Genomic DNA, 72,089 nt, shown 5'->3' with positions numbered 1-72,089 from the left:
CAGAATTTGAGAAGTTAAGGATGAAGCTTTCTTTTGACATAAAGTTTGAATTATGAAATTTTATTTTGTAAATTTATCCCTAGGTGCTCTACATAGTCTATAGCTAGGTCCTTTATTTTGTTATATATTCTATCTACCGGCTGGAAAGGGCTTAGCTCCTAATTGATATGATATTTTGTTTGAAATAGTGTATTGTAGAATTTTTGGGAGGTCCCATTTACAAGAGAGGTTCTGTCAAAATTTTTGCAAAAATATTGAAGCATATGTTATAATGAATATTACCAAAAGCATCAAAATTTCAACATAAATCTAGATATGTTTTAGAATGAAAAAAAATTTCTCAATTTTAGACTTAAGGGATGTGTGATATGACTCACATTTTGTGCCAGTCATCCGCTAGCATGCACAAAAGCACGCACACGTGCACGCACACTATCCCACCCATACCCTAAGGGACTCCATGAAACTCATTAAGGTATGATTTACCACCTTGAAACCCTTGAGCATTATGTGAAGCTATTCTTAGCATTATTTAGAGATCTTCAATGCTAGGGAAAAATACACATTTCTCACTAAGGAAATCTAACATCTTTTTGTTGGTCTTTATAGTTTATACTTTTAGAAATGATTCTAATAGAACACATTTGTTACACAATTTTATTTGTCAATTAAGACTCTTTTATTAATGATTTATCACCTCAAAGTGCACACATTGCATTAGATTTGGAATTTTTCCTATGTCTTTAGGTTTGGTGTACTAGGGGTATTTTGGTCTAAAAAATGAACTTTTAAGAAAATGTATAAGAAAAATTAAAAAAGTGTATTTTATGTCCATTTGATGAGTGGTAAAATTATATTTTTAAAATTCATTTTAACTTGGAAGTAATTAAATAAAAAGACAACACTTTCTAAAGTGTCTTTAGTTTGACCTAGTTTTCAGTTTGCCTTTGTGTGAAAATTTTTGTATAATTTTGTGCAACTTGAAACTTGGTTATTTTAATAATTTCTCCCTTCTAATTTTGAATTTAATTCTAGATATTAATTAGATTTTATTATGTCCCATGCTATTTAATTGAATTATATGGTTTATGTGACATAGGTGGCATACGACATGTGCATCAATTGGGCAATTGAAGTCAACACTCCTTGAGGTCAATGGCTGAGAACTTTGGGTATGATTTTTGATTATTTGAGGGATTAAATCAGCCTTAATGACGTGGTTGATACATGAAAAATTAGGCACACATTGGAATCATCAATAAACCAACAAGAGGGTGCCACTTTGCAAGTGTGACAAGGCTCCCATTTCCTTTTTTATTTCTTTTCCTTTTTTTAATTACGCTTCATCTGAGGAGAAACTCATTAATCACACATTCAGCCTCCCAAATCAGATCATTCACCCATTCATTTCATCTTTCACATTTTCTCTTTCTTGTTCTTGGTGTTCTTCATTTTCTCCATCTTTTCTCTACATTTCCAGCAATGTCCAGCCCCCATTTCTCCATCAAATCCACTCAAAACTTCTAGTATTCTCTTCTCCTCTTAAGGTCGACCGCACCCTAACCATTGGGAAGAAGATTTGAACTCAATTCATTAAGACTATGGAGCAACCCTCACGATCACATGGTGTTCATGGAGGAAGCAATATTTTCTTGATATTTTCTAGCTAGAGTCTTCATGGAATCCTAAGGGAGAGTTGATGGAAGAGGAGTTTTGAAGTCTTCACTTGGCTGAGCTCAACTATTTCTTCATCTTGTTTCAATTCCATTAAAATACTATGATTATTGTTGATTGTGGTTCAATTTGACTTTAGTTTTATGGTTGTTTGTAATTTGTAATATTGAAACAAGATTGTTTAGTTGAATTTCATGCTCTTATTGCTGCTAGAATTTTGGCCTCCTCATGATTTTGCATTGTAATATGTGATTTCAATTGGCAAATGTCTTGTATTAGCCTAGCATGTAATTATGTGGTGAATATTTGATAGTTGCTTGAGTTTTCATAGTTTTGAGCTTGGGTACAACTTTGAGCAGTGGCAATTAGAAATGAATTTTAACTAAACACTTTATTAATTCTAGAGCTAAGCTAGTGAGGTTACCTAAGAGGCTAGTAATAGCACTTAGGAAATTGAATTAGTAAAGCTAGAATACTTGAGATAGTTGTCTTAGGTAAACTCATTTTTCAGCCAAGGAAGAGGAGTTAAGTGAGCTGCCATGTTTGATTAGAAATTAAGATTCTTCCATTACCAACACCCTAGGGTTTCTACTAAAAAAAAAAGAAGTTCAATCCATTCACTTAGTTAGCATTTTATTTTCTTGTCAATTAGGTAACTAGGTTAGTAATTAGGTAATCAACTTCAACTTTAAGTGATTTATTTTACTAGATAACTTTAATTAGACTTAAAACCATTCCTTGAGAGATAGTCTAAGGTTGATCCTATATTATATTAGAGTTAGCTTTAGTTTTAATTTTGAGGATAAGCGACAATTCCTATCATATTCTTGAAGCTTGTATGGACAAATTTGTTAGTCCCATAAAGTGGATATAGTGTATGAGTAAACTTTTTTTTTCTTGCACAGAAATTAATTATTAATTAAAAAATTGGCTTGTAAAATGGTGTCTGAAAATTTGTAAATATAATAATAATAATAATAATAATAGTCCCACGGTTATTTTCCAACTGATGAAACACATACCATTTCATTTTTTTTTGGTTATTATGAGAGCATTTGATTCAACAAACTAATAAATAGGCTTAGCTGTGATGTCGCCCAAAAAGGTGATTGGAATTAGCTAGGTTAATATAACATCATATGAATGTAATGATGAAGCGTACAAGAAACTTTACCTGCATTTACAATGTTGGAGAAGATGCTGGCACATTTAATTATCAACTTCTTGGAGAAGATACAAAGACCACATATTAATATTGCCCCATTTCCTCTATGGTAAAGACATATGGGTTTGCTTGACTTGGAAGTACAACACTCTTTGATCATGAAACATTGTTCTCAGATTTGTTAGAGAGACTAATGCGTTTCAGGAACATTAATAATGTACTATTTAATATAATTGTAACTCAATTGTAGAATGTAGTGTGGTTAAGGGTGACAGAGATACCGCTTATTTTCATAATCTATTAAAGAAAAGAGTCCTAAAGATAGATCAATATCAAATGGTTCAACAGTTTCTTATTTGCAATCATGAGAAAAATTACAATCTTATTTCAGTGTTAAACGAGAGGATGTTAATCTCCTGGTACAAATGTAAAATAACATTTAAAAATATTCAAACCTATCCTATATACTTCGTATGCAAAACAGAGCAGTTAGAATAGATATTTGTCTCAGATCTTCTTTTCTGGTATAACCTTATAAAGGACCTTTTGTTATAAAAAGCAACCCTTATAAAGTTTTGGCAACTATTGAAACACCTAACTTTATAAGGACTTTTCTCATCAACTATTGTAAAACCAAGTATTGGCTCATGCTATACTTTATAAGAACATTTCTCAACTATTTTTTGGGATTGTAACTTGTGATCTTCCTTTCTTCATATATTTGTAGTTTTGTCCTCTCTTTGTTATGCTAAACCTAAATCCTTGACACTATCTTTGCAAATGCCCAAAGGAAAACCAAAATTCTGTCATAATTCATACATATTTTTTAAGGTTTCAGGTCATTAGATTTTATTGCTCAGTATATTTTTCTGTTCAAAAGTTGATGTGATTTTAAATTATTATAAAGCAAAATTTTAATAAATTTCCACCTCTAGCCCTAATAAGGACAAAAATAATTATTTTTAATAAATTTTTCTAGCATTTAGTAAGGATTAAAAAAGTAAAGATGAATAGTAAAGTATTCTATAAATAAGACTAAAATTAATTTTTTCTCACTGTCTTATAAATAGGACCAAGGAGTAAGTTGAATGAATAAAAATTGTTTATTGTTTTGTAAATGTTCCCTTGCTTTTCTTTCCTAGTAAAGTAAATCTAATCCTCTTCCGTATACAAAATAGCTGAACCTAGTTTAATTAATTGATTGACTAATTAAATTAGTATTTTAAATTTACAAATTTGATTAAATATTGTTAAGTAAAAAGTATGCATTCTCTGCTTTTACTTTTTTTTCTTCTGAATAAAAAACTGAATATCAACTAACTAAACAAAGTATTGCTACAATAAAACAAGACAAATTAACTATAATCTCCTTTACCATTCTCCAACTCAAGTAAAAATGTGGAGGATGATCAAGAATACAAAAATAATCAACTAAACTACAGAAAAATTAGCTAAAAGGCGTGTATACTTATTTTTTCCGTACACATGACTCAAATAAACAACACAGCTACTATGCACTAAATCTCTGGCTGTTAGAGAAACTCCATTAAAAGCATTTATATTGATTTCTCGCAAACTCAGAGTTACAGCGAAAGACATGAGATCACCTCTTGCCATTGGTAAATGAAATGTAGTAGAATCCCTCTAGTCTCACGGTAAGCTTATTTATTATTCTACAAGCCTCTATTTATAACCTACCATCAAGATTATTTTATTATTAAATTACGCTAAGTAAACCCTTAAACCTAATACAATCAATTGATTCGGGCTTAATGATATCTCATCTCTCAATGATATCTTAAATTGGGATATTAGATTTAAATCAATTTGTATAAATATAAATATTTTGCAATATATATATATATATATACACATACATATATCTGAGATAAAATCTAACACCGGTTTCTTCAACAATATCTCTAAAAGGATAAATTCCATCGATGCCTTTGATCAGGAGATTGATAAGCCTCAATATATTTAGCTAGACTATGCATGAAGATACCACCGCAACCACTACCTCCCTATTGCAGCACAGATCCATTTATCTAAAAATTACGACACAGATCCTACTTATATACTCCCTAAAAGAATTCTTAGGCAATTTTAATTTCCATATATAATAGTTATAAAATTAAACAACCATTATCTATATATGAACTGAAAATGACTTCTTTATTTATTTTAAAATTATTATGTTTGAGTTGTATTGATTACTATTATACTAAAATATTATTATAATTAACTATATTGAAATAAATAATTAAAATTTATTTTAATTTTCAAATTCATTTATTCTTGTTTTTAATCACGAACATTGAAAATAACTAAGTTAATTGTTTGAGAGTTTGAATAATTTACAAGTAATTTGTATATCTACAAGTGGTTTATGATCAGTATTCTAACTAAGGACCCATATCTCATGTTCTGGTATTTTGCTGAATAAAGGATGAAATCGAATCATTTAGCCTTGGACAGAAAAAAAAAAGTAATTTTTTTATTATTTACAGTAAGAAAAAGTGTGGACTGTTTAACCTTCTGCAAAAGAATCTATTGCTATGATATACTAAACTATTAGTCGGCTAATTTAAAAAAATTAAACTGAACTGAACTATTATTAGTCTAGAAAATGTCCGAACATGAGCAAATAATAGAGTGAAGCCTACAAAAGTCCCAATGAAGGAGAATATGCCTTCAGAGGACTCCTTAACCAATTGCCACAAGGATTATAAGAATTTTTTCAAAGTTAGTTATTGAATTGGTCATAATTTATTGGTTAGATTGTGGCCGAACCAATTATAATTAAATTGTTACATATTTTAAATTTTACATAGTAACATATGATTTAAAAAAATCACAAAAATCAGCAATAATAATTTCTAAAAACATAAATTTTAAAAAGTCAAGTTCAGTTCATCATTTACTAATTTCTATATATTATAGAAGAAGTTATAGAACAAACTGTTGTAATTACTATGAGAGTGTGTCAAAAGATAAGTCTCCCATTGTTTACATGAGAGGAGAGGTCTCATCAAATTTTGTGAAAATACTTTTGACAAAATTCAGAAATGTTTATTTAAAAGTGTTTCACCAAAAAAACTTTCATTTATCTTACTTTAAATTCAAATTCAAATAATAAATTTATTTCCTTTAATTACCTTGGCACAATACGTTACTCCATTTAACTTTTAATTATCAAATCTTCATATGGTTATAAACTTATTTACAAGTCCAGAAATGTTCAGTTTTAATTAGAGCCAGGAATAAGGGCCAGGCATAGAGGGTCGGGCTTGGAGGCCCTGTTTAAATAAGGGTTCGGGCTTTAAAAATATTTTTTAAAAATAGTCGGGCTTGAGGGCTTGGCCCTGATATGCCCTGTAAAAAAGGGCTTGAGCTCGGGTAGCCCTTTAAGGCCTATTATATTATTGTTATTATTATTATTATTATTATTATTTTCTTTAGTAGAACACGTGTTTGAAGCCAATGACCTGCTCACCTGATTCTACACACATTATATTATTATTAATTTTAATTTATTCTAAAATTAATTTAATATAATTTAATAAATATCAGTGTATACTATAAAATTCCTAATATTTTTTATTTTTCTATAATTATTATGTTTGTGTATTTATAAAAAATGAATTGATTTTTAACCAAGATTTAAATTTTATTACTAGACTCCTAAATGTGTGTTGTTTAATTTTTTAAAAATTATGAGAATTTTATTTTTTTTAAATTTTAGAATATTTTAATTAATTTATAATGTTTAATTTTATTTTTATTTTTTTATTTTTTTGAAAAAGGGCTTGCGGGCTAGGCCTTGAGCCCTTCACATAAGGGTCGGGCTTGAGAAATGGGGTTCAAAATAAGGAACCGGGCTTTAGGGCTTAGGCCCTTAAGGGTCGGGCCCGCCCATATTCCCAGCTCTAGTTTTAATGCCATTTTATTTTGTCCAAACGGTGGAATAATGGTAATTTATTTCCTTAATGTGTTGAAAACGTGAGGATTCTCTTCAAGACCTTTTATCATATTAGATTATCATGTGATTCAAACCTCCAGCATCCAAAACTATCCCATCAATGCTTTGTTTTAATAATATTTTATTCTTTGAATGGTGGGTTAATGCCCCTTAATTTTGGCTTCAATAGTACTAAGGAGTAAATATCTCTTGTGTTTTGATTCTTGAGTTCAATTTTTCCTTTGGATTATTTCTATAATTATGTCACCTTGTCTATTTTTACAGGAGGGTTTTGTTTAATCTTGGAGAGCTCCAACAATTGTGCCAAAATTGCTCTTAAAGATAGTGTCCTTGGGCACAACTCGGAATAAATTTTGCACTGCTATCGCCAACAATCTTAAGAACAATAGAGCACGTTGAACAACATGGTATTCTCGAGGGTGTGAATGCTATAATTGGTTTTGGTAGTAGTGGCTCCTATATTCTAACTACAATGTCCTTGCCTAAATCGTTCCTAGACATATCTAAAATTGAGGTGTTTGATGGGAAGAATTTCAAAAGATGGCAGGAATGAATATTTACTATCCTTGACATGCACGAAGTTGTTGCTGCTCTAATCCAAACTTAGCCTCTTGTAGATGATCCTCAAGCCCAGAAAGATATTTGGGTCTATGTGAATAAGGTATACAGACATACTATAATTAGTTCTTTATATAATGATTTGTTCAATGTCTACTGTGTGTATAAAGAGGCCAACAAAATTTAGGAGTCTCTCATCAATAAGTATACTGTTGAAGATGTTGGGAAACAAAAGTTTGTAGTGGGTAACTACTATAAGTGGGAGATGAAAGATGATAAAGATATCAATTTGCAGATTAATGAGTGCCACAAGTTGCTAGAGGAACTATGTGCTGAAAAGATTATTCTGCCAAATGAGTTCATGGCTGGGGTCCTGATTGAGAAGCTGCCAAGTTCATGGAGTGACTACAAGCAACAAGTTAAACATAAACAGAAGCAACTATCATTGTTTGACCTCATCACTCAGATCATCATTGAAGATACTAATAGGAAGGAGGTTTGGGCTACCAACGGAAAAGAGATAGCATTGAAACCAAACTTGGTGGAAACAAAATCATGCAACAAGAGGTATGACTCTAAGAATAAAAAGCCTGATTACAAGCCCAGGAATTCTAACCCCTAGTTCAAAAAGAAAGGCAATTGCTATAGGAGATAATCCTCCTAAGCCAAATGTTAATTTGGTTGAAGGAGATGCGATCAATGATGAAGAGATCATTGCTACTGTGATTTCCCAGGCTCTTATTGTTTTCGATGTGAAAAAATAGGTGGTAGACTCTGGGGCTACCAAGCACATTTATGCAAATAGGGAGATGTTTTCTTCCTATAGTCCTATCAAGGAAGGTGAAGATCAAGTTTACCTTGCTAACTCTCAGACTGCAAAAGTTCAAGGGAAGGGGAAAGTTGATCTTAAGCTCACATCTAAAAAAGTGTTATCTCTCAATGATGTCCTATATGTGCCCAATGTTAGAGCAAATTTGATTTTTGTGGCTCTACTAGGGAAGGCCAGGGTTAAAGTGTCATTTGAACTTGATAAGATTGTAATGATAAAAAATAATGAATTTGTGGGAAGGGGCTATTGTAACCAGGGACTATTTGTGCTGAATGTTGTTGATAAAATGAATAAGAATGCATCCTCTTTTGATTATTTTTATGTTTATATGGTTGATTCATTTGATTTATTGCATTCTAGGTTAGGTCATATTAGTAAAGGTTATATAATAAAAATGCAACTTCTTGGATTAATTTCTAAAATTAAAGATAATGATTTAAATAAGTGTGAAGTATGTGAAGAAACTAAGCAAATTGAAAAAAAAAATCTCATTTTTCTACTCAAAGAGAAACCAAGTTACTATCTTTTATACACACTAATTTGGGGGATTTAAAACAAACGATGATTAGAGGAGGTAAAAATTATTATATTACTTTTATCGATGATTTTTCAAGATATATCAAGGTATATTTATTAAGAAATAATGATGAAGCTTTTGAAAATTTTCTTTTATATAAAGCAGAGGTAGAAAATTAGTTAAATAGAAAAATTAAAAGAGTAAGGTCTGATAGAAAATGGGAGTATATTTTATTAAATAATTTTTGTGAAAAAGAAGGTATTATTTATGAAGTAACTCCTTCTTACTCACCTAAGTCTAATGGTGTTGTAGAAAGGAAAAATAGAACCTTAAAAGAAATGATGAACGCTATGTTTGTAAGTTCTTTTGCATCGGATAATTTATAGGGTGAAGCATTATTATCTGCTTGTTTTTTACAAAATAGAATTCCTTATAAGAAGTTGAATAAAACTCCTTATGAGCTTTGGAAAGGTTTTCCTCCAAATCTTAATTATTTGAAAGTGTGGGAGTGTCTTATAAAAGTTTTATTACCTAATCCTAAAAAGAGAAAATTGGGTTCTAAACCTCTGATTGTATGTTTATTAGTTATTCTGAACACACAGTGTTGTTTATAAATTTCTAGTTTTGAAAAGTGATATTCTGGATCATAATACTATTATAGAGACTAAAGATGTGAGTTTTTGAAAAGTGTTTTTCCTTTAAAGGAACAACTTTTACATCGAAGAGGACAAAAATTTCCTTCTTCTTTTATACAAATTTCAAATGAAAATTTAAGTGAATGTTTAAGAAGTAAAAGGCAAAGAAAGGAAAATACTTGTGGAGATTATTTTTACACTTATTCAGTAAAAAATGAACCACATAATTTTGATGAGCCATTTCCTCTCCTGATGCTCATCTTTAGAAAGAAGCTATAAAAGCTAAAATTGATTCTCTTAATCAAAATAAAACTTGGGTTTTGGTATATTTTCCTCCAGGTACGAAACCTATTGGGTGTAAATGGGTTTTTAGGAAGAAAAACATTTTCTTAATAATTCCATTGATAAATTCAAAGCAAGGTTCATTGCTAAAGGTTTTATACAAAAAGAAAATGTTGATTTGGAAAAAGCTTATGGAAAAGTATCGTTGTAAAGATAAAGATCTACATATGGTTTTTATTGATTTGGAAAAAGCTTATGACCGTATACCAAGAGAAGTGCTTTGGAAAGCGTTGGAAAAAAAGAAAGTACGGATTGCTTATATTAAAGCCATACAAGATATGTATGAGGGGGTAAAAACTAGTATAAGAACGCCTAGTGGTCAAACAAAGGATTTTCCTATAAAGATTGGACTACATCAGGGATCATCTCTGAGTCCTTATTTGTTCAACTTGATTTTAAATATTTTGACGGAACATATTCAAGAGAAAATCCCGAAATGTATGCTCTTCACGGATGATATAGTTCTTATAGCAGAGACAAGAGAAGAGGTTAATTGCAAACTTGAGTTATGGAGGAGGACATTGGAGTCGAAAGGTTTTCGTCTGAGTAGAAGTAAGACGGAATATTTATATTGTAAATTTGGTAAAGGACTATTCAAAAATAATTTGGAAGTGAAATTGGGAGATCAAATTATACCTCAAGTGGAAAAGTTTAGATATTTGGGAGCCATTATTCAAAATGATGGCGAAATCAGTGGAGATATTTCACATAGAATTCAAGCTGGGTGGTTTAATTGGAGAAAAGCTAAAGGAGTTATTTGTGACCGTAAGGTGCCTAATAAACTTAAAGGAAGGTTTTATCGCACTGCTATCAGACCGGTAATGTTATATAGTAGTGAATGCTGGGCTCTAACGGGACAACAAGAGCATAAAGTTGGAGTAGCAGAGATGAGAATGTTACGATGGATGTGCGGACATACACGTAAAGATAAAATTCAAATGAGCACATACGCGAAAAAGTGAGGGTGGCACCTATTGAGGAAAAAATGGTAGAAAATCGGTTAAGATGGTTTGGGCATGTACAAAGAAGACCAAGGGAGGCACCAGTGAGAAGAGTAGAACATAGAACTTTGAGTCCGATTAAAAGAGGTAGAGGAAGGCCTAAGAGAACACTCTTGGAAGTTGTTGAACGCGATCTCTTAATTAATAATATTCCTAAAAGCTTGATAAATGATAGAGCACAATGGCGTCTTGCAATCCATGTAGCCGACCCCACCTAGTGGGATAAAGGCTTGTTGTTGTTGTTGTTGTTGTTAAATTATTAAATATTAAATTATTAATATTTTAATTAATAAGATATTATTAAAAAATATAATATTTTTTAATTACTTACAAGTGTTTTTGCCTGCGATGATTATTCAATAATTACCTAGTAGCTGGTTAAAATGATATTTTTTGTCTTTTACATGGGTAAGAAAGAAAATTAGTCTTTTGTGGTTTATTTATATTTTAGAAAATTTAATTGATATTAATTTTATTGTAGGATATATATTTATAATTTTTTGGATCTTTTTCTGTAATTTTTGATGTCCTTTTTTAAAATTTTTTGAATATTTGCCATGCACCATTTTTTAAATGTTGAATGGGACATTATGCCATAAAAAAGTTGGGATATCATCATGCCTCTTATGTGAATAGTTGAGAGTTAAAAATATCATTTAACCCAATAAAAAATTAAATTTGATATAGAACTATTAATGCAAGAAAATGTTATTTTATTTTATAATATATATTTATATATATTGATATAGAAATTTAATGACAAAAAAGAATTCCATAAAACATAGCCCAAAAGAATTACAAAGCTTAAAAAGGATTTTAAAAATTTATTTAATTTTCCAATCATAAATAAAAAATATTTAAGTATACGAAAAATGTAATTCAAAAAATAATAGTTAGACTCATCATTAGACACGATAATCTTTTCACTATCAGGGATGTATAGATTTTTCCTTTCATATTTATTATCGATTAGATCATATGAAGCTTAATGTGCATAATTACCGCATGAAACTAGAACCATATTTTCAAGTGCAAGTTCTATGGAGTGAATTCCATGAGAAATTGTTAAAAAAATTGGGAAAAGGTTATGATGAAAAAAATATATGAACATTTTGACTTACGTCAACTATCTTCTCTTCTGTCAGCTTAATTACGTTGATATGCATCTCCCCAACCCACCCAGTGCTTTTACCCCTTCCAACAAAATCATAGCAAAAAATTAAGTCTTCGGTTTCAATTTTTTAGCGAAGTTATGAAATATGTCTCTACAGTTTCTACTTTTAGAATGACTGCCTGAAAGTTGTGCTTAAATGTGTTAGACCCTTAAAGTGCAAAAAGCGTATCACTATATATTTTTTTTTCTTGCACAAAAATTAATTATTAATTAAAAAATTGACTTGTAAAATGGTATGTGAAATATTTTAAATAATAATAATTATACTCATTATTTTGATCAAAACTACATTTTGACCAATTCCAACTGATCAAATGCATACCATTTATTCTTTTTGTTATTATGAGAGCTTTGATTCAACAGACCAATAAATATCACCTAGGAAAGTGATAGAAACTAGGTTAATTAACATTACATGAATGTAATGATGAAGAGTACAAGAAACTCTTTGCATTTACAATGTTGGAGAAGATATTGGCGCACTTATCAACTTGTTAGAAACATACAAAGGCCACATAATTATTGCCCTACTTTGTCCACGCCAAGGACAAATGACTTGGAAATACAACACAATTTCATTAATTATAAAATCAAATTTATTCTAAGAACTGTTAGAGACTAACGTGTGCCCTAGTTGGATTATTCTAACAAAAGACAATCTACATTATTGTGTATTGTTTTTCCATAACATAAGTATATTGATTGTCTTGACTAAGAAAATTATGTATAAACTATGAACTGTCACCATTCCTGACTTCTATTTCTCTTTGACCATATTAATAAGTTGTGTAAGAAGACAAGAAGACATCCCAATTAATAGAACTCCACATTATCAACGAAATGACTAAAACAAATATACATAACTTATTTTTATTCAATAGACCTATAGTTGTGTAATTTTCTTTATGGAATGAGTATATGAATACCAAAAAAAAAAAGATAGCTACCATTTATAATTTTTTCCTTAAAACAAAATAGATTGGAGGTCGGTCATTAGTATATTTTAAAGATAAATTCAAATATAATAACAAATAGAACTTACAATATAGTGTGGAACAACTTTGATTGAATTTGAAAGAAAATATAATAGCGGTAACATATTGATATCAATGATAAGTCCTAGGAATTGAATTAATACTAGTACTAATAATAATAATACTAATAAAAAAATATAAAAATGAAAAATATAAGAGAGTTGTGTAAACTTGATCTATAACGTTGAATCAATAACTAGTTAACTATGAATTAATGATAACTAATGGATGAAGGTGAAAGGGAAAATTAATTATCTGGTCAGGAAAGGATAACTAATTGAACTTGCTAATAAACATATTTTCAGAATTTTTTGTTCATATTGATAACGTGTTATGAAAATAAGAAGAAAGAGGGGAAGAGACTAGCAAGGCAAGAAGAGTATAGTTCATTCACTTGAGTAACCAATGCTTTGTATGCGGCTTCTATTTATAAGCCATCAACTATTTAAGCCTAACCTTAGTGTTATAAATGAATAAAGAAGGACATAATAGCATAGTATGTAACCTTTAGAGATTATAGAGCATTTTCCTTGAAAAACTCCTTCTAAATCATTCATTGGGAGGTTATGAGAGATGAATAATCCTAAGCATTAGGAGTTATGGGCATCTAGTCATATAATCATATAATATTCATAATACGCTAATAATTATAGAATCCCACAAAACATGTATTTGCCCCCCTATAGTAAACGTGTGTTTTATTTTCTGAATAGATAATTAAAATACATTTTATGTTTGTGCCTTTATGTTTTTTTAGTGCTTGTAGACATCCTCCTATTGGAAGCAATCTTATTTAAGGCACGGTCAGACAGTAAATGTAGGCACCTCTTCTAGTAGAGATTTGAACCTTGATTTGTCACATTGTAAGAGACTAGTACCTTCTCCTAAACCCAACTCAAGTTAGTTTTTTGAAATAATATAGTATACCTATAAAACATTGAATTGAAAAACTGTTTTAATGTAAAGGTATTTCGTTGTTAATTTAATTTTGGTTAATTTTTTAAGTAAAAACACTTATTTTCTTCTAATTATAAAAAAATAATATATATATATATATATAATAATTGTTAGTGAATGTGCAACATATTTAAATTTTAACAAAAAATCAACATCATTGTGTCATTTGATTTTATTGGAAATTTAATTTTAATAACAAATGTTTATTATAAAATAATTAATCTATGAAAGATCAACATGTCTTGATTTTATTGGGAAAAAAAAAACACTTTAAGTATGTAAAACTAGGTATCTAAATTTTTTCCTTAAAACAAGATAGTGAGGATCTAGGTTGGTCATTGGTTATTTTAAAGATAAATGCAAATATAATAACAAATAGGACTTAGAATATTATAGCGTAGATCAAATTTGATTGAGCTTGAAAGCAAATATAACGGTGCTTAGCATCCAATCCATACCTCATTAATTAATGATAATTAATTTATGAATGTGAAAAGGATAATTAATTATTTGGTTAGGAAAGATAATCAATTGAACATGCTAACATGCGGAATAGATCCCATGCAGTGGCTTTTGCATTATCGTTTTGCGTTTTATCCAATGGTTAGGAAGATAGAGGCGTATAAAATGGCCTCTCATTTGCAAATCACACAATCATGTTTTATCCACTATGATTTTGACTCTTTTAAAGTCCATGATTAATTCAATTCTTGCAGCCATTGTGTTGTAATTTTTTTTTTGTTTCTTGGATGAAATGATTTTTTTAAAAAAATATAAATATAAATTTTTTTAATAAATCTACTTTTATTACCATATGGACAATCTAGACTTAATTTGTATTGTTCAGATTTAATATAAAATTTTTATAAATTTACTATCCAAAATTTACTCCTAGACTTACAAATTTAATATTGTATTTATCAAATTAAAAATTTATAAAATTAGGCTAAAGTTTATTTTTGGTTCTCTAACGTTATATTAGGTTTGAAGTCAATCCCTTAATTGTATGAAATATCTTTTCTATCATTTAGCCTTAATGCCGTTAGTTTTAAAAGATTATCTTTTGTATTAATCATTGTTATTTTAAAAAATTAAATTTAATATGTCAACATTTGATTATGTTTTATCAATTTTTAGAAGTTAAATGTAAATATTTTTTTGGATGAAACTAATAATGTTAGGGTTAAAGGACTAAAAAATATTCTATGAAATTAACTGGACCAAAATGAAACCTTATGCAAAATTAAAGAACTAAAAATATACTTTAACCTAAAAATTATACAAAAATTTAACATTATATCTAGTTTATCCAAAGTACATCTAAATAGTCAATTTATAAAAAAATTTTAAAAACTAATATTAAATTGGACAATCTAAATTAAATATGTACTATCCAGATTAGTGATTAATAGATCTATTAAAAAAATTTATAATTTTTATAAATTTTTATTTTAATAAATATAAAATAAAAGTAAAAATAAAAAACTATAAATTTGGATAAACATGATTATATGCTTTAAAAAGCATATAAACATGACTGTATGCTTTGCAGATAAGAAGCCTTTTTGTATATACCTCTCTTCCCAGCCACTGGGTAAAACACATAGTGAACATTGCCCCACTTCTTAGCCATTGTACAAAAACGACTGCATGGGATCCATTCCCTGTTAACAAGAAGTATTATTTTGTCCAAAGTATTTTCAGAATATTATTAAGTAATAATTCTAGTATCTCAACAAATATGTATTTGCCTCCCTTTAGTCAGTATGTGTTTTGTTTTCAAAATAATGATAATGACAATACGTTTTGTGTTTGTGTTTTTATGTTTTTTCTGAGTATTATATTATTTTAAATGATTTGTTAATTACCTGAAATTTTTTTTATAAAATATAGAATAATTTATTTTTGACTAATTTTTATGTAAAATAATTAACATTCATCTCACTTAATAATTACAAAAAATATAAATGTGAATTCTTTTAGTAAAATAATTGAGAAGGACTATTTTATTTTTAAGAAGGACCATATTGTTGTGCCCCTTTGTCTAACTAGTAATTATATATAAGTTGACTTAACTTGACATGTGGATAGAAAGATGATATAAAAGTCTTTTTCTTTAACCATAATATCAATAAGCTATGTTACTATAGGAAATTTCATCATTTATAAAATATCAATAGATTTGGTTATCATTTAAAATGACAATATAATATAGCTAAAAAACATTGAATTGAAAAGTTATTTTGATGTAAAAGTATTTCACTGATTATTCTTAATTTAATTTTGGCTATTTTTTTAAGTAACAACACTTATTTTCATCAAATTATAAAAATGAAAAAATAATGGTTAGTGAATGTGCAGCATATTCAAATTCGAACAAACACTCCACGTCATTATTGTGTTATTTGTTCAATGCCAGGTATATAAGCTGCCTTTTTTTTTTTAAATTTATTTTTGTTAAAGATCTATGATTTCCCCCCGCCCCCCGGGCGTATAATTGAGGCCCAAGGCCCAAATACAAAATCAGAAACCAAAAGATGAAATAAAACAATCCGAAGCAACCAGTAAGATACAAAGATTGGCTACCCATTAATAAGAAAATTGTGAACAGTAATGAGAGATAGATTTTCATCTACCCAACATTAGCTCGACCTTTTTTTTTTTTTTGGTGAAAATTAGCGACCTTTTTTAATTAGTGAGTTGAAACATGAAAACATTCCAGTTTATAAAACCTCAATATTATCCATGGCATTGTTAAAATAAATATACATAAATTTTTTTACATCATTTACATTATATCATTGTGCCATTTTGGCCACACAATGAGTACAGTAATCATATTATTATTAGAGAAGGGAAAAAAAAAAGAGGTATGTTCACTTTCCTCAATTTCGTTTCGTTTCGTTTTTTGTTTTTCTTTTTGGATAAAAACTTCCATTTATCTTATTTCATTCTAGAATATATAGGCTAACATTGTGAGCTATAAGAGCTAGAGTGTAAATTTCCAGCGGTCCTGATGAAAGCATTAAGAACTGGTTTTATACTCTCCTGAACTTCCCGCACAAAAAAAAAAAGCAAAAAGAAATATGTATTAAAATTATGCCTGTAATACTAAACATAGTGTCATCAATTTATACTAAAGGTTTACCCTGAACAAAGACTTCAATTAAAATTAATTTTGTTTAAAGATGAAAAATATAAATATAATGAATTTTAAAAAAATGTAGACTTGGACATTCAAAATCTCTTTTAAGGAAAATCTTATGTAACATAACATTTGATTATATAGAAGCCAAACATTCCCCTGTTATTCATATACAAACTACAGTAGTTATAGCTGCGACTAGTAAAAATGGAGGAAGTGAAAAATAAACTTGAGGACCTTATAGTTTCAATGGAAAATAAACTCCCAACGGCGGCACAGCTTCAGCGAGAAGAGGAGAGAAGGCTGATGGGAGGAGAGAAGGCTGACTGTGAGGAGAAAAATCTGACAGTGAAGAGAAGAGGAGCACATTGTCAGTGAAAAGGGGGGGGGGGTGGGGGAAGAAACACAGATGCTCTGTTTTCTTTTCACACAACAATAAAATCTGATCTAAAGAAAAAATAGAAAAATTACAAGAAAGAGTACAAGGAAAATTACAAGAAAGGGCACAAAATTTTTTCATAATTTAAAACAAAATGAAACCAAACTTTTGCTTCATAGAATTTGAACTCTGGACTTTCAAAAAAATTTACTAGCATAAGTTCCAATAAATTACTACTTTTCACTTATCATAAAATGAATTTAAATAAAATATCAATTAGAAGATTTTTTTTTAGGGTCATTACACCTACTATTCATTCACCCTTTACATCACCTAATAAACCATCATAGATAGCTTTGTTATCAACACTCGACGTTGCCCCATCAACATTAAATTTATACCGTTGTGCTGGAGGTGGGGACCAGCTTTTGATGACACTGTGTTCTTCATCGCAAGAATCAGAAGGAGAATCCATCGCAAAATGTTTCCATGCATTGATAATAATAGAAGTAGGAATAGTTTTTGGAAGTTTGGTTTGAAATGAATTCGTTCCTCCAATTCCATAACTCCCATAATGTTAGTCCCCAAACTAAATCCTAAGTAGGAAAGAAATAGGAGCACAATTTTCTTTTCAGATTCAAACAAAACAATTCATGAATTGATGCAGAGAAGAATTCCAAAAAGGTAATGTGGATGAACAAGTTTACACTAGATTTGTTTTGCAAAATGGCAATCTCCAAGAATATGAAAAATATCTTCCTTCCCATTTTGTGCTCATTGACTCCTCCATACACTAGTTGATGGAAAGAAATCCACATAAAAATCTAATCCTTTCTACCCCTCACCATTGCCAAATCAGCTTGTAAATTGGGCTATATTGAGCATTATCAATGTTTTCAATCATCTCATACGCACTCCTTAATGTGAACTTACTTGCCCATGGGGCTTCAATTCCATGCCATTAAATACTCCCCTAGGTACTGGGCTAGTAGCAATATCACAATCAAATGCTGCAAAACCATGTTATTGATGACCCCCACAAGCCTCGGAAAATCCCATGTGCCATACTTCACCCACTCTACTACTTTGGGTGTTGATGACATTGCACAAAAATCTTTGATTTTCCTCCCTTGTATAAGCCAAATATCATCAAAAAAATTGGCAGAATTACCATTTCTAATATGCCATCTGGTTCCCCTTTCCACAATCTCCCTCTGCTCACAAATGAAATGCCATAGAGGTGAGTCACCTTTATTAACTATTAGGAGATTTTGTTCATCATGCAACATATATTTTTGCTGCAACACCTCAGCCCAAAGACCTTTTGAACAAGAAATAAGATTCCAAGCAAGCTTTGTACCACAGGCCTCGTTGAGGGAGATTAAATTATAGAATCCAAAGCCCCTAAACTCTTTTGGCTACTTGATACAGTCCCATTTGATAGGATGATATTGTTTACTGCCATGATTACTTAGCCAGATAAAATCTCTTTGTAATTTTTCCACTGCACTACACGCACTAAGAGATAATATAGCAACCTGTATTGGACAAAGATATAGTGGTTAAATTGATTTTGCAAGAGTTTCTCTCCCCTCAGTAGAGAGGCAATTAGCGTTTCAATAGCCAACTTGGATTTCACTCTTTATATTATAGGGAGAATTACATTAAAATCTCACACAAAAAAATTAATTACTACAAGGCCCATTGACGACTGAACTAAGGATATTGACAACACATTACTATAGGGTCCAGTGACAACTGAACTAAGGAGATTGACAGTCAAGTCAATCTCCTTAGTTCAGTTGTCACTGGGCCCTATAGTAACGTGTTGTCAATATCCTTAGTTCAGTCGTCAACGGACCTTATAGTAATTAATTTTCTTGTGAGATTTCAATATAATTCTCCCTATATTATATACTTAAATTTCTATGGGTTTTCCTGAGTTTGAGATAGGAAATCTCAGATGTTTTTCAATTAGCCAACTTGGATTCCACTTTCTTCCTATCACATTGTGCCAATTGCTGAATGCTTACACTAGGGAGGGATATACGTAACCATTAGGTTAGCCACTCTAACAATGGGCCTTGACTATTGAATTATAGCACATGGATGTTGACCATTTATAATTCATAATTTGCTTGAGAAAATAAAATAAAAATAAAAAAAGGAAAAGGAAAAGGCCAGAAGATGACTGTTTCTTTTCTTTTCTTTTCCTTTTTTCTTTTTTTCTTTTTTCTTTTTTTTTTTTGGTTTTTGCGATGATGAGATGAATTACAACCATGAGGGTCATCAACATACAGTTTGTTGAACCTTTAAACAAAGCATATAACATAGAACTACTGGACTAGCCACCTTGAAAGGCATAAACCATTGGGCTATAGCACAAATATAAAATATATCGACTATTTTATAATTCATCATCTGCTTTTAAAAAATAAAATAAAAAGAAAAGAAAAGTCCTATATATGTTAAAAAAATGACCGTTTTTGATGATGATGAGAATAATTACAACCTTCATAGTAGAGTTTAGGGTACTAATACCCAAGGGAGAAAGAAAAAGTTTTTGGAAAATTTGATAAAAACCACAATGAACTACAGAAGCAAAGGATAAAACAAACATTACAGAAACGTTTGGTAATGATAAATATAACAATAATTGTTTTAATAAATAAATAAGTATTTGATAATTAGTTTAAAATATAAAAGAATCAAAATAAAAGCAAAAACTTCCATAAACACCAACCAAGATACCTTGCTGGACGAAATAAAAATTATAGGAATTAGCTAGGCACATTCTTATAATTTTACTTGTGATTCCTATACTGAAATTACATTTTTCTATCTTATTAATTTTTCCCAAAGCTTCTCTTTAGTTCCAATTAATTTGTGTATATTTATATTATTCAAAGTAATTTTAGGTGCACTGACATTGTCTTAATTTATATTAAAGACTTACCCTAGAAAATAACTTCAATTAAAAGTAACATTGTTTAAAACTAAAAAAATATAAAAAATACTAAATTCCAAAAATCTATACGTAAACATTCAAGATCTCTTTTCAAGAAGAAGTAGCTGAAATCCATTACAACACGCACATCCGTCTATCACCTAACACGTCATTTTTCGTATTCTCTCTCATATTTAGTTCTTATCCTTCCATACTCATTGATGTTAGACGTAGGTTGAAGGAAAAGCAAGTTGAATTATTTGAATGTGGTTGAAGAACCTGCTTTTTGTTACTTTCTCGCTCTTCCTCGTCCATATTAATCTCATTGTCCATTTATTGGAAACCACAATGTGAGGTGTATTTCTCTTTTTCCACTGACTCTGAGTGAATACTGTCATTGTGTTGATTATTCGCATATGTGTCTTCGTCCTCCTTTGTAGTCTTTTGAGAAAACGGGGCATAAGGACTGAAAAAGCTTAAATAATTGTGTTAGATATTTCATTATATATATTTTATATATTATATTATATTATATTATTTTGATTGAAATTTTTTTAAATCTAATATCTCAATTTAAGATACCATTGAGTTATAAGATATCATTAATAATAACTTTCTTTTTTTCTACACTCATGCCAAGAATATAGAGTATTGAAGATTCCTAAATGGCTTCAATAGATCAGTGCAGGAAAAATTAAGAATTTTTTTATGTTATCTAAAAATATATTTTTGATCAAAGACCATGGTCCTTTGCAAGTTTTATACCCATATTTGGAACTTATATCCAAATATTTGGACCCTTTTGGTCCTTGTGGCATATTTTTATTGTCTTTTTTTGGTTTATGTAACATCCTGAATTTCTAATTCTACATTAATTACTGATCGCAGAATAAATTAGTGGTTTAATATGAGATTATTGTCTTGGATAGTGGAATGTTATATTAACTTTTTGGGATGTTATATAAACAAATATGAGTGAAAGAATGAGGTCTTGGTGTAGAGTGTGTGAGCATAGTAAAGATTTTCCTCACTGAATCAAAAACTTGTTTAAGTGGGACATGTCCTAGGCATGAAAATAGAAGGAAGATCAAGTGAAGAGAGGTTAGACGTGGAGAGGAAAGCCAAGCTCTGCTAGGGCAAGCAATTTCAGGAAAAAGGACAACATTTTTGACCTGTTACTTATCAGATAAGTCTCGTACTGCCTTAACTTCCGATTCTACCCTATTTTCTCTTAGTTTTAACTATTGAGAAATTGAATTTGAAAGTTTTAAGGAGTTGATTTCTTACCCTATAATAATAAAAAGATTCTCTAGGATTAAACTAGTACTTTGTAACTAGTTTGAGTCAGAATGATAATGCTTTGAAGTTGTAGGCTTAATTTAACCTAAACTAAAGAGAGTATAATGATCTTAAATTTTAAATTGAAAAAAAAATTTCTCAATGAATATTTTAATTAAATAAATTTTATAGTAAGTAAAAATTGATAGTTTAGAGGAACTCATGCTAAAAGTTTTCTTGAGAATTCAAAGTTTAAATTTTTCCGAGCAAAAGTTTAGATTTAAAATTTTAGGAAAATCTTGCGCCGTTCCTTGTAATTTTCTCGTGCCTTGCATTGTAATTTTCTCGAGCTCTTTTTGTACTTTGCTCCAATGCTTCTTTTGGTTCTGATTCATTTCTTCAATGCGAAGAAAAAACAGAGCATCACGATTTTTTTCTCTCTCACCGCCATCATACGGTTTTCTAGATGCTCATAATCGGTCCATTTCTCCAGCCCTTATCAACATCCTTAGCTCGCTGTCAATTGAGCTTTCTCGTTGTTGTTGTTACTCCATCTATGGTCATCCCTGTCATCCTCGTTTTCCAGCCACAAGTGGAGTTGAGTTGCTGATTCTCTTCCCTGTCATCGTTGTTGTTTGTATCATCGTTAGGTGCGTAACACTCCACTTCTTTTCTTGCCACTGGTCTGTGTACTTGCTGCTGCCTTCTTCCTCTTCCCCGTTTGATTTTGTCTGTCCAGTAAGGAAGGAGGTTGAAGTTTTCTACGGTTTTCTCGATCTTGTGGCTGTCGGTGGTGAGTAGGCAACTAGACTTCGTTTTCTTTATCCTCATCTGCTGAACGTCTTTGTGTAGTGGAAGCTTAAGGTCTTCGTCTTCTTTTTCGGTCCATGGGTAATGCTGCGTCTCCTCCTCTTTAGACAGCTGGGTGGCGACACTTGGACTATTCTTCGTGTGGTTCTTGAGTCTGTGCACGGTAGCTAATGTTGCACTATGGTAGAGGTAAAACACTAATTCTTCCTTCTATTCCTTCGAGTTCAATAGCAACGTCCATCATTCTCTTTCCTTTATTGGCCGAGGGTGGTGCTCTGTTTTTCAATATCCCTATCATGCGATTGGTAGTAAGGCTTAGTATTGTTTTGGTAAAGATTAGATGCTATTCTTCTTATTATGCCGAGCCGAAAAAAAAAATTGTTAAATTTTATTGTAAAACCTAGAGGAATTTTATAGGCAAGCTAAGAAAATTTTTATTTTCATATAATATATAAGTAACTTGATCTATCTATTGAAATTGTATAACATCTAGAGGGAAATTATTACACGAATTTGTTGAGTCTGGAATAAGGGTTATGTCAATAGTTGGAATGGAATGGTACCAAGTATTCTGAATTACGTGATAGAGGCTATTGGTGGATTCAATGAGAATAGAAAGGGTTATTGAAGAGCTTAAATATTAATTTAACTTGATTATTAAAGACAGAAAAAATTCATAATGACACGAAAATTGTTAGGTTTATGTGTTAGATTACTTTGGGGGCATCATTGGAGTAAGCAAGAAATTGAAGGAGTTTGAATGTAAGGTTTTTCAAAACTTTCAAGTGAGTGGGTAACGTTCCAAATCAAATTTTAATCGAGTGTTTATGAAATCCATTTATTTATATTTTACTATTATTTCTTTATAAATTGCACAAATATTCATATTAATCTTATTTTTGTAATTGTTTTATTTATGAATATGTGTTAACTTTACTAAGGATTTATATTGTTGATAAGCAATGATTGAAGAATATATATGATAACTGGTATTATTTCTCATAAGCAGCTTAATTATTTGATTCTACATTGAAATAATATTTTATTCCAATAATTTGTGTATGGAAGAAATGATAATTCATTTGGATAATGAAAAATGATAGCTAGACAATATTTGCAAGTGAAGATTTTGAAATTATTTTTCTTACTCCATACACGCTTGATTTTAATGAGGGGGATTCATTTCAGAACGCTGGATGCTAACGGCAGTTCCATTAGCCCTTGGCACGCCATGGTACACCTAGCTAGCAGGGTGCTTGTAGAAGATGCTAGCCCCATGCGAAGGCCAACACACATGGACTGGAGGGATGGTAATTCGTGAGCACTGTACTCACTCTTGTTTTCGTAGGCCTCGTGCCTGTGCTTGATTTGTGGCTCTTGCCGTGCTTGTTTCATGGCTTTTAGCAGCGCTTAATTAGTTACTTACCCTTGTGGGCTATGTGTCCACGCTTTGTTATTCATTCTAATAAAGCCCTCCTAAATTTAAATTTAAATTTATCAATTATCTATTAATCTTCTGAAAGTATTTTATTGAACTGCACTATTATTGAAAATGTTTGTACTTTATCAGTCGTACCTATTTTTAAATAGTTATGTGATTCTAATAACAGTTGATTACATTCATAGTTATATTGTTGAGAAAAAGCGTGGTTTATTGCTAGCTTACATATATGTTTCATTAGTTCATCAAGTCATTTTGGATTAAATCTGTTAGTTACTATCTTCATAAGTTCTTTAAAATTTACTGGAACGCTACTCACCGGAAGTTTCTTTGACCTCAGATATTGTACCTGACCTTCTACCTCCTGTGGATCATTGAGGGACCCTATTACTTTTTGGAAAGAGAAAGCACATGGTGATTATTCTTTTTTTTTTTGAAACTCTGTGCTGTATTTTGTAAATTGTAAGTTAGTGCTCCATGTACACCATAGCTAGGTCTTAGTTTTATTTTATTATTATATGAATTACTAGAATGGAGCTAGTCTCCTTACTGGTTTAGGTGACAAGTTTTGTTGTTGTGAAAGTTTTGGGAAGTCTAAATTATAGGGGAGATTCTGTTAAAATTTCTACAAAACATTCAAAACTTGCAAACCTTATTATTATGTATAACTCACATATATTGATATTTTTAGCTTAATATCTAGTTAATCAAGGCTTATGGAATATGAGTTTACCTCATATTTCATGCCAATCATACCTTTAGTATTGGGGTGTGACAGATGGTATCAGAGCTTAGGTTTCTATGGTTACGTGGAGCAATGATTCTTCTTTGGAGTCCTAATTATTATTATGAACCCGAGCATAATAATAATTGAGGCTTCATTGAAGGCCTTTTAGGATGTCCCAAAGAGTCATTCCCTTTTACGTGGAGCAATAATAATTTTATCATCTCAAAATAAATAATTATGTTTTGTTGTATAATGAGAAAGCCGCCCAATCCTTTTCTTTATGGTATAATTTCTAGTATCTATATGTTAGAATTTCTAGTAGCTGTAGGACATTTGATAGGTCCTCTACTCCAGGCAATGAATTACCTTGCTTTGTGGTCAAGAGTAGGGTCATAAGCGAGCCATGATTAGGGGTGGTCAACCCCATAAGCATATTTATAAAATTTTATCTAAGACCGAGTCTTTAAATTCTTAATATTTTGAAGATGCTTCATTAGTTATGTATGGTATAGGACATGGAACTTGTAATGATGTTGGAGAAGAGACTACTTTAGTGAGGTTGATTGATTTTATCAAGTTAAATCTTCATGCTTTCTCTAGAACTGATAGAATGAAAACCCAATAATGTTTCTTGAGGGCGTTGAGAAGAGATGCCTAACCTTGAGATGCCTAGATCTTATGTTTCTCCCTTTTCTAGTTCTCCAATTCTTAGATCTAGTTTTTGAAATCCTAGACGGTAGTCTCAGCCAGTGTTGAATCAGTCAAGTTATGCTAGCCTATTGTATTATTTATGGGAATTTTTATTCTAAACCTTGTCATAAGGCATCTTGTACTTGTTTTGAGTGTGGACAAGTTGGTCATTTAGGAAGAAATTGTCCTCTTGTTTAATCACTGTCTAGCTAGTCTGTTCAACCTCTTCCCTGCTTAATTGCTTTTATGGGAGCGCCTTCTGCTATTGCTAATAGGAGTGTGTCAAAAAAAAAATTTAGGAAGTGAGAACAATCTTCAAAGCAAGGACAAGCATACGTTTATGCTATGGCCTAATAGGATGTTCAAGCTTCAAATGAGGTAAACCACGAAGTTTGATAATCCTTTTATGGTTGCTATTTTAGTAAGAGGACCTCTATTTGTTATGCAGGGATACAAATCATATGAAGTATTTCTTGAGGGTTAGAGAAACCTTAGTTGATTAGATAATATTAAATATGATTGATTTTGATGTAATTCTGGGCATGGATTGGTTAGCATCTTGTCATGCGACTGTTGACTGTCACTTAAAAGTGGTGATATTTAAAATTCCTTGAGAAAACCCTTTTGATTTGCAAAGGAGCCAAATTGATAGACTGATCGGTTTAATTTTGACCATGAAGGCCCAATGACTTTTGATGAAGGGCTGCCAAAGGTATTTAGCCTTGGTAAAGGATGTCAAGAAACTAATTTCTAGTTGGAATAAATTTCTATAGTTAGAGAATTTCCTAAATTACCCCTAGATAGGGAGATCAAGTTTTTTCATTAAAGTGATTCTAGGTACTAAGCCAATTTCAAATCCTCCTTATAGAATGGCACCGTCAAAGCTGAGAGAATTAAAGAGTCAGTTGCAAGAGCTGTTGGATAAGGGATTTATTTGTCCTAGTACTTCTCCTTGGGGAGAGCTAGTTCTCTTTGTGAAAAAGAAGGATGGGTCATTAAGATTTTATATTGATTATTTGCAGCTGAACAAAGTAATTATAAAGAATAAATACCTGTTGCCTTGCATTATTGACTAGTTGGCAAGAGCTTAGTGTTTCTCAAAGACTAACTTATGTTCAAGTTACCAGCAATTGAAAATTAAGGAAGAGGACATTCCAAAAATAGCATTTAGAACTCAATATGACCACTGAGTTTTTGGTAATGTCTTTCGAGTTGACCAATGCACCAGCAACATTCATGGATTTGGTGAACTAGCTATTTAGACCCTTCCTGGACAAGTTTGTAATTTTTTTCATTATTGATATTTTGGGTTATTCAAAGAGTGTAGAGGAACATAAATAACACTTATAACTAGTATTACAGACATTAAGGGAGCACCAACTTTATGCAAAGTTTTTCAAATGTGAATTTTCGCTTGATTAAGTTACTTTCTTGGGTTATGTTGTGTCTGAAGATAGTATACAGGTAGACCCAAGCAAAGTTAAAGTAGTTCAGAATTGGCCACGACCTACTACAGTTATACAGATATGGAGTTTCTTAGGCCTGGCTAGTTATTATCATCGTTTTATTAAAGACTTTTCAAGGATAGCAGTACCATTAACTTGATTAACTCAAAAAAAAAATGTGAAGTTTGTGTGGGGTGATGAATGTGAGGAAAGCACTGAAAGATTGTTTTACGTTTGCATCAGTGTTAAGCTTGCCATTAGGAATAGGTGGATATGCAGTTTATTATGATGCTTCTTGGGTTGGTCTTGGTTGTATTATAATGCAAGATGGGAGAGTAATTGCATATGCATCCAAGAAACTTAAGAAACATAAATAAAATTATGCGACTCATGATTTAGAAATGGCAGCAGTTGTTTTGCTTTGAAAATTTAGTGACATTATTTGTATGGAGAGACATGTGAAATTTCACTAATCATAAGAGTCTTAAATATATCTTCGAGCAAAAAGATCTTAATCTTAAGCAAAGGAGATGGATGAAATTGCTTAAGGAATATGACTGCACAACCCGTATCATCCCGACAAGGAAAATGTAATGGCTGATGTTTTAAGTAGAAAATTTATAGGTAGTCTAGTACATATAACAATGGGGAGAAGACCTTTGGTGCAAGAAATTAATAAGCTTGAGTTTTAGCTCACATGCAAGCCTGTTCTTCTTTAATTGATCAAATTAAAGTTGTTTAAAATTTGGGTCCAAAACTTGGTAAATTAATAGAACTGGTTGAGAAGGGGGAGAACGTCAAATTTATAATTGACCTAGAGGGAGTTTTAAGACATGATAATAGGATTTTTGTTCCATAAATCAAAGACTTGATAAGGTATATTTTGGAAGAAGCTCACCATTCTACATATATAATCTATCTAAGATCTACAAAGATATACCAAGACTTAAAGCAATTATATAGGTGTGATGGAATGAAGGGTGATGTAGCAAACTTTGTGTCACAATGCTTAATATGTCAACAAGTTAAGGCAGAACACCAGAAACTAACAGGGCCACTCTAATGATTGGAAATTTCGGAATAGAAATGGGAAAAATATTACAATGGACTATGTTATAGGTTTACCTCGAACCATTAAGAAGAATGATTCTATTTGGGTGATTGTCGATAGTTGACCAAATCCATACATTTCATTTCGGTCAAAACAATGTATACTGCCAATGATTATGCTCGGATTTATGTTAATCAAATTGTACGTTTACATGGAGTTCCAATATCTATAATTTCTGATAGAGAACTATAATTTACTCACAGTTTTGGAGATCATTTCAAGAAGTTTTGCGAACTCGACTGGATCTTAGCACTGCATCTCATCCTCAAACAGACAATCAATCTAGGAGGACAATTCAAATTCTTGAAGACATGTTGAGGCCTTGTGTTTTAGACTTTAGGGAAAGTTGGGATGAGCATTTAGCATTAATGGAGTTTACATATAACAATAGTTATTAAGCAAGTATACAAATGGCACCGTTTGAGGCCTTATATGGTGGGTAGTATAGATCTCCACCTGGTTGGTTTGAAGTGGGAGATGCTAAAATTGTGGGATTGGACTTTGTACAGGATGTTAAAGAGAAGGTACAGGTTATCAAACAAAGATTGTTAACAGCTTAAAGCAGACAAAAGTCTTACATAGATCATCGCCATAGAGAGTTAGAATTTATGGTGGAAGATAAAGTTTTCTTGAAAGTATCACCTATAAAGGTATTATGAGGCTCAGAAAGAAAGAAAAACTTAGCCCGAGGTACATTGGTTCGTTTGAAATACTAGAAAGAGTGGGTGTTGTTGCTGATCATCTTACTTTGCCTCCAGAGTTAGATGGCATTCATCCTGCATTTCATGTGTCAATATTGCGAAAGTATTTGTATGATCCTTCTCATATTGTTGAAACTCAAGAAATCCAAGTAAATAAAGACTTATCCTATGAGGAAGTTCCAGTAGCTATTCTTTATAGGCAGATAAAGAAACTAAGATTGAAGGAAATAGCCTTGGTGAAAGTATTATGGCATAATCACTCTATTGAAAAGGCTATTTGGAAAGAAAAGAGTGAAATGCGAGAGATGTATCCACATTTATTCAATATTTGAGATAAGTATTCATTCAAATTTAGAGGACCGAATTTTATAAGGGGGGAGAATGTAATGACCCTAAATTTTAAATTGAAAAAAAAATTCTCTCAATGAATTTTTTATTTAAATAAATTTTATAGTAAGTAGAAATTGATAGTTTAGAGAAACTCATGTTAAAAGTTTTCTTGAGGATTCAAAGTTTAAATTTTTCCTAGCAAAAGTTTAGATTTGAAAGTTTAGGAAAATCTTGTGTCCTTCCTTATAATTTTCTTGTGCCTTTCATTGTAATGTTCTCGTGCTCTTTTTGTACTTTGCTCCAATGCTTCTTTTGGTTCTGATTCATTTCTTTCGTGCGAAAAAAAAACAGAGCATCACGATTTTTTTTCTCTCATCGCCATCATACGGTTTTCTAGATGCTCATAGTCAGTCCATTTCTCCAGCCCTTATCAACATCCTTAGCTCGCTGTCAATTGAGCTTTCTCGTTGTTGCTGTTGCTCCATCTATGGTCATCCTTGTTTTCCAGCCACAAGTGGAGTTGAGTTGCTGATTCTCTTCCCTATCATCGTTGTTGTTTGTGTCATCGTTAGGTGCGTAACACTCCACTTCTTTTCTTGCCACTGGTCTGTGTACTTGCTGCTGCCTTCTTCCTCTTCCCCGTTTGATTTTGTCTGTCCAGTAAGGAAGGAGGTTGAAGTTTTCTACGGTTTTCTCGATCTTGTGGCTGTCGGTGGTGAGTAGGCAACTAGACTTCGTTTTCTTTATCCTCATCTGCTGAACGTCTTTGTGTAGTGGAAGCTTAAGGTCTTCGTCTTCTTTTTCGGTCCATGGGTAATGCTGCGTCTCCTCCTCTTTAGACAGCTGGGTGGCGACACTTGGACTATTCTTCGTGTGGTTCTTGAGTCTGTGCACGGTAGCTAATGTTGCACTATGGTAGAGGTAAAACACTAATTCTTCCTTCTATTCCTTCGAGTTCAATAGCAACGTCCATCATTCTCTTTCCTTTATTCGCCGAGGGTGGTGCTCTGTTTTTCAATATCCCTATCATGCGATTGGTAGTAAGGCTTAGTATTGTTTTGGTAAAGATTAGATGCTATTCTTCTTATTATGCCGAGCCACAAAAAAATTGTTAAATTTTATTGTAAAACCTAGAGGAATTTTATAGGCAAGCTAAGAAAATATGTGTTTTCATATAATATATATGTAACTTGATCTAACTATTGAAATTGTTCAACACCTATAGGGAAATTATTAGACGAAAGAGTAATTAAAATTTTGTTAAGTCTGGAATAATTGTTATGTCAATAGTTGGAATGGAATGCTACCAAGTATTCTGAATTACTTGATAGAGGCTATTGGTGGATTCAATGAGAATAGAAAGGGTTATTGAAGAGCTTAAATATTAATTTAACTTGATTATTAAAGACAGAAAAAATTCATAATGACACGAAAATTGTTGGGTTTATGTGTTAGATTACTTTAGGGGCATCATTGGAGTAAGTAAGAAATTGAGGGAGCTTGAATGTAAGGTTTTTCAAAACTTTCAGGTGAGTGGGTAGCACTTCAAATCAAATTTTAATAGAGTGTTTATGAAATCTATTTATTTAGATTTTACTATTATTTCTTTATAAATTGCACAAATATTCATATTAATCTTATTTTTGTAATTTTTTTATTTATGAATATGTGTTAATTTTACTAAGGATTTATATTGTTGATAAGCAATGATTGAAGAATATATATGACAACTAGTATTATTTCTCATAAGCAGCTTAATTATTTGATTTTACATTGAAATAATATTTTATTCCAATAATTTGTGTATGGAAGAAATGATAATTCATTTGGATAATGAAAAACGATAGCTAAACAGTATTTGCAAGTGAAGATTTTGAAACTATTTTTCTTACTTCATACATGCTTGATTTTAATGAGGGGGACTGAGTTCAAAACGTTGGATGCTAACGGCAGTTCCGTTAGCTCTTGGCGTGCCATGGTACACCTAGCTAGCAAGGTACTTGTAGGAGATGCTAGCCCCATGCGAAGGCCAACGCACGTGGATTGGAGGGATGGCAATTCATGAGCACTGTATTTACGCTTGTTTTCGTGGGCCTCGTGCTAGCACTTGATTCGTGGCTCTTGCCACGTTTGTTTTATGGCTTTTAGCCGTGCTTAATTAGTTACTTATCCTCGTATGCTATGTGTCCACACTTATTACTCATAAAGTGTTTGTACTTTATGAGTCGTACCTATTTTTAAACGATTATGTGATTTTAATAATAGTTGATTACCTTCATAGTTATATTGTTGAGAAAAAGCGTTGTTTATTGCTAGCTTACATATATGATTCATTAGTTCATCAAGTCATTTTGGATTAAATCTGTTAGTTACTATCTTCATAAGTTCTTTAAAATTTACTGGAACGCTACTCACCGAAGTTTCTTTAACCTCAAATATCGTACCTGACCTTCTACCTCTTATGGATCATTGAGGGACCCTATTACTTTTTGGAAAGAGAAAGCACATGGTGATTATTCTTTTTGTTGAAACTTTGTATTGTACCTTGTAAATTGTAAGTTAGTGCTCCATGTACACCATAGCTAGGTCTTAGTTTTATTTTATTATTATATGAATTGCTGGAATGAAGCTAGTCTCCTTGCTGGTTTGGGTGACAGGTTTTGTTGTTGCGGAAATTTCGAGAGGTTCAAATTATAGGGGAGATTCTATCGAAATTTCTACAAAACATTTAAAACTTGAAAATCTTATTATTATATATAACTCACATATATTGATATTTTTAGCTTAATATCTGGTTAATCAAGGCTTATGGAATATGAGTTTATCTCATATTTCATGCCAATCATACCCTTAATATTGGGGTGTGACAGAGAGTAATGAGAGGAATTGGGTTAGATAAAGGTTAGTGTTGGCAATGACTAATAATTGGCCATAATATGCGTGAACGAGTATGAAAAGAGGAAGTGGTAGCAATTAGATGTTTAATTGTGGTAATTGGCACTTTTGTCAATGGTAAGATTGACTTTGATTTGCCAATTTTGTGTAGATTCTTGAATACTACGAGTTGGATAGCGAGAAGAACTTGAATAGGATTGTGAGACACATATAACCCTTTCTATTGAACAGAAGGGTTTAGGTAACTATATAATTTATTATGTTTATTAACTATTATAACTGTGTAGAAGTAAATATGAAATGGTGAATTTGTTATTTTATAAGTTTTATACATGATTTGACATTGTAAATGATTTTAGCATGAAAATCAATTTATGAAATGAAATTTGAAAGGTTATTGCTTTCGATTTATATATATATATATATATATATATGTTATATATAAAAGTGTTTGATACGAAAATGTGAATGAGCAGTGAAACTTATGAGAAAAAACATGATCATAGAGGGTGGGAGTTCACCCAAGATATGTAGAGTTGTGTGTGTGTGGGGATGGGAGTGAAAAATCAATATGGTCGGGTTGGTACTATGGGACATTTGGTGCAGCATTAGACAGGTTAGTACCATAGGTAATTCGGTACAGCATGCTATGGGACTGTTACTATGGGATATTTGAGCAGTCTGCCAACTCTCTAGTGCCTATTAGGGTATGGTTAGGAGTCAACAACACCTCTATCACTAGTGTGTGAAGGAAAAAACTATAGTCTATAGGTAGTATAGGTTACCTTTGACTGGGTTTTTCTACCACCGAAAGTGTACTTGGTCAATGAGTGATTGATCCAATAAATCCTATAGTTTCGTGTTGGGGAGCCTTGGAGGTTCGATGGCTAGATGATCATGCTAGTGTGTATTTATGTGGAAATGCTTTAAAAAGAGGAAATTTCCACATGCTTTGAAATAAAATTGGTGTTATTCTAGTTTTATTACTTTGGCATGGTTATCTGTGGTAATCGACATTGAATAAACTATATTGGTTACTGAGATTTTTATCTCACTTGTGGTTATTACATTTTTCAGGTTCTGATAGTGGTGGTGCAAAGGGGAAAGACATAGGCTAAGTTGACCACTAAAGCCTTTTTGTAAGAATTGATGTAATGAATTTTTATATTATTAGTTATGAGCTTGTGTATAAGTTGTTATAGGAACTGAGTACATGTGCAGAAGGTTGTGAATATTATGTTTGGTGGTTTTTGGTTCCCTAGCCCTATGTATATGTGTGAATGATGAAATGATAGAGTGGGTTAGTGGATGAATGTGAATATGATATGTGCGGATATGAGGTATGCTTGATATATATGTGGAAATTTGGCCTTAGATGAGAGTTAAATGAAAATGTGAAATTTTTACCTAAATTATGTGTAATGGGAAATTTATGGGGCCAATTGTGTGTATGCATGTTATATTGTTTATATGATTAGTCCCTAGAAGTGGCCAATGACTTTTGATTTTGATCAGAGATGCTTAAGTGACAAATTTTAACTTAAAATGGTCAATATGCACTTGAATGTTTAATTTTCAAATGGGATATCAGATTTAAATGAAACTAGTGTCATTAGTTAGATTTTGAAACAAATTTCATGTGGGCATTTTAACTATCCCAATCGGACATTGGATGTGAAAATGGTGCATATCTGAAGTTCACACCAGAAACTGCTAAGTGACAATAGAATCAAGTGTGTGCGTCGCGGTGCATGTATCCACATACCATTATGCATGGCACAGAGTGGGCAGCTGTAGTCTCTGTGCCACATACCGCGGTGCATGTTGCACGAGTCGCGAACATGCACTGCGGCATACGGCCCCTATTTTGATCTAATTTGATTTAAACGCATACGTTTTCTTGTTTTTTGATGCACTCTTACATACTGCTTCCGCTATGAAAGTTTTTTATAATTCAAGTAATTTATGAAATAATTTTGAAGATGTTTTATATAGGATCCCAAAGTTTTCAAAATAAATAATTTGAAATTGATCAGTAGATTGTGTGGAGTTGTATGGTAATGTCAGTGATGGCATTACAGCTTATGCGCTTCAACCTACCTAACCATTTTTAATTTTATAATGGTATAATATTTACCATGGTAAAGTTATGACTAAAGATTTGTATCTTTTTTAAGAAAAATAAATATTGAAATTACTATCAATCATCAATGTCTTTTAAAGATAAATTTAAATATAATAACATTTCAATACTATCAATTAACTTTGGAGCATTGAAATTACTAAAAATTACATTTGAAGCAAACAAATCTTTCGATAAGTAATCATATTTATTTATTTATTTTTACTAGTTTGTATGTGAAATACCCTCCCTTAGTGATGCAATACACGATATGGACCATTCTTCTCCTTTTAGTGTGAATTCGAACCCATGACAATTGGGAGAGCTGTTATCTCTAAAGCTACAAGACACTCAAACATTGACCCGATATGGACCATTCTAATTTCAACAAACATGTGAGTTTACTTGACTTGGAAATTCAACACTCTTTGAATATAAAATCAAATTTGATCTAAGAATTGTTAGAGAATAATGTGTGGCATAGTTAGATTCTAATAGAAAAATATACATCATTGTGTAATGTTTTTCCACAATATAGGTAAATGAATTGTGTTGACTAGAAAAATTATTTATAAAATTAAATGAATTGTTACCATTTATGACTTTTTTTTCTCTTTGGTCATATTAATGAATTGCATAGAAAGACAATAAAACACCCAATTCATAGAACCTCCATGTTATCAATGAAATGACTAAAATAAATATTCATAAATTATTTTTATTCCATTGACCTATCATTGTGCCATTTTCTTCACGGAAAGGGCAGATCTCATAAATTATTCTATGACTCGTTCCCATTAATTTCCTCTTTAGTTTAGCACCCTCCCATCCCACGGTGATCCATTCCTTATGTATAATACATATCATATTAATTAATACACACACATACAAAAACGCACTATATAGTTCTTCTGGACATTATAAAAATATGATTCACTAGTTTATTAGAATAATTTTTGTAAATTAACATAAACTTTACATCAATAAAAACAATGATACTTAATATTTTTATATACATAAAACTCTTTTTATTTTTTATTTTAAGTAATTTATTCTAAAACTATTAATTATTATAAAAATTTATCATTTTCATTAATATAGAATTAATTTTTTATTTAATTTGCATATACATAAAATTTTTTTATTTTTATTTTAAGTAAATTATTCTAAAAATATTTAATTATTATAAAAATTTATCATTTGCATTAAATTTCTAATATACTCATTCTAATCTCATTTATAAGGTAGACTAGGAGATAGAGAAAATTTTGTTTATTATAATTATAAGATATGTGGATTTTTTTATAAAAAACTCTATTTAAATATTTGTGTGTGTTTTGATATATTATTAAAACATGTATATTTGATAGAAGTGAAATTAAAAATTTATTAAATCTTTGAAGAAAACTAATGAATTATAATTTTTTTTTGAATGAAGCATGTTGAAAATATTTTATAAATATCCATACTAAGTAGAATATGGTGTATATATTACTTGGCCAAAAACAAAATTCCCAATATTTTGTCTATTTTTTAAAGATACTCATTATTTTATTTCTCATTCTGCAGTTTATCTATAAAAAGGGAATTAGCAATTAAGAGAGAGAATTGGAAGTATTAAATGAATAGGAAAATGCAAAGATATTTCTCAAGACTAGAATTATTGTGCCCCATTCTCTACTCTAGAGATATTCAAGTTGATTTGAGTTCATTAATTTAGTTAGTTAGTTGATTTAAATCTTAAAAATTTAAAATAATTAAATTAAGAGAAATGACTTTAAAAAAATATAAATGACTTTAAATTAATTAATTGAGTTCATTTCTCTTAAATTTTCCACTGCGATTCTTATTATTTATTCAATAAATGCAGAGGCATCGTTCTCTTTATTAATAAAGTTAATTGATTTAACGCTTAATACTTTATTCTATTCAGTAATTAAGAATAATATATCAAACAAATACAAAAATGTTATCACTCCCAGGTAGAAGAACTTGCCATTATATTAAAATTAGTAAAGTTAATATTGGTATTTCAAGGTATAGTTAAATTTGCATGGGTTTAATTGTTTTTGGAGGAATTTTATTGATTGCAATAATTTTTAATTTTCCTTCATTTTAATATAATGAAGGATGAAACTTCAAATCACCGACGATAGAAAACTTATTTTAATTAATGATTTTTGTTATAGATATTTATTTAATTAAATGTATGTCTATTTTCCAGTGCATTACATGAGGGACTAAATGCTAAAACTTGCATTAATAAAGAAAAACATATTAAACAGAAACAGACATAATCACCTCTATAAGAAAGGATTTATCTTTACATTCAAGTTAGTAAAATAAAATTTTTGTATTTCCATATCTAAAAACAACTAAATTTGTTTGACGCTCATTAATTTCAGAATAATTTCACCGAATGCAATATTTTTTATATTTTTCATTGTAATATAATTAGTGGATACAAAAAATTTAAAAAAATATAAATCACCTATGTTGGATTAAAACAATTTAAGAGAAATGACTTTGAAATTTATATCTTTCAAAATAATAGTGCATAAAAAAGTCTTAACATTAGAAAAACTGACACTGACGAAACAAATAAGTCCATCTAAAACAGTCATAGCATGCACAAACCAATCAAAACAAACACATCAAGTTTTCCACATTACTTAAGTGTCTGATAGTAAAACTTGGGTATATATTAGACAATGGCAATGAATTGACCTATAGACTTACAAAATTTTCCACATAGCGCGTAGAATACTCATCCACATGTAGAAAGAGACCTATAGACTTACAAAATAAGTTTAGAAAATAAAATCTTCCACAAACCGCGTAGAATACTCATCCACATGTAGAAGAGACCTATTGACTTACAAAATAAGTTTAGAAAATGATGATAAAATCTTCAAAGGTATAATTCAATTAAAAATACCTTATAATATTAAACAGAGAGAGAGAGAGTAACATTTTTCTTTTCATTAATACTCACGCCTCTATCAAATTCATTTTTATTTATTTTAATTTCAATATCATGTGGTCGTAATCACCAACAAGTTGGCCCAAAAAAATTTCCAACATGTTGAAGAATACGGCAATAATGTCTCGTTTCCATAGCATCCCAAGATTATGACTAGTGGCTCTTATTGATACAAAAGTATATGTTATTAGAGCTGAAAAATTTCAACTTTAATATTATAATTAACAGTTTTGAATGCATATACAACGAAAAATTAAATATCTCTAGTTCTTTTTCAATTGTACCTCCCGTAAGAAAGATCTGACAAAAAAAAAAAATCTTATCCTATCTTTCTATTTATATTCACACAATAGTTTTGCTGGAATTAGTTCATGTGCTGGTTAGTCTCTTGGAGGGCATGCGTAGAGCTAAACCCAACGGCTGATAATTTGAATAGTCTAATACGGAAATTTTTTTTATAGCAATTTGAATATTCTAAGGCTCTAAGCTTATTATTTGGTAACGAATACACATTTAATATCTTATTTTTATAATTTGTGCAAAATAAATATCCTTTCACTTTCAAATTATTTGATAATTGATTATAAAGTGATTCACACCATTAGTTTTATTAATAAAAATGTCATTAATAATTTTTAAATAGTAATAAAAAATTCTCAAATATTTACGTATTAAATTCAATTTTTTTAAGATAATACTGATTAACATAAAAAATTATCGTTTGAGACTAACATTGGTAGGTTACAGAATTAAAAATATACTTTATAAATTAAAGTACCAAACTAAAATCTTATTTGAAGTTAGAGAATGAAATGAACACTTTTGTCCTTTTTTTCTTAAATCAAGTTTGTGATCATTTCAAAATTGCCAAAGTGGATTTTTTGATTGGATAGAAAAGTCAATTAATTAAAAATTATTAACTGAAAACTTAGAAATATGCTCTTTTTTAAAAAAAAAATTAATTGTGCTCATTTTGGGATTGGAAGATGGGTAGAAGATGATAGGGTGTGAGAGACATTCTTCTATGATTGGTGGGGACAGGATTGAGATTTTGAGGTCCACAACCATATTTTTATATTTTAATTTGTAATATTTTTAAGTACTATGAATTTTTTTTGTAACATTTATCTAAATTTATTTCATTTTTCAAATTTCCAGAATCTTTTAGTTTTTAAAAAAAAAATTAAGACTTTTAGTAAACTCATTCGTGTATTTTTATTTCTTGATTTTTATATTTGTATTGTTATATTTCTAATTGAAGCTAGGATTAATGAGCATTTTTCCCCTCAACTATTTGCGCAAGAACTCTATTATCTTAATTGAATATTTGGTACATAGAAAAATAAAAGAAATATTCTAGAATGAAAATGAGATATGTAGCTAGAAAGAAAACGAAATAAATGCATTTCCCTTTTCCTTCTTAGCTAGAAAATATTTGTCTACTTACAGTGGGGGCCAATTATATTGTGGAAAAACATTACACTATGACTTAGATTTTTTTGTTAGAATCTGACTATGCCACATGTTATTCTCTAACAATTCTTAGAATGAATTTGATTTTATATTCAACAAGTGTTGTATTTCCAAGTCAAGTAAACTCACATTTCCTTTGCATAGAAGAAGTGGGACAATAATATGTGTTTGTTGAAATTAGAATGCTCTATAACATGTCGATGTTTGAGTGTCTTGTTGCTTTCAAGATAACAGCTTTCCCACTTGTCATAATTCTTCAAATAAATTTGATTTTTATAATCAAAGAATGGTATATTTCCAAGTCAAGTAAACTCATATGTGCTTGGCATGGAGGAAGTGGGACAGTAATATGTTTTTGTCAATGTTTGAGTGAAATTCATATGTCAAGTAAACTCATATCAATTCATATACTCATTGTGTGAACCAACTTCTGAATTTAAGGGGGGCCAAGTATATTTGTGAAATCAATATATATTATTAGTTATATTTTTTTATAACTTTAAAAATCAAATCATAATAAAAAATCAAATATTTAAGCTTATACATACACTGCATTTTAATAAAATCATATGATAATTTCAGAAAAAAAATATATGGTTTTTTAATACATCGCTTAATATATATATATAACTCTTTTTCTTAATAAGCTCTATAACTCTTTCTTATCATTAACACTTTCTATTTTTTATTTAAAATCCAATTCAACTTATTTGATTGAAAAATACATTAGATACATATATTCAATACCTAGATTTTTTTCTATAATAAATTATGTAAAATTTTGAACCACTACATATTGATGATTTGGGGAAAAATAATAAATATTGAACATTTATAACAAATTAAATCAATATATATATTATGTTTAAAAACAATATTTGGCATACTTAGAATAATCTTAATTAATATTTTATGAAAATTAAATAAAAAATTCTGTATTATTGCAAATGATAAATTTTTATAATAATTGATATTTTTAGAATAATTTACTTAAAATTAAAAGAAAAAAGCTTTTATGTATATGCAAATTAAATAACAAAGTAATTCTATATTAATGCAAATGTCAAATTTTAATAATAATTAATATTTTTAGAATAATTTACTTAAAATAAAAATAAAAAGGCATTTATGTATATAAAATATTAACTATCATTTTTTTATTGATGTAAAGTTAATGTTAATTTACAAAAATTATTTTAATAAACTAGTAAATCATATATTTTTATAATGTCCAGAAGAACTATATAGTTTATAATTAATATAATATGTATAAAACATAAGGAATGGGTCACTGTGGGATGAGGGGGTGCTAAACCAAAGAGGAAATTAATGGGAATGAGTCACAGAGGCCTTATTACATATGCCGAGGTCTGCTTTTAGCGTGAAGAAAATGGCACAATGATAAGTCAATGAAATAAAAAATAAGTTATGAATATTTACTTTAGACATTTCATTGATAATATGGAGGTTCTATGAATTGGGGTGTTTTCTTGTCTTTCTACACAACTCATTAAGATGGCCAAAGAGAAAAATAAGTCATGAATGATGACAAGTCATAATTAATTTTATACATAATTCTTCTAGTCAAGACAATTCATACACCTATATTGTGGAAAACATTACACAATGATGTAGATTTTTATTTTGATAGAATCTGACTATGACACACATTAGTCTATAACAATTCTTAGAATAAATTTGATTTTATAATTAAAGTGTATTGTATTTCCAAGTCAAGTAAACTCATGTCCCTTGCATAGAGGAAGTGGGACAATATGTTTGTTGAAATTATAATTGTCCATAACATTTCCACATTTGAGTGTCGTGGTTCTTTCAAGATAATAGCTCTCCCACTTGTCATGGGTTGGAATTGACACTGAGAAAGCGGAAGAAAAAAATTTTATTAGTTTCACATACAAACTAACAAAAATAAATAAATAAATAGTTGCTGATCCATAGATTTGTTTACTGCTAATGTAATGTTATAGTAATTTCAATGCTCCAGAGTCAATTATTATTGAAATGTTGAAATTATGTGAATTAGAGTCATTTCCGAGTTTCATTGATGTAGATATCAAAGAGGAAATTAATTATACATCCATAATTTTTCAAGTGGCAATATTATGGATTTTTCAGGAATTTGAATAGTATGCGCATTAATTTGTAACGAATTCATTTTTACCATCCAATTTTGTAATTTGTGCAAAATAAATGTTTATAGAAACACTGAAAATTGATTTTAAAATGATTCTCATTCATGTTCTTTTTTAAGTTGTCATCATCATTTCAAAATTGCAAAAGGGGATGATTTTTCCCTGGCTAAATGAATCCCTTGTTAGAATCGGATGAATACTTCGTACATTTCTATTAAAAATAACTAAATAAATCATTCATGAAATATGGTAACAGAAATGCAAGTCAATGAAAAACTCCTCAACAACATATGGATGAACAATTATAAGTAGAGCCCACTATATTATAAGTCCTATTTGTTATTATATTTAAATTCATCTTTAAAATACACTGATGACTAAGTTCTTATCTATTTTTTTTAATTACAAAAATTTAATTGAAAACATGCATCCACTTAAACAGGGGTGGAACCAGGATAAGAAACTGAGAGGGGCCAAATTCAAATAAACGTTATTACATACATTGACAATTTATTTTTTAATTTTTTAATATTTAGAATCAAAATTTTATTTTTCCAAAAGAATAAAATTTTTATTAAATACAAATATAATATGAAAAATATTTAAGATAATAATCATTTGAAATTATTTAATATTTTAAAAAAGTTTAAAACATTTAAAGTTAAGTCAAATGTTTTTACACATATGATAAAATCCCTTCTCCAAATGTCTTACAAATATAATGGAGGAGTAAAATTCAGTATATTTCAAAGTCTAAGTCAATTCATGTTCGCAGAGAAGATGACACAATAATAGTAGTGGAATAAAAATAATTTACGTATATGAAAGTCATTCCAAGCCATTCTAGACATTAAGATCACGTAGAGAAAATGGCACAATAATAGAAGTCTTGGCTCTTCATTGTGTGTTTGGTTGGCAACAATTTGATAAATTCAACTTAACTAGTTGATTTTTTCACCAAAATAATTTAATTTTTTAATTGATGATGCATATATAGATATATTATTTTGTCATTTTTTATATCAAAAAATATTGAGGTTCTATAATTGATGAAATTTCCCACATTTTCCTTCTCATTGATGTAGCCCTAGAAAAGGAATTTCCTCTTATCTTTCTATACTAATGTTTTAAATCAAGTCAACTTGCATATCTTTAGCGTAGAGAAAGGGCCACAATAATTCCAGTCTTACTTGAAAATAAATTCATGATTTCTTATTCATTTTATTCTTTATGTTCTTTCTCTTAATTTCTGATTCCTTTTTTCTTCCGTTTTCTAGAAAATTTGTAGAATGAGAAATATAGGTGAATTTTATAATAAAATTTCATATTTAATACTGGAATTAAATATAAAAAGATACGGAATAAAACCAATTGATTATCTATAAAATATATCAATTACAATCTTAAAATCACAACCATATCTCCATTTGTATGTAAATACACAATAAAGATATTTGAGAATAATTCTTTTTGGGGGAACCTGGTTGCGGATAAATCTCATGGTCAGCATGTTTATTTCTTAGAGCAATATTATACAGTTTTATGATTTTGAGATCACTATGATGAAGCCATTATCTCATTTTTCTGGATCTTTGGTAGATTAAATGGTTAGTCCTTGATTTATCATAGTGGCCATTGTTTCGAAGGGATTCTCATAATCTATTAGCCAATTAAACTATATATTAAATCAGCTGTGATTTTTCATAATCAAAAAGGCACCATGAATTTTATTTTAAGCATGCATGTTTAGTTTAGACCACTTGTTTTAATGAGTAAAATGTATTGTATTCCTTCTGTTTGGCTCTAATTACATGGACCTCCTATTATTTCATGAATGGGACCTCTTTTAGTGTTTCACTTTTTCACCCTCTATTAAAAAAAGATGACATTTAATTCTTGGCAAGAATTTGAATGGTCCACTTCTTTTCCCACCATAAATATGAATGCATTTGTTAGATTCACAATTTTTTCTGCCTTTATTATTATTGAAGACCAGCGCTTGTCAATATATAAATACAGCATGACCTTTTACACTGTCCACTTTAGTTTTATAAGCCTTGAACCAATCCAACATGGTGAACCTTTGGCTTGAATTTTCCTTCTCCATGTTCTCACTGCTTTGTTATCTCACAGTCTACCCAACTTTATGTCACGCCAACTTCACCAGAAATGATGAATTGGCACTTCTTGCTTTCAAATTTTCTGTGAGAGACCCATTCATTCATTTGGCTAATTGGTCCAACTCTTCCTCCATTTGTAATTGGACTGGGGTTACTTGTGATGCTAATGGTGAGAGAGTAAGTATATTGAATCTTGCTGACATGAGTCTCATGGGCGCCTTACCCTCACAAGTGGGGAATTTGTCCTCCCTTGTTGAACTTGACCTTCATAACAACAACTTTCATGGTGAATTACCGATGGAGATGCTGCAATTACACAAGTTGAAAATTCTCGACTTGAGTCATAATGAATTTGATGGGAAAATTCCAGCTTGGATTGGAGGTTTATTTGCTCTTCAGCACCTGACTTTTCATAATAATAGTTTTGAGGGTGTTATTCCTCCAAGTGTGTCGAATTTGTCAAAGTTAGAGACCTTGGATTGGACCTCTAATTCTATCCATGGATCCATTCCTCCTGAGATTGGGAGTCTCCAACATTTAAAGATTTTACGTATAGAAGGGAACAATCTTTCAAGAAAAATACCTCCAACTATTTCTGGCTTATCCTTACTCGAGCAGATGTCTTTGTCATACAACTCCTTAATAGGTATGTATTTTTTTTATAATATCTGATGATTTCATATTTCCTCTAAATCATTTCAAAAAAATTTTTAAGTGTTTCTGTGTCTTAAGTGTCTGTGCTTTTTCATTTTGGCTATTAACAACATAAGAATTTTAATTGAGATGCATGGGAAGAAATAAGCAGGCATGGAACTTGCTTTTGATTGGAGGGGGCCTAATATTTAAAATGAACTAGCTTTGGATCTTACAGTTATTCTTGTAGGATCTATATTAGGCTTTAAATGAACGAAACATAATCTTCGGCATAAAATATCAAAAGAAAAATTTCAAGCTATTAATTAAATATTTGTTACCAGCTTTCAAGATTTTTTTTTAGCTTGGGTTAAACTATTTAAAGTATTTTCTATCTACCCCTCAACAACCGTTATCGTTTTGACTAATTTTATAATTTGTATTACCCTGTAAGTTTAATCAATCCATGGAACTAACAACTCTTCACACACAAGAATTTTACCGATGTCATAAAACAAACATTTTGAAAAGAAAACTATTTTTAGGCAATATAAACTATTTCTCGGCACTATAATCTTCATTTGGATTTTATTTTTTAATTTTTATCATCAATATTTTTAAAATTAATTTTATGATTTGAGAGAAATGTTATATTACATAATAGACCGTGTTCAAGTAGAAATATATAAATATAAAACATATTAACAACATATTAACTTTACAAAAGTACTTTAATAAAAAAAAACTTTGTAAAGAATATAAAATGATTTCACATTTTAATGATCTAGGAGTGATATAATGATATAAATTCAACGAATTTAATAATTTATTAATATTACACACACACACACACACACACACACTATTTTCACCCCTTTTATATTATATTTATTGTTAATTGGTAATTCTATTTACATATATATATATATATATATATGTAAGTCTTTAATCTTTACGATCAAAGTATTTTACTAGTTTTGATATATATTGTTAGACCATTTTCATATTATTTATGATTCATTTTTAGAGTGAAATATATTCATTTATATTTAATTGATTAATATTACATAAACCATCACATAATTTTCAAAAGTACACACTTAAATTTAATTTTTAACTCTTTTAAAAAAAACTTTATCAAAGATTCTAAAATACTTTTTTATTTATTAAAAGGTGCATCATAGCAATTTAAACTTGTACACCCTTGTTTTTTTTTTTAATAAACTTGTAAACCCTTGTTAAACACCATTAATTCCATTCCTAACCAGCATCGCTCTCCTTCCCTCGCCTTTACAACAAACAACACAATAATGCACCTTTTTTGTATTTATCTAATCATTTATACGCCATAGTAAATAAGTACAATTTCAAAAATTTGTATATTTATGCTAATGAATTGTTTTGTCCTATAATATTTTGTCGATTATGAACAATAGAGCACAAATTAGCAGTTATATTATAAAAAATTGTTTGGTTTAAGAGCTTTATTATTTTTCCAGACCCAGGTTTCTTTTAAATACAAATTCAAGAGTTATTATATCATAATCACAATAACTTTAAACAAAATGCATTCATAAAATTATGTTTATTACTTATTTTGCTTTTATCATGATCTTATACATGAGAATTCATAATAATGTGCTTTTTTTTATTATCATATTGCAGGAAATATTCCTCAAACAATTGGTTATCTAACAAACTTGAAAATAATATATCTTGGTGCTAACAAGTTGTCTGGCCAAATACCAAGGAATATTGGAAACTTGACGAAACTTCAAGAGCTAGACCTTGGTCAAAATAACATTGAAGGTACACTTTTAACTAATCATAATGTGTAACTTTTTATCATATTTGTGCTATTTTTTGGGAAAGTTCATTTAGGAGCCATATCATATAATATATATGTCCCCGCCACTGGCTCACAGAAAAAGGTATATCTTGGACATACAAATATATATATCCCAAAACATTTTTTCTAAATTTTAAAAGCTAGATTTGTTAAAAATTATTTATCATCAATGGACACTTGGAGCATTAAACAACTTTTCTTACATCTTTATCGAGTACATAGAAAATATTCTTAATAGAATTGCTATGCGACAAATTTAAATTTTATATCTTTAAGCGTTAATAGTTGGGAAGTTGGCTATGCCACAAAAGGTATATACTGATCAAAATAATTTACAAGGTAATTTTTCATCAAATTATGATGTTCAAGCTACTATATTTTTTCTCTCTTATGTTGTTTTCTCAGTATTACTAAGAATGAAATTAATTTTTCTCTTCCTATTTTTCTTTTTGTTTATAAATTTGTGTGTTTTAGAACTTACATTTTATATAAAATGATTATTTTTAATTACTGTTTATAGATAGTCTTTTGGATGTCATATTTTCCACAAAAAGTTGTTCAACAGCATTGAGTATAGCTGTAAAGTTGAATATGAGTGAAATTTATATGACATATCATTTTTTCTCATAAAATTTATCCTTATATATTATATATTGTATAAAAAGCCAACATGATGTATTTGGCCTGTGATTTATATTGAGCTGCATGTTTTGTTATTTTTTTAATATAATATTTCAATTTTTTTCTGTTGAATTTTATGAAAGGGTTTTTTAGTTTTTGCAAATTTAATTGAGGCACATGTAAAATGATTTTCATGTGCTAGTTAACTCCTTCACTTATAACACTATCTTTGCATGGGATACATTCTAGAAGTCTGTGGTCTTGTTTTAATTTTTTTTAATATTATCAATCATCCCATAAAGTTATATTGCATCATTTTAACATGTTTCATGAAATGTTAAAATTACAAAATCTGTTTCTTTGTATCAAGAAAGATTTTGATCTAATGCCATTTGTTTAGTATATTATGCTTTATTCATTTTCACTTTTAATATGACTGCCTTTCTGGGTTTTAATTAATTTTTTGGCAACACAAAGATGCATTGGAAACTTGATATATAGTTTGGTACTATCGATCATTTTATTCCTTGTTATTCTTCTTTTGTCTGTCGGAACATAATCACTTGTGTGACAATGTTAATATATATCTACATCAATATTAAAATATAAAATCTCCATATTAGTTGTTTCCCTTGAAATGTAAACAAGGATTAATGAATTGGAAAATGGAAAACTTTAGTCCCTATAAACCATAATCAACATCTCTATTTTATGGGCCAATGAACAGAGGTGAGCATATTCCACGACACAGTCCCAAGATTTGTTTATATTTGAGGTATAGGAAAGATAAAGAGACTTCGAAATTTGACTATTGATTTTGTTTTTTCTTAGTAATTCATAATAATTAACCACATAATATATTATGTAAGAATTCGTTTGTAACATTCCCAGGTATTGGAAACTTGTCTAATTCAAAAACAAATAAAAACATTTTAGCACCATCAAAATAAAATTAGAGAATCTGGATAATTCTTTACGCTTCAAAACTCATTTGCAATATGTATTGGAAACTTGACTGTGCTTGAGGGCTTGGTCTTTCTTCTAATAAATTACAAGGTACTCTTTCAGCAAATGATATAAGTACTCTTCATTTTTTTCATTGATAAAACATTTTATGCATGAGCAAACGTATAACAATGTTCATTCTGTTTTTCTTATAAAAAAAAAGTATTTGTACTTTTTGTTTTTTGAATAATAATTTGCGTTTTGTTTTGTTGTTATATTGCAAGATGCATTCTAAAAATAACTTGCAGCTATTTTTTTTATTCATAGGCAATATTTGTCTACATGCATGTTGAACTGCAATATCGTAAACATATACAAAGAAATATTAAAAAGTAAAATAATTGTGAGGAACCCGTGTGAACCATCACTGTATGTATAATCTAAAATAATTTTTTTATGTTATGCGAAGCTCAACAACATATTTATTAAAAATTAAAGAATAAAAGAAAATACATAAAATCTAAAAAAGCCATACTTATTTTTTTAGTTAGATTTAAATGTTTTAAGAATGAAGTATAATTTTTTAATTTAGTGTCTAACTTGTACATCATATATAAGACGTGTATACTTTTTTTTTTTTTTTTTGCCATCTTTCTAGTTATATTATTTCTTCTTCATGCGTCAATCTAGCGAATTGTTGGAAAAAGATGACAAGGCTATATTCCAATTTTTATATTCAAACTTCCTGTACTTTAATCTATCTTATGATATTATATATGCTTTGGGATATATTTCTTGCTAAGATAAAGTGGGAAACCATTATCTTGTGAGTTGCATCTGTATGATCTGCAACGCATGGTCATGTGTCAAAAAAAAAATCTAAAAATAAAGAATATTTTGAGAAATAATGCTTTCAAAATTTGTTAGTCAATTTTTGTATAAAATGATTTTTTATGCATTACGTTGTCATGTATGTTGCAAGAGATATTCCCAAATCAAGTAGTGATTTTACAATTCTGAAAATACTGCACTTATGCGTTAATCACTTGTCCAGCCACACACCAAGAGAAATTGGGAGTTTGAAAATGCTCCAATTGTTAGACTTCCATATGAATAATTTACAAGGTTTACTCTTAGCAAAACATAATATTAATACTTTTTCTTTCTAAATAAATTTATCATGACCATTAGAAGGGTTATTATGTTTACCTCTATTTTTTTTGGGCTAGAAAACAGAGGTAAGCATATAATATTGTTCTTGATTCCATGAAGATTTGCCCTTCCGACTCCATTCATGCTCGTTTCTTTTGATTCTCTTCAATAGTTTTTTTTAAAATTTTCTTCTTTTATTTTGCACTTATTTTCATGAAGATTTTTATTTTAATTCCCTTTTCGTTCTCCACATCGTCACATCATCACATTATAGAGTTATTGAATCAATAGTTGTGAGTTTTTATAATATTGTTAGAAACTTCTCATATTATTTATGATTCATTTTTATAGTGAAATATATTCATTTATATTTAATTTTATTAATATTTCATAAACTATCACATAATTTTCAGAAGTATACACTTAAATTTAATTTTTTACTCTTTTAAAAATACTTTATCAAAGATTCTAAAATTCTTTTTTATTTATTAAAAGGTGCATCTTAGCTATTTAAACTTACTTGTTTACCCTTGTTAAAGACCATTAATTCCATTCCTAACCTATATCAATCTCCCTCCCTTGCCTTTGCACGGAACAATGGAAGTACACAAAAATGCACCCTTTTTGTATTTATCTAATCATTTATGAACCATAATATATAATAAGGACAATTTCAAATTTTGTATATTTATGATAATGTATTGTTTTCTCCTATAACTTTTTTTTATAATTAAAAATAGAGCTCAAATTAGTTATTATTATTTTCCTAGACCCCGGTTTCTTTTAAATAGAAATTCAATAGTTATTATATCATAATCACAATAACTTTAAGAAAATGCATTCATAAAATTATTTTCATAAGTATTTTTCTTTTATCATAATCTTATACTTGAGAATTCATAATAATGTGGTCTTTTTATTATCATATTGCAGGAAATATTCCTCAAACAATTGGTGAGCTCACAAACTTGAAAATTATACAATTCTTATCTAACAAGTTGTCTGGCCAAATACCAAGGAATTTTGGAAACTTGACAAAACTTCAACAGCTAGACCTTGGTGAAAATAACATTGAAGGTACACTTTCAACTAATCATACTGTGTAACTTTTTATCATATTTGTGTTATTCTTGGGAAAGTTCATTCAGGAGCTATATCATATAAATATATGTCCCCGCCACTAGAAGTAAGGGTCTCCAAGTGGTTCGTTAACAAGTTTATAGAAAAAGGATGAACCCAAAACGTTTCTTGTAAATTTTAAAAGTTAGATTATTTTAAAATATTACCATACATAAACACTTGAAACATTAAACAATTTTTCTTATATCTTTATCAAATACGTAGAAAATATTATCAATATAATTGCTATGGGACAAAGTTAAATTTTATATCTTTAAGCGGTAATTTTTTTCCAGGCAATATACTAGGTAATTTTCATCAAATTATGATGTTCTAGCTACTATATTTTATTTTTTTCCCTCGTTAGTTCTTTTCTCAGTATATATTTGTGTGCATTTCTCTTCCTATTTTTCCTTTTGTTTATAAATTTGTGTGTGTTCTAGAAATTCTATTGTTATATGTGAATGATTCTTTTTAGTTACTATTTGCAAACATTTGTTTGGACTAGAGATTAGGCTTGCCAAAATACTTTATTTCTAATGTCAGATAAAATGAACAATATATAATATGCAACACTGCAAAAGTTCTACAGCAGCATCGACAATATATTTCACATTTTCTATTAGATTATGTCACCACTCTATGCTACCTACCATGATATAACTATAATATTTGGCTTTGCTTCCAATTTTAACTTCCATTAATTGGTCAATATAAATTCCTCTATAATTAATGGTTTTGATACATCACTATTGTTAGGATTCTAGATGTGAGACAACGTTTAACATCTGTTTGTATTTCATATCAAAAACGTAAATTGTTAATAAAACTATCATTGATTTTCTTAGTTCAATTGCACTCCAAAATAGCTTTTTTCTTTTTATACATTGCATGGATAAGTCTATTTGTACAAACTAAAAATTGCAATAGGTATATCTTAAAAGATATTTGTACTTATTAAGAATTTTTATTTTAGAAAGAAATTAAAAAATGTCTTTAAATCTTCTATAGATAGTCTTTTGCATGTGATATTTTCCTGAAAAATTGTTCAACAACATTGAGTATAGTGATAAAGTTCAATATAAGTGAAATTTAAATGACATATTATATTTTTTAACAAAATTATTCCATATATACTATAAATTGTATAAAAAGCCAATATGATGTATTTGGCTTGTGAATTGTGTTATGATTCAAAATATTTAATTTATATTGAACTATATTTTTTGCTATTTTGCAATATAATATTTAATTTTTTTCTGTTGAATTTATGAAAGGGGTTTTTAGTTTTTGCAAATTAAATTGAGGCACATGTAAAATGATTTTGGATGTGCTAGTTAACTCCTTCACTTATAATACTATCTTCTCATGGGATACATTCCAAAAGTCAGTGGTCTAGGTTTTTTTTTTTTTTAATATTGTCGGTCATCTAATAAAGTTATATTGCATCATTTAACACGTTTCATGAAATTTAAAAGTTACAAAATCTGTTTCTTTGTATCAAGAAAGATTTGGTCTGATATCATTTGTTCAGTATATTATGCTTTATTCATTTTCACTTTTAATATGACTTTATTTTTGGGTTTTAATTAATTGCTTGGCAACATAAAGATGCATTGGAAACTTGATATACTGTTAGTAAATGATAGTTTGGTACTATCGATCATTTTATTTCTTTTTGTTCTCCTTTTGTCTGTTGGAAAACATAATCACTTATTCGACCATGTTAATATATACATCAATATTAAAATATAAAATCTTCATAACTGTAAACAGAATTAATAAATTGGAAAATTGAAAACTTTAGTCTGTATAAACCAGAATCAACATAGCTGTTTTTTAGGCTAAAAAACAGAGGTAAGCATGTTCTACAATGCACAATGCCAAGATTTGATTATATTTGAGGTGTAGGGCAAATTGTAGGAAAGATAAAGAGACTTCAATTTTTTTTTCCCTTAGTAATGCTAAATAATTAACCACATCATATATTATGTAAGAATTCGTTTGTAACATTACTAAGTATTGGAAACTTGACTAATTCAAATACAAATAAAAATAACTTAGCACCACCGAAATAAAATTAGAGAATCTGAATAGTTCTTTATACTTCAAAACTCATTTGCAATATGTATTAGAAACTTGACTAGGCTTGAAGGTTTGGATCTTTCTTCTAAGTTACAAAGTACTCTTTCAGTAAATGATATAAGTGCTCTTCATTTTTTTATTTAATAAAATATGTTAGCATAAGCAAATATATAACAATGTTCGTACTTTTTTTCTTACAAAAAAAAGTGTTTGTGATTTTTGTTTTGTTGTTATATTGCAAGATGCATTCCTAAACTAACCTGCAGATATTTTTTTCATTCATAGGCAATATTTGTCTACATGCATGTTGAAGTGCAATATTGTAAACATATCCAAAGAAATTTTAAAAAGTAAAATAAATGTGAGGAACCTATGTTAACCATCACTGTGCGTATAATATAAAATATTTTTTTGAGTTATGCGAAGCTCAACAAAATATTTATTAAAAATTAAAGAATAAAAGAGAATATATAAAAGCCAAAAAAGCCATAGTTTTTTTTTTTAGTTAGACTTAATTGTTTTAAGAATGAATTGTAATATTTTATTTTTGAATTGGCCATCTATCTAGTTATATTTTTTTTTTCTTCATGCTTCTATCTAGCGAATTGTTGAAAAAAACATGACAAGACTATGTTCCAATTTTTATATTAAAATTTGCTGAACTTTAATCTATCTTGTGATATTATATATGCTGTGGGATATATTTCTTGCCAAGAAAAAATGGGAAACCATTATCTTATTTTCATTGAATCAAAGATCTTCTTTAACGAAATATGTAAGTGCTTCTCACTTTTGTTTTTACTACTGAAACGAGCTCTCTCCTTTTTTCAATTACTATGCACACAGCAAGAAATTTTATTTTCAGGAAAAAAATCAATTATGTGTAAGAATAATGCCTTGACAATCATTCCATTTACTCATGCTAATCAGAACATCCTCAAGAAGGTTTTTATTCATTTCGAAAGACAATTTGTGAAAAATAAATTTTAGAAAAATAGTAAAGTGAAGCTGTGTCAATAAAATTTCTCTCATTTTTTCAGTTTAAATCCATTTCTACCTTTTTTTGTTCAAACATAATTATGATTTTAATGCCTAGAAAGGCATGTATAAGTATTATTTATTTTGATTCAATTAATATTCCACAAACTTGTATTAAGGGGAATATGGAAAGGGGGACCACATCCAACAACCTTCATTAATTCATTACCCACCCAAAGTAAAGCATCCCTCACTTTTCATGGAGGATGCCTCTCACGTAAGTTGCACCTGTATGATTTGCAACGCATGGTCTTGGTTCAAAAAAAAAAAAATCTAAGAATAAAGAATATTTTTAGAAATAATGCTTTCAAAAATTGTTGCTCGATTTTTGTTTAATATGATTTTTTATGCATAACCAATCACAATAATGTTTTTTTTTATGTTGTCATGTTTGTTGCAAGAGATATTCCCAAATCAATTAGTAATTTTACAAGTCTGAAAATACTGCACATGTGTGTTAATCACTTGTCCAACCACATACCAAGAGAAATTGGGAGTTAGAATATGCTTCATGTGTTTAGACCTCCATATGAATAATTTACAAGGTTTACTCTTAGCAAAACATAATATTAATACTTTTTCTTTCTAAATAAATTTATCATGACCATTAGAAGGGTTATTATGTTTACCTCTATTTTTTTGGGCTAGAAAACAGAGGTAAGCATATAATATTGTTCTTGATTCTATGAAGATTTGCCCTTCCGACTCCATTCATGCTCCTTTCTTTTGAGTCTCTTTGATAGTTTTTTTTTTAATTTTCTTCTTATATTTTGCACTTATTTTTATGAAGATTTTTATTTTAATTCTCTTTAAAGAGAGAGGGGGACATTGAGCCACTAGATTATTGGTTGTTTCTTTTTGTTCTTGTGAGCAGCTCCCTTTTTGTTCTCCACATCATCACATAATAGAGTTATTGAATAAGTAGTTGTGAGTTTTGATAATATTGTTAGAAACTTTTCATATTATTTATGATTCATTTTATGATTGAAATATATTAATTTATATTTAATTTTATTAATATTACATAAACCATCACATAATTTTCAAAAGTACACACTTAAATTTAATTTTTTACTCTTTTAAAAATTATTTATCAGAGATTCTAAAATAACTTTTTATTTATTAAAAGGTGCATATTAGAAATTTAAACTTACTTGTTTACGCTTGGTAAAGACCATTAATTCCATTCCTAGCCTATATCACTCTCCCTCCCCCGCCTTTACATGGAACAATGGAAGTACGCAGCAAGGCATCTTTTTGTATTTACCTAATCATTGATGTACCATAATAAATAAGTACAATTTCAAAATTTGTATATTTATGCTAATGAATGTTTTGTGCTATAATATTTTGTTGATAATTAACAATAGAGCTCAAATTAGCAATTATATATAAAAACTTTTTGTTCGGTTTAAGAGCTTTATTATTCTTTTGGACTTTGGTTTCTTTTAGGTAAAAATTCAAAATTATTTTATCATAATCACAATAATTTTAAGAAATGCACTCATAAAATTATGTTTGTTACTTATTTTTCTTTTATGATAATCTTATGCATCAGAATTCATAATAATGTGGTTTTTTTATTATCATATTGCAGGAAATATTCCTCAAACAATTGGTGGTCTCACAAACTTGAAAAGCATATATCTAGGTGTGAACAACTTGTCTGGCCAAACACCACAGAATATTGGAAACTTGACAAAACTTCAAATGCTAGACTTTGATGAAAATAACATTGAAGGTACACTTTGAACGAATCATAATCACATAATCTGCAACTTTTTATCATATTTGTGTTTTTTTTTTTTTTTGAGAAAGTTCATTCACGGGCTATATCTTATAAATACATTTGTCGCCGCCACTAGAAGTAAGGGTCACCAAGTTGTTCTTCAACAAGTTTGTAGAAAAAGGATGATCCGGAAACATTTCTTTTAAATTTTAGAAGTTATATTTGTTAAAAAAATTATCTACTATACATGAACACTTTGAGCATTAGAATACTTTTCTTATATCTTTATCAAATACATAGAAAATATTCTCAATATAACTGCTGTATTGATAATGTTTTCATCAAATTATGATGTTATACCTACTATGTTTTTTCCCTCTTTAATTGTTTTCTCAGTGTGTGTGTGTGTATTTATCTTCCTATTTTTCCTTTTGTTTATAAATATGTGTGTGTTCTAGAACATCTATTTTGTTATATGAATGATTCTTTTTAATTACCATTTGCAAATACTGGTTAGGACTAGAGACTTGATGAAATACTTTTTTTTTAAAGTAAGATAAAATGAACAATATATCATATGCAGCACTGCTAAAGTTTTACGGTAGGATCAACAATATACTTCACATTTTCTATTAGATTATGTCACCACTCTATGCTAGCTACCATGATAGTAACTGCAATATTTGGCTTTGCTTCCAGTTTTAACTTCCATTAAGTGGTCAATCTAAATTCCTCTATAATTAATGAGTTTTGTACATTACTATTGCGAGAATTCTAGATGTAAGCCAATATTCAAAATGTGTTTATATTTCATATCAAAGACGTCAAGATAAAAATATCATTGATTTTCTTAGTTCAATTGCACTCCAACATAATTCTTTTCTTTTTATACATTACATGAATCAATCTATCTATACAAACTAAAAATTGCAACAGGTATATCTTAAAAGTTATATGTACTTATTGACTATTTTTATTTTAGAAAGACATTAACAAAATGTCCTTTAAATCTTTTATAGATAGTCTTTTGGATGTCATATTTTCAACAACATTGGTTATAGTTAGAGTTCAATATAAGTGAAATTTAAATGACATATTAAATTTTTTCTAACAAAATTTATCCTTATATACTACATATTGTATAAAAAGCCAATATTATAATGTATCTGGCTTGTGAATTGTGTTATGATTCAAGATATTTAAATTATATTGAACTGCATGTTTTATGATTTTGTAATATAATATTTATCTTTTTTCCATGGAATTTATGAAAGGGGTTTTTAGTTTTTGCTAATTTAATTGAGGTTCTATCTTCTCACGGGATACATTCCAAAAGTCAGTGGTCTTGTTTTTATTTTTTATTTTATGCTATCAATCATCTCATAAAGTTAAATTGCTTCGTTTTAACACTTTTCATGAAACTTTAAAATTACAAAATCTGTTTCTTTTTATCAAGAAAGATTTTGTTTCTTTACATAATAATTGTGAGGAACCTGTGTGTACCATACATCACCATTCAATCTTAAATATTTTTAAGATTGAAAGATTAAATAATTATATATGTATGTATGTATAACTCAAAAAATATAAAAAGAATATTTAAAGCCTTACAAAGTGCATAGAATTGTATAATGATGTTGAATATATAATTTTTTTATAAAGTTTGTTTCAAGTGACAATTTATAGTTGATTCATAAAATCTTTTTCTTTACTACAAGAATTATTATAATTTTAATTTGGAATCATTAAAATGAGTTTAAGCTATGGCTACAAGTTTAAACCTAATCCAACTAGTGTAATCTGGCTCCACGAGCTCTTGTTCATAGCTGGATCAATTACATCCACGATTGAACATCCTGAATTCCTCAATTCTTGATTTTTAATCTATTTTATCTATCGATCTCCCACCTAATTAGGTTCTATAATTAATCTCAAAGTGTTTCTCGCTCATTTCCTAAGCAATTATAAGTTGTCAAAATGAAAAAAATAGAATTTTACCCATTGACTATCATTCAATTAATTGACGCAGATAAGAACATGTCTCAACAAGGTTTTTACATGTTTTGAAAACCATTTATTTAAAAAAAAATAAAAATAATAGTGCAGGGATGTTGAGTCATTAAAATTTCTTCTTTTTTCAGTTCAAATTTATTTCTATCTTTGTTTATTAGTTCAAAATCATTACAATTTTGCACGCCTTGAAGGGTATATATATTTTTTAATTATGATGATAAAATATTTATATTTTGATTTAATCAACTCCACAAAGTTAAATAGGGGGAAATTGCAACGTTACCAAGTTCATAGTAGCAGATAAAAGAAATGGAAAAGGGGACAACATGCAACAACCTTAATTAATTTATTCCCAACCCAAAGCAAAACATAATAAAATATTTTTCGTTTGTCCATTGAATAATACCTTCTAGGAAAATTACTCTCATCTAAAATTAAATGTGATTTCACAAAAAAAAAATGTTACATTTCCAAAGGAATATAAATTATTTGGAGCTCAGCCATCTAATTGGATACAATGCAAAGAGCTCAAAAGCTTACTCTTAGGGCCTGTTCAGTTGCTAGACAAGAAAAGAATAAAATGCTTTGAAAAATATAATTACTATGTCAAATCTTCACTTTAATTATGTAAGTCTTTCTCTTTATGCTAGTGAAGTTTTTGGTCCAATATAAAGCATTTAATTTGTTTCACAAACATTTCACGGAACTTAAATTTCTCTTTTAAAATGATTTTTTCTTAAATGACACCATGTAATAATGTTTTGTTATTGTTGTCATGCCCAAGTATTTTATGTCTAAAAGTTATATTCTTGGATGCTAATAATCTATCTGGCTACATACCCCAAGTATTCGTACTCAAGCAAATATTAACCACTCCTTGCTGCGACTACACAACTATAATATGTGTTCCTTTATGCGTGCAATTTTGATTTCCTTTTTTATTTTCATATCTGAATGAAATTCTTCTTTCACAAAAATTATGTATTGTTTTTTTTTTTTGCACTTTTGTTTTCATTGAATTTGATATATAGGAACTAGCGGTTGAAGGTTTCATGCATTCGATGAAAAAATAAAGTAAAATCTGTTACCCAAATTTCAAGGTTTCATTCTCAGTTTTTTGCATTGGCAACCGAAATACAAATAATAATTTAGGATCACTAAAATAACATTAGAGGATCCAGATATATATATATTTTTTTTTTGCTACGATACTCATTTTGCAATAACTTTTTTATTTCCCAAGTTAAGTTCCTTCATTTTAGTCACTTAATTTTATAAAGTATCCTTTAAATTCAGTTCTTCATTTCTAACACTCTTGGTTACATCACATAAAATTTTTACATTGAACTTTTAAATATTGACAAAATATTTTCAAATATTAGCATACTAAGTTTAATTTTGAATACCAGATACTAAGTTTAATTTTTTTTAACATAACGATGATTTTTCCAAAAGGTAATCATTTAAAACTAACGATATAAGAATTAGAAGATTGAAAATATACTTTATGAAATTAAGGGATCAAATTGAAATATTATATAAAGTTAGAAGATCAAAAGTCTACTTTAGGCAAAAAAATAACAATTTTGTGCTTATATACTCCAAAGCCCTTGATGTTTAAAAACGTTGTCAGTTATGTGTTTGTTGTAATCGGTTGGTATTTGCTTTAGTTTATATCTTTATGATCACATTGAATGAAAATCTATCGTTATAAATTAGTGTTGTGTACTTTTTCATTGAGCCTTTATACACTTTTTGATTCTTTAATATTTCTATATATTTTTCATTGCGCTTCCAAAACTTTTGTAATATCCTTCAATATTTTTTTGTATCGTTTTTAATATTATTTAATAGTTTTTTAGCTTTTTAAATGAATTTATTAGCAACATTAGAAACATTTGTTTTCCCCCTTTTTTCCTTTTCATTTGGAATTTTTTTAATCATATCACAAACAATAATCCTAAGGGAATGTAAGATCTTCTAAAATTAAAATATTATTCCATTCACGTCACAACCCAGATCATTTTCTTTGTCTTACTTTCAGCGCTCTGATGCTTTTGAAAGCAACATGAAGGCCATTATTTACATGTATATCTTCACCATCTTTAATGAATATACTTTATAGCCCTCAGCTACGCATTCAAATTTGTGGCTCATATGCACAAGAATTGTGTCGTGAAATTTGCAAAACTTTAGTATTCATCAAATAGAAGTATTGCTCTATTTAATCACCTCAATTTTTTGGGCTACAAAACAGGGGTAAGCGTATAATTAATATTTTTCTATTTATTTCATGAATATTTGCCTCTACAACTCCATCCTCTTTTCTTTTTAATCTCTTGATATTTTTTCTTCTTTTTCTTTTGGTCACAATTCCATGAAGATTTTCCTTTAATTTGTCTGTATTGCGAGATGAGAGATATTGAACTAACATATTATGGATTGTCAATGTCTTCATAGCTCTATCTCAGCTTAACATTTTCGTTATCTTCTTTTGTTGACTTCTGTTTTTTTCCACATCATTACGTTTTTAATACTGCCGGGACTTCTCTTTTTTCGGTTGCTCATTTGGAATGAAGTCAGTTTTGGGGGTGGGGGATGTAAGAAAAGAATTGTTAAACAAATATGTGTGACTAATTATTACCATAGTTGTTAATTAATTGATAATAAAAAACAGCATTTTTTGGCCAGACATAAAAACAAGTTGAAGTTTACTAGTTATCACTTTTGCTGGTCCATTAAATATGTATGATCTTGAAAAATTCCTTCCATCTTAATTGAATTATGAATGCCTATTTTAGTTGTCAATACTAACCGAAGTTTAAAAATACAAGTGACATATTTTAACATATAATTTCTTGTGCTCATACGGTTATTCCACCCTAATAGCCACTAATTGCCATCATTGCACAAACCAGAAATTGTTATACTATAATTTTATTTGAAATGATAGTACATACCAAAAGGCAATAAATTTGCAACTCTATTAGGGTCCAAGAGCGTTATAATCTTTTCTCCTTTTATTTGCAATTTTAAAAGCTATATTTTGATTCATCCCAATAAATTTTGGTCTTTTATTGGTTGTCATGCTCATTTTATGATTTACTCCACTTATAGCTTGGTTGTTCCCCTTATTTTTTATTTGATTCAAAGTTATCTGTCACTTTAGTGAAATTAACTCCACTAGTTCATTGCTTCTCTAAATTTACTTCAAAATTTTAAGTTGAGGAGGAACAAGTTTTTCAACAATGATAATAAATTTGATTGGTCATTTTTATATCACATTGTAGGAGATATTCCCAAAGAGATTGGTAATCTTAAAAGCTTGACAATTCTATATTTAGACCTCAATCAGTTTTCTGGTCAAATACCGTCAACAATCTTCAATATATCTGAGTTGCAAGAGATTGATTTAAGTGGGAATAATTTGTCAAGAGGCATTCCTTCTAATATATGCAATGGACTTCCAAATTTACAATATTTGGCTCTTCAAGACAACAACTTATTTGGAGCTATACCATCTAGTTGGACACAATTCAAGCATCTCAAGATGTTAAAATTAGAAGGAAACTTTTTGACAGGTACGTATCACCAAAATATGTCAAATATCTAAATTTAATCATAGCAAATATATTTTTATTGCACTTTTGTGTATTGGTACTGATGAAAACTGTAGAATAAATTGGAATTCCACATATCTTATTTTCATTAAAACAAAAATCCTCCATGAAAAATGAATTATATTTATAAAGAAATACAAAATCTCAGTAGAATGTAGTAAACCTGCTTTGGAAAATATGTAAAGTAACATAAAAATTTGATATTTTGTATTAGTAAATATAAAGTTAATTTGTATAATTTTTAAATTTTAATTGTCTAAATCCAGTTGCTCCAAGTCCATTTTCCACACTGATATATGACAATGATATACTAAAACACTATCTAATTGCTGCCTCATAAATAAACCTCAATATAATCTATTTGGAAAAATTATTTTCAATATATTTAATTTGTTGTTCAATTTTTTTATTTTCAATTTACTTTATAGTCTAATGGAAAATCAAACTCTTTGATAGATATTATTTTCTTTACTTTCTCCACATTGTCATGTAGCGTTAACTAGTTGCATAGGAGGAGCCTTACACAAGCCAGATTGTGGAGCCATATGAGCGGCACATGTTACCCATTTTTCTTCTACAGAACAAATATGATTTTGAAATACCCCTTTCTTATCTAATTTAAACTGCTGAATTTATGGACAGTAAACATCATATTATCAAAGATAATATATTTTGATTTTGACAATTTTTGGATATATATATATATATATATATGCATATAGTCAATCATCTCTACAAAGTTCCATATGCCATCTCGTTTTATCCATTTCATGAAATTTCAGGATCATAAAATCTGCCACCTTGCGGTGTTTATGTACCCTCACTTTTAATATACCTCATTAACGTTAGAATTTACAAAATAAAGTTCAAACAACAAATAATTGTATCCACAAATTTGCTATTCATTTTTCTTTCAATATATAATCTTTAACTTTATAAACTTCTTAGCATTATGATTTTCTGTTGTTCCAGGAGATCTACCAGGAGATATTGGAAACTTAACTATGCTTCAAATGTTAACTCTTGGTTACAATAACTTAAAAGGTATCCTTACAATAAATTATAATTGCTAATTAATCCTGTTTCCCTGATTGTCGTAGTTAAATCTTAACGAGCTTTCTTACTGCAAATTAAGAGGCAATAGAAACTTCACTATGCTTCGATTTTAATATTTAGATTACAATTACTTTTCAAGGATATATTATTAACTCTGTCAAATCTCTAACTTTTGTGTCTTAGAAATGATATTTTAATTATAATTTATGCTTGGAATTGGTCAAAACTACAGGACAAAAAGAAATTCTCCATCTTTTATTTTCATTTAAACAAAGTTCGTTTTTCACTTATACATGATGTGCCCATCCTTCACTGTCAATATATATATATACATATATATGGACCGAAAGCTAAAATCTAGGTGGATGACATCTGTGACCCCTCAACATTAAACCAAACATCTTTGCTATATTAAGACAGTTACACAAACTTTTCTATTTCATTATTTTTAGTATTAACTTCAAGTAACTTTACTGAAACTCCATTTCCTATTTTGCTCCTAGATTTAGTACATATGTGGGAATAAGAAATCTTTGTAAGCTTGACATGTTATATTTGTCACAGGACAAATTTAGTAGAGATCTATACTTCCAAAATGTTTTTTAACATATCAACTTTGAAAAGTTAAGTTATGATCTCATTAAAAAAATTTTATCAGGTAATATTCCATCAAATTATGGGAACCTCACTAATTTGTATAAACTCTCTATAGAAGAAAACATTTTGATTGGAAGGATTCCAACAACAATTAGTAGCATACAAGATCTTCAGTATTTGAGTCTTAAAGGTAATAAGTTACATGGTGCAATCATTGAAGAGCTATGTGGAATGCCAAGACTTGCTTATTTATATCTAAGTGAGAACAAGTTTTCTAGATCAATACCGCATTGCATGGGAAATGTTACCTCCTTACGAGAACTTCACTTGGACACTAACGAGTTAACTTCAGAAATTCCCTTTTCTTTTTGGAATTTGAAGGACATATTGATCGTAAACTTGTCTTCAAATAGTTTAGTTGGAAATCTATCACTCAATATTGGCAACTTAAAAGCTCTTGTGTCATTGGATTTGTCAAGAAATCATATTTTAGGAATCATTCCCTCAACCATGGATGGCTTGCAAACTTTGCAAAATCTCTCCTTAGCATATAACAATTTGCAAGGAAGTATTCCCAAATCACTTGGAAATATTCCAAGTTTAATGAATTTGGACCTTTCCCATAATAATTTGTCTGGTGAGATTCCCAAAAATTTGGAGTCACTTGCTTATCTAAAGTTTATCAATCTCTCATTTAACAAACTACAAGGAGAAATTCCGAGCGGAGGTGTTTTCAAAAATTTGACTGCTGAATCTTTTATGATGAATGAAGCTCTTTGTGGTAAACAAGAACTAAAAGTACCTCTTTGTAGAAAAGGAAAAAGGTCATTCAATAAATCACTTTTAATGAAGTGCACATTACCCATATTTGTGTCAACAATTTTGATTGTTTTAGGCATCCTTCTTTTAAGACAAAGACAACCAAATTCATGGGATTCTTTTGAAAGGGATTCACCAAATTTAGGAGGACAAAGAAGGATTTCTTATTTTGAAATTCTAGAAGCAACTAATGGATTTGATGAGAGTAACTTTATTGGAAGTGGGAGTTATGGTGATGTGTTCAAAGGAAAGCTTTTGAATGGGATGATGGTTGCAATTAAAGTATTTAATTTTGATTCTGAGAAAATGTCAAGGAGCTTTGAAGTGGAATGCAACACAATGCGCAATGTGCGCCATTATAATTTGGTGAAGATCATAAGTAGTTGTTCCAATGTTGATTTCAAGTGCCTGATAATGGAGTTCATGCCTAAAGGGAGTCTTGAAAAATGGTTGTATTCTCATAACTATTGTTTGAATTTTCTACAAAGGCTGAATATAATGATAAATGTAGCATCTGCTTTGGAATATCTCCATCATGGCTTGTCAGCACCAATAGTTCATTGTGATATGAAGCCAAGTAACATTTTGTTGGATGGCGATATGGTTGCTCATGTGAGTGACTTTGGGATTTCCAAACTTTTAGATGAAGGGCAATCTAAAATACATACAGAGACGATACCTACAATTGGATATATCGCACCTGGTAATTATTCTAAACTTAGATTCACCATGTCCTTTTTGCATTTGTATTTTGAGAATGCCTTCCTTTCTTAGTTTCTTTTAGATTACATTGGAGTCACCTTATTAAATGCTGGTAATATGGGTCTGGCAACCAACTTTAAAAAAAAAAAATAGACAGAAAATTCCACTCCTTAAATTGTTAATGAATTATTTACTAAAATAGAATTTAATCCCATATAATACATGTTGGGTATGATTGTTGTTAAAAAGGTTTGTGATTTTTTATTGTTGAAATTTTAATATAATTATGAAATAATTTGCAAATATGGCATGATTAAATTGAAAAAAAAAATTAAAGCAATAAGTATTGGAAACTTAATCCAAAAAATATGAAGGTGAATAAACAAAGGCCAAAAATAAAGGGAGAGAGACAGCAACTGAAGATGAATGTGACATACCTAAATCACTGTTAAAATTACTGTGGTAACTATGTTTCCAATGCATGGACATCCTTTTTTTTAATACAAAATAGTGTCCATTTATTTCAGACTTTGGTTTTTTTTGGGCCAAATATTTCAGACCTCCTTATGTGTACGTAGTGTCTGCGGGCACTAATTATTTTTTTAAAAAAAGAAAGGAAAATAAAGAAAGAAAAATCACCGGAATGGAAAGCACCGTCAGTTTTAGTTTTATATATGCCTCTATCTTGGCTCTTAGACAGATTCACATGTAATTTAAATTTGTATTGTGTTTTTTATTGACTTAGAAATAGTTTTATTGTTATTTGGATAATTTGTTTTTGGGGGAAAATATGATTTTTTTTAACGGCAAAAAAAAGGTAAATTTGTAATAGTTAAAATTGGAAAACATTATTAAAAATATATTTTATTGGTGGGTCATGGGTTGACCCACCAACCCAGGAAGAAATACAACCCACCAAGGATGCAGGTTATGCCAGCCTGACTTGAATAACCTGCAACTTGCTATGGGGCCAGCCTGCAAACCTCACGGTGGCCCATATTATTACTCTATTAAATGATACATATGAAATCTTTCATGCTCTATCACTTATTATCTAAATCAGAAATAACATAGAAGATTAATATAAAAGATATTCCTTACTTTCTATGAGCAATACTACATTTGTTCCCCAAAGCATTAGATCTTCTTGATTTAGTCTCTATATACAAGAAGTTTAATTGATGATTCACATGACATTAAAGTCACCTATCAAATAAATTATTTGAAACCATTTGATCCAAATTTTTCTATAGAGAAAAGTACTCTCACATAGATGTATATATATATATCCTAATTTCTTATTTGAGGCAGGTTCCCATATAAAATAGATAACCAAAGGATTTCTTATTTTATGCATTTTGCGTTCATTGAGCTTGGCTTCCTTAATTATTTTTATGTGTATGTATTTGATATGAGAGAGAGAGAGGGGGGGGATGAAAATCAATACAACATGTATTTTACTCTAGCATGCACATATATATCTATATAAAAAAAATCCTATTGCATTCGTGGAAGTTTTCTATAATTTTCTGTTGGATCTAAATACAAGTCTTTCAAGGATTGCCTTGTTGCAATGATCTATAAAAAAAAATATTGTAATCATTACCACAAGAAACAACAATACAAATTATTAGTTTTTCAACTATTTTTCTTAATTGACAAAAATGTGTGTTTTAAATTTATTCTAGTTCAAAAATTTTGATTACGAGTGAGAAATTGATTTTTTGGTTGCTTGAATCCAATTCTATTACAGAATATGCATCTGCTGGAGTTGTTTCAATGAAAGTGGATGTGTATAGCTATGGAATTATATCAATAGAAGTGTTCACAAGAAAAAGACCAACAGAAGACATATTTGATTCAGGATTGAACTTGAAGAGTTGGGTAAGTAACTCAATGCCACATGAAATAATTAATATCATGGATTCCAATTTATTGCAGGGAGATGAACAATATATTGGTGATATATTGACTTCTACGTCCTGTATTTTTGAATTGGCATTAAATTGTTGCACTGATTTTCCTGAAATGCGAAGCAACATGACAAATGTTGTAGTGTCATTAAACAAGATCAAGAACATGATTATTCAAAGGCAACATCTTTGACATCATTAAATAAGCATTACTTTATTTTCAATTCATGTTGTATATTTCCCTTTAGAAACTTGCTTGGCACATTACTTGTATGATGAATGCATAACTTTTTCACGAAACATGGAAGAAAAAGTTGTTGTCATAATTATCATATGACATGGTTGATGATCCTTTTTGAATAATGAAGGAGTGCATACATTTCTTAAACTTTGCGATGTTGTAATAGAAAGTGTATGTTCATCAAAATATAGCATGCATTTTGATGAATTTTTTTTTAGCTTCTCTTGCCAAGGTTGCTAAAAATTAAAGGGTAAATCTGTGGGCATAAAAATTGGTAGGAAAATTAAATAAAATTTGAGTACCATATTTTTATTTGTGTTTGTCATTTTAAATTTGAAATGTGGATTAACTTGTCCATGAATTACCTCCCAACAACTAGGGACTCATCTAGAGATGATAATACTTTCTGTTATGAAATGAAATTTATTGGTGTCCATCAAATAAAATGTCAATATGATGTTGGTTTGATATTTTATAATCCTAATTTTAAGTATTTTTACACAATGGCTTATGGGAATACAATATCGTAACTTGTGATATTATTTTCATATCAAGGAAACGAGGAAAACGAAAAGCCAAGGATTTAGTAACTTGAAATATGATCTGTGTGTTGCGCAAGAAATATGAGCTATAATCCCAAAGATTTCCATGAGAAATATGAGTGCTTTGTTACATATTAGACAAATGGTGAACTAATACAACATAATTTAATTTGAAAGAATGGAATGGGGTGTTTATTCTTTTTAATTTTTTTTAATTCAAAGAGATACAGGAGGAAGATTCTACAAATGACATTTTCAATAGAAAAGGGCGTGGATAAATTTATTTGCTAAGGGCATACCTCATTTACGAATCTTTGTAACTCAAGGTTACAGTAAGTGACCGGTTATCTATGATATTAAATTAAAGCTTGTATATATAAATCTCTGATTTTTATGTTCATATAATTGAGTATCATTAGGTTAGATGTCCATCAAGACAAGAAAAGAAAATCTTTTGGTTCATAAGAGTTCTACATATTAAAAGGATCATTCAATATGATAACAATGTGATGAATCCCTTTGGCATCTTTTATTGTCATAAAAGACTTAATGCTCTATTTGGATAAAGGGGGAAAAATGATACAATTCTTTTTATAAGTCATTTTTGATAAAAAGATGGATAATTAATTTTTTTTTTCAATTTTACCATTTCTCAATTTTTTATGAATAGAGTAAAATATTACATATGAAAGAGAAAGTGTCTTTAAATGTGATAAATTGATTAAATGTAAATTAAATTGGGAATTTTTTCTGCAACATCAATAATTCAATTAACTTTCTTTATTTTAATAAAGGAATTAAAAGTGACTTATATATAAAATCAGAGGGAGTAAGTCGTAAAATAAAAACCAAATGTATGCCTTTGGAAAGAAAAAAATATAGAGGGACTGCGTGCATAACCATGCACATTGAAATTAAATAAAATACCTTTTCACATCACTATATTTAAATTCAATTATGTAAATTTTAAATCTTAATTAATTAATAAGTAAATAGCTCAAATTTTATTAGTAAACAGCCTAATCAGGTATTCCTAATTTTTCTCCCTAGAATTTTAGTGGGAAAATCACTGGGTAGCTAGCAAATATATGAAGAAAGGAAGATCACAAATTTACAGTCTTAAAAAAAAGTGAGGAAAGCAGTACAGTTTGACTCTACGTTGTTTTACAATGGTTGACGAGAAAAGTTCATGTAAAATTAGGTGTTTCAATAATTGCCTGAACTTTGCTTTTAAATCATAGATGCCACCTTTATCTGCATCTCTCTGGCTGGGTTGCCTTTTATAACAAGAGGTCATTTATAAGAATATATTATAAAAGAAGCTCTGAGACAAATACGTATCACGTAAAAACGCTAACGTTTTAAGACTGTAGTTTTCAAAACAAGACTGTAGTTGCCATCATTATTAAATATTATTTTACATTTGTAGGAGGAGAATGATTAGCATTCACATGTTTAACACTTAAGCATTTTTCTTCACTCTGTTAGCTTCACTCTATTTATTGAACTTTTCATTGATGTAAGGACATATCTTTCATCCATGTGATTCAAAATATTTACACACACACACACACAGAGATCATCAATTCTGTTAGCCACATAATTAATCTCTTCGGATCCTTTTATCCTCTGGCATATATGTTCCTTAATCAAGACTTGACTAAAAGGCTATCAATTTTGAATGTGTATTTATAAGACGACATGAAATAATAAGACAAGTTCATTTGAAGCTTCCTTTATCCCTCCAATGATCCCATTCTTTTTATGCTTAAACCATTAGTCTTCGAACATCCAGCTTTTATTTTATTTTCTTTTTATTTGATTTCTTAAAACACTGAATGATGTTTTTTTTTTTGTCCCGTAAACTAATCAAATGATTAATTATAAAAGAGTAAAATACACAAACCTCCCCTCTATTTTACCTGACCTCCTTTATATTTTTAGCACCTATATAAATCTCCCTTGAATTCAAAATTTACACAATACATACCTCCCCTCAATTTTAAAAAATTCCACTTACATCCATTCAACTATTAATTAACCATTACATTATATATTTTGCACTAAAATATCCCCCTTTAATATAAGACATTGTTTAGGAGTCATTTAAGTTTTTAAACAATAATTATAATATATAAGTTGAAAAAAAATAATATTAAATATGAATAAACTAATTTATGTAGTATATAAGTTCAAGAGTCATTTATATAAAATTATTCATAAATAATTTTTTAAAATTTTTAAGTACATAAATTGACTAAAAAAATTTTTCAAACATATATGAATAAAAATTTAAGCGATAATTTAACTTTTAGTCCCTTAAGTTTGCTTCAATTATCAATTTGATTCGATAAGCTTAATTTTGATTGATTTGATCCGTTAAGTTTTCTTAAATTATTATGTTTGTCCTTGTACTTTTAAAACACAAATTAACTACCAAATTAATCTAACATGTAATGTATATTAATGACTTAAAATGTATATGTAGTGAGAACAAATTAGCCCTCAAATCAGTTTAATTTTTATCAATATAATCCTTATGTTACATTTTGTTCTTTTGTTTTTAAAAAATTTCAAGTCTGTTTTGTGCTGTCCAAATAATTACATTTTTTTTTGTTAATCTACATTACTATCATCAATATTCTCTTATCCATGTTAGTAAATTTTAACCATGTTATCTTATCTTTAAACAATAAAGACCAAATCAATAAGTGAGACAAACATAAAGGACCAAAATGATAAAAAAAAACTTGAGGGACTAAATTGATAACTATGAGATAACCCATCAAATAATGAGAGAGAAAGAAATAAATAAATGAAATTAAAAAAAGAATAGAAAGAAGCAATAAAAAAAGATATTCCTAGAAATTATCTCTTAGAATTATATAGATACTTATATCTATCCTATATTCAAAAGAATATAATTTATTAAAATAAATAAATAAGATATTAATATATCTTATAGTTAGATTAAAATTTGATTTAGAATATTTCTCCTTGATTTGTCAATATAATTTATTTATATTTCTATGTGGGTATATATATATATATTGAATTGGAATGTACAAAACCCTAAATTTATTTTGGCTTTTTTTTATCTTTTGCCTCTCATGCAGCAAAACCATATATTTTGTAATAATTTAGGAAATTTAAGTAAGATAAAACATCATGAATAGATAATTTGAGAGTGGTTTTATTAATTTTGGGGATAGCTTTAACAAGTTACATTGGTGGTTCAGTGGAAATTCCATTGATATCTATCATTAGATCTTTGATTCGCCAAGAGGAATTTTATTTTTGCTTTACCATTTTACCCTTGTAAAAAAGAAAGATAGAAATCTAACGCACGCGCTCTAATAATAATAGGGAGAATGACAATTAAGGACCTGCTAAGAACATTAATCCTAATTACGGATCGTGAAATTTTGAAATCCGAGTTAAAGACCATGGTCCTTAATTGTGATAAAAAAAATGAAATTTGTGAGGTGGGATTCATTATTACCACTTGGGAATTCACTAACCCAACTTGAGAAAATTTGTAACGTATATTGTGAAAATGTTTAAAAAAAAGTGCCACTTGGAAATTCACCAATTAGACTTGGAAAAATTTCTAATGTATATTATGAAACATGAAACTTCACTTGGGAATCGATTGTTTAATAAAAAACACCAATTTGTATAAGTCACTTTTTATTAATGATTCTCAAGTGGGGTTTCATTTTTTCACAATATACGTTAGAAATTTTTTCAAGTCTAGTTAGTGAATTCTCAAGTGACGCTTTTTGTTAAACATTCCATTTTCAAGTGGGGTTTCATGTTTTCACAATATACATTAGTAATTTTCTCAAGTTGGGTTAGTGAATTTCCAAGTCGCGTTAGTGAATCCCACCTCACAAATTTCATTTTTTTTATCACAATTAAGGACCATGGTCCTTAACTCGAATTTCAAAATTTCACGGTCCGTAATTGGGATTAATGTTCTTAGCAGGTCCTTAATTGTCATTCTCCCATAATAATATGATTAATATACTCACCACATAGCACAAAATGACACAATGATAGATGAAATTGTAATTTGCATAGAATAAGTTTTAATTGCTTATTCCATTCTAGTTATTGCCATAAAAAAAGTAATTATTGCTTAAACTAGAATAGTCACGAATATTTACAACACTTTAATAATGCAAAATAGGATTTTAATGACATATTTTTTGACACAGTTTTCAAAATAACTGTAGTAATAAATGCTATAGTAGCAAACTTGTAAATAAATAGAAAAATGTAGATTTTTAGCCACGGTCATAAGTAATAACTGTCACCATAAATCATTAAATTAAATTCTATGACTTTAATTAAAAAGTTTAATTAATTACTTAATTTAACAATGAAAATTAATTAATTACTTAATTTAATAATGAAAATTAATTAATTACTTAATTTAATATATATTAAATGTGTCTAACACACTTAATTAGTAAAACTAATAAAATTAGTTTAATTACATAAGTTTAATTAATTAAATAATTTAACTAAACTTAAGTTTTTTGAATTTAGAGACATTAAATATCATTAAATTAAATTATTTAGAATAATTAAATTAACAATAAATTAAATTAACTTAATTAGTTAAAATTATTAATTAAAATCTGAAAGTAATTAAATGAAATTTTGTTAAAAATTTAAATTAATTAATAAAATTAAATTATGAACTAATTAGGAGAATTGAATATATTTAAATTATTAACTAACAATTAAAAATAATTAAATATTAATAACAATAATTATTAATTAATAATTACTGTACTAATGTTTTTTTTAAATGACATATGGCGACAAGTCACATTAAACCTGTCGCAATATGTTTTTTTCCCACAGCTCACTTGTCTTTAATTTCTTTTTAATTTTTTTTAAATGGATCTTTGGCGACAGGTTTTATGGGGACCTGTCACCATAGGTCTTCTTTAAAGTGTATTTTAGATTAATTAATTAATTTATTTAATAATAAAAATTAATTAATTAATTTATATGTTTCTAAGACACTTAATTAATCAATTAATAAAATTTATTTAATAATATATAATTTTAGTTAATTAAGTAATTTTATTAAACTTAAGGTGTTTAAATTTAGAGACATTAAATATAATCAAATTTAAAATGATAGAAAAATTAAGTTATTAATAAATTAAATTAATTTAATTAATTAAAATTATAAATTAAAATCTAAAATTAATTAAATGAAATTTAATTAAAAAATTGAATAGTAAAATTAAACTATGAACTGAAGGAGAATTTAATATATTTTAATTATTAATTAATAATTGAAATTAATTAATTAATTATTATAATAATTATTAATTAATACTTACTATAACAAATTATTTAAAAAAAAAAGAGATTTATGGCAACAAGTCTCATTGAGACTAATGAGACCTGTCACTATATGTCTTACAACTCATTTGTTAAGTTTTTTTCATATTTTTTAAGAGTGACGTTTGGTGACAGGTCATCATTAAACCTGTCGCTATAAATCATCTGTGGCGACAGGTTTAATGGGGACCTATCGTGAAAAGTCTGGCTAAGGGTTTTCTCAACTGTTCAGCTCTCGCTGCCAATATCACAACTACCTCCAGCTCTTTGCATTGTTCTGTAACTCTCTCACAGCTCTTACCCTTAGCTCTTTAGTCTTGGCAGCTTCCTCAGCTTTGCCCCACATCTCTCTTAACTCCTCCCCTCAGCTTGTGCCCTTCCAACTCTCTCAACTTTGCCCCTTAGTTCTCACAGCTTCATCTCTTAGCTTGTACCACCACTTGCTCTCTTAGCTCTGTCCCTCAACTTGAGCTACCTCCTAGCTCGCGCGCCTCTAGCTCTTTGCTGCCCTTAGTTTGCCTCCGCCTTCACTATTTCCCTCCAGATCTTTGCTGCCTCTCAATTGGCGCTTTTTTAAAATTTTTTTACATCTTTTCCCGCATTTTTTCAGCATTTTTTTATTTTTTTCCAGCATTTTTTATTTTTTCAGCATTTTTCCAGCATTATTACATCTTTTTCCAGCATTTTTTTGGCAGGATTTTGAATAACAATAAACTTACTAGCAACATTCCTAAAACACTTGGATGTGCTCAAAATTTGATGGTGGTGTAAGTGTCCCCGTTATCACTTGCTCAAACTAATTTATTAACAAAAATATTCTTGATTCATTTTATGGTTACAAGTGCTTGGAAAATAATTTTTTATTGGCTTTGTACCTTAAAACCTGACAAACCTCCACATTGTTACAGACCTATAAGAAGACATAAATATCTTGTCAAATCAAATTGTGCTTATTTCATGTGCATTATTAGCATCTGTAGCTGAAGTTTCATAATTGTTCATCAAGGTTTTTGGTTTTATTTATGTTTGTCAGGATATTGTCCAACAATACTTTTGCGGGGTACCATTCTAAACCTCAGTGGAGTGATCACGCTCCAATACTTGTAAGTATTAAGTAAATCATATATCTCTTTATGTTTGTGTTTTTGTCATCTATTCAAAGTTATATATTTTGGTCCTCTAGCTAGACTATTTTAGTTCCTCAAAGTTTTACTATCTCTTTTTAGTTCTCTAGACTATTTTGTCTTCACATTGATGCTCTGCCATGGCATGTTTAAATGGCAGTTGAACACTTGACATTTTGCATTGGCTTCACTTTAGGTGAAGGTGCCCATCTCTATTGATTGGGTTTAACATAAGGATAATATTGAAGATAAAATACTCTTTGAAGTACTCAAATGAAACCAGATTTACTTGAGGACCAAAATGTC

At 29.1% G+C, this 72,089-nt stretch overlaps 1 protein-coding gene and 1 long non-coding RNA gene across 2 annotated transcripts; both read left to right on the top strand.

The window, feature by feature from the left end:
- The first annotated feature begins 22,051 nt into the window (after positions 1–22,051).
- On the top strand, positions 22,052–23,804 carry LOC129312868 (uncharacterized). The gene is made up of 4 exons (XR_008593745.1): positions 22,052–22,267; positions 22,357–22,410; positions 22,535–22,616; positions 23,616–23,804. It is a non-coding gene; the product is annotated as an uncharacterized LOC129312868 (long non-coding RNA).
- An 18,766-nt stretch (positions 23,805–42,570) lies between these two features.
- On the top strand, positions 42,571–64,702 carry LOC129313961 (receptor kinase-like protein Xa21). Its single transcript, XM_054957345.1, has 8 exons — positions 42,571–43,264; positions 44,917–45,060; positions 48,752–48,895; positions 53,658–53,801; positions 59,093–59,383; positions 60,395–60,466; positions 61,137–62,597; positions 64,350–64,702. The coding sequence occupies exons 1-8, from the start codon at positions 42,571–42,573 to the stop codon at positions 64,700–64,702; spliced, it is 3,303 nt and encodes a 1,100-aa protein (XP_054813320.1).
- Positions 64,703–72,089: the final 7,387 nt, after the last annotated feature.

The sequence above is a fragment of the Prosopis cineraria genome, unplaced genomic scaffold (assembly GCF_029017545.1).
Source record: "Prosopis cineraria cultivar Desert tree isolate PC_DT_omini unplaced genomic scaffold, ASM2901754v1 PC6, whole genome shotgun sequence".
NCBI lineage: Eukaryota > Viridiplantae > Streptophyta > Magnoliopsida > Fabales > Fabaceae > Prosopis > Prosopis cineraria.
This window is presented reverse-complemented; position numbering and strand designations above follow the sequence as displayed.

Coding starts and splice junctions, on each gene's coding strand:
- LOC129313961 (XM_054957345.1), top strand. CDS start 42,571: ATGGTGAACCTTTGGCTTGAATTTTCCTTCTCCATGTTCTCACTGCTT. Junction 45,061..48,751: donor TGGTCAAAATAACATTGAAG/GTACACTTTTAA, acceptor ATCATATTGCAG/GAAATATTCCTCAAACAATT. Junction 53,802..59,092: donor TGATGAAAATAACATTGAAG/GTACACTTTGAA, acceptor ATCACATTGTAG/GAGATATTCCCAAAGAGATT.